Below are 71,182 nucleotides of genomic sequence, written 5' to 3' on the forward strand. Positions count from 1 at the left end.
AGAGGTCTCATCAGACTCCTCTCTGTCTCCCAGATTTCAGCTGACTATGTAATAGATAAGAGTGTAGGAAAGATGTCATCAGGCCTGGATTATCTTCTTGCAGGGAAAGAGTGAGCACATATTTAGGAGATAGACTGCACCCTGCACTATGGTTAACCACATCAACAAGCAAAAAATCCCCTTGCTTATATTAACAGCAAGATCATGCTTAGCATCCTACTTGATAAAAGCAGGTTTTGCTGAGCCTGTTTTCTGTTTCAGTATTTACAAAGGATGTAGGGCCTTGAATATGTTGCTAGAGAAATCCCATCCTGCTGCTGCTGTAGTCCTTGGGACCTTTCAAACTAGGATGGGAAGCACAGCATGGACCCGTGTCTCCTGTGACTGGGTCAGCTGCTGGATCATGGGTTCTTCAGTCTGAGTGGCTTTGGGTGCTCTGATAATTTTGCTGTTTGCTAATTTTTATGTCCTTGATCCTAAACGTAATAGTCATAACATCTGGCATGTGTAATGTGCTGTACATGGAATGCAGGAATCATTTACTTTTCTGCACTGGCAAGCAGCCTTCCCTTAGGATGGAGGGACTGTTATTTAACTGTCCATAGAAATACATACAACAGCTGGAAAAGAAGTAAATATGAAACAGGAAGCAAAGTTTTTTCAAGAACTAACAGGCGGACTATTATTTAACACTTAGGGATGCTCTCTGTCTTTCGTGATGCTCCCTGAGGGTCTTCTGAATCTCGGCTGGCCTTTCTCTTCATTTTAACAAAGGCTGGATGGGTTCTGATGGAGTAGGTCCCCAAGAGAGTTGACAAAGGTTACCCAGGAATGTCAAGGGGGAGATCGCAAAAGAACATTTTTAGTCTTAGCGCCTGATTTCATTCAAGCTGGCACCACACCTGTACAAGGGGAAGAAAATCAGCCACGCAGCTAAACTTGTACTTCCTTCTGATATAGCAATACATTTTGTTAGAAACAATCAGTCACTTATAATCCTTATACAACAGCTGCAGTTTCTCCTCTCAGCCTCGCATAGTGTGCCATTATAAATAGATTGTCATATTCCTTGCAGCACTAAATTGCTTTCTACATTCCCAGTCCCTGGGAGAACTGATTGACTTGGGAAACCTGCCATTTTGGTAGCCCTCCAGCTAAAGTGATTACTTATTTTTACATCTGTTGCCAAACGTGTATAAGTATGTTACCATTAAAAAGATGATATTTAACCACAATTACCATAAAGGGGTATTTGATATGACAGTTGTTTCCTGCTGTGTTATGCTTCTCTTTACACGAAGAGCAAATGGGTGGTTTTAATTAGAGGAGGGGGCCCTCCTAGCTATATCTGCACTGCTTTGAACACACAATGCATTCTTGCTTCTTTAACCAATGCAATGATTAAGGATTTAAAAGTGCAGCCCACAAAAAAATCCCCAAAAACCCAAACAGAAGTATATCTGTTGGAAGGAGCACACAAGCAAGGAAATGTTAAGTGCCTGAGGGTGATGCTGGAAGTTGAGTGGTTGAGTCGCTGAGGAACACAGGAAGAATAACAATAGCATTTGCCTGTCCTGTGGCCTAATACAGAAATGTATGCATGGCAGTGTGCTGGTCACTCCAGAATCAGGGATACGTCTCTTTGTATAGCAAGATCTATTGCCATAATGACCTGATCCAACTCTGGTGAGTCAGTGCAAACCTCCCCATTGAGGTGAATGGGTTTGGAACATACTATAATCCTTTAAAAGCCTTCCAAGACAAGACAATGTGTCTCATGCCTAGCTCTGCAAAATAGGACACTTTGTGCTGCGTGATTCTTAATGAGACAATGTCTGTTGCATTTTAATAGCATTCTCTTAGGCATTGCCCCAGATAGGAGCTCCTTCAGTGGCTGTTTATACACTTAAAATTGAGTGCTCATTGATTAAAACCCAAACACAACCTGAGAAGCAGGGCCCAGTCTCTCCTGACCAGATTCCAGACTGATGTCCCCTCCATGCTTGTTCTCTCCCTCTTTCTGTCCAGTCCCATGAATGGTGGATTTTTTACTGCACGGTGACAGAGCCCCAAGGGGAGAGGTGAAGGGTTGTTCTTGTCTCTGTTTTGGTTCTTCACCAGCTCTCTTCCTAATCTGGACTGCATTTGGCAATTAAATGCCCCATGAGAAGGTATGAGATGGGCTGAGGAAGGAGCTGAATCTGCGCTTTCAGACCAGCTGCTATAAAAATGTGGTTAATACACAATGGCTAAGGGAGGAGGTAGCATCCCTAAAGTTTCATTTTTGAGAATTGATGACCATAGGAGAGGGCCTACTGGACTCATCTTTCAAGAAAAGAGGAAGATGGAGGAGACATCTAGTTTATAGCTGAGGCTTGGGGTGAATATTATCAGGTTCTGAATATTATCATCTAGGGCAGCTGTCATCATGCAGAGACTTTCTGGTGAACCTGATAAACTTGCAATCCTACAGGGATCTCTTGAACATGTGTTCCTTCAGGGCTTGGTGGCAGGTAAAGACTGTTTTGGATACAGGTTTACACTTAGATGCTTCTTCTCTTCTGTAGTGCTTAATTAAAATAAAACCTAAATACAGAGACCTTAAAAAAGTGCTTTTTGGAGTAGGTAAATATATTTATTTCATACTTTTTGATGAGGGCAGGATTTCTAAAAATAGCCATATGTTTAGCGTCATCTGCTGCTTCTCTTGTCTGTTCTTCTGTGAGGGATCCTCTTTGACATGTATTTTAGTATTGGATTATAGACAACAGACTTATACTTTGTGATTGAAGGTAGAGGAATATGGGGCAGAAAACATTCATAGTGGATACTTACAAAAATGTACATATAGACAAAATTCTATTGCCTTGATATTAATAAGAATTTGAAGTTACTTACTAGGCTGTCTGAATACCATTTTACATCTGGCCTGTGAAGTGTTTTAGCAGGCTCAGCCTATTTAATTTGAGCAGATACTTATTGAATACTAATCAGAATACCTACTGATTTAGCACATTTAATGTTTTTCATTTAGCTAATAGGAATCTCTTTAGTTGTTCTTTTTCTCCATAAATACTTGTAATGTCCAATGCTCTTTTTTAATATACAAGTCCTTTCTCCTGAATCTGAAGAGCAAGAGGAAATAGGATGCTTACAATATCACTTATAAATAAATAGCTCTATAGTATTGAAAGCATCTGGCTAGTAAGTACTGTAAAATCAGCATCTTTTTGTGCTTTCAACCAGAGCATTGGTGAGCTTCATGGCTTGCTGTACTATCAAATGAAGGTCTGGGATAAGTGTAGAGATCCTAGAATTTTTTCCTAAGCCATGGAAAATAAGAGATCACAAACCATTACATATATACTGTATTTTTCCTGCACTACCTTATTGCTGAGCTTATCAGCACTTCCTTCTGTCATTCCCTATCGCCAGACCCCTACAAAATGCCTGCAAAGCCTTTGACGTGAAGCAGGAAAGATGATGCCTGTCTCCAAGTTATGAAGATTGTTTACAATCCAAATATTTGAAGATGTTGCTAGTTATATGGTAACCAAAACCCGTGTAACTCAATGCTTTAATTAAAGGTTTCTGTTGACTGAAGCACAGATGATAGCTGATTTTAAAGCTGTTGCTGCAGCTAGGTTTTATCTACCTCTAAAGCTGACACCAGAAAACATATAATTCAGAGCAAATATAAATAAAGAAAAAAACCAGCTAGTTGCTGACTGGTTGCTGTGCAAATGCAATCAGCCATTGGTAGTCTGGCATGATGGGAGGAATATCTCTGATGGGGAAAACTGCAACCTCCAAAGAAAGCCTACTGCTTGTATTTTCTTTTATTTTGTGACTCTCTGCCCACAGAAAATGTCATCTGAGCAACTTACTGTTGGCTCTTCACAGCTTCTGACCTCTTCTGTGGTTTGACCAACATTGTTGATAGTGGTACTGGATTTGAAGCCTTGATTATTTGTGTTAGTGAGAACCAGCGTGGACAAGAAGGTAATGAAGGACTTGGGTTGGAAGTGCACAGGCATGAGCTCAAACTTTGCCAGCTTCTTGTTCCCAATAAATGTGAGCAGAGATCTTCCCTGAGGGGGATTTTAAGAAGGCATCAGCTGCTCTGGAGATGTATCCAAACCTCTGGACCTTCTGAGGTTTCCCCATCACTTCTTACAATTGGGAAAGAAATGCATGACTCTGTGAGGAAGGTATTTTAAGCTTATTTTCTTTAATCTTCTGGGTTCTGTGGTTGTGACTCCCCTGAGGTCATACAGATATTTTTAAATGAATTCTCACTGCTTGAATAACAGGGAAAAAACATCTTAGTTTTCAATTTCTGTATTCTCCAGCTTCCTAACTTCGGGCACTCCTCAAGTGAAGCTGAAGTCACTGGGCCATTTCAAGAGTCCTTTTGTATTTACATTAATAACAAACCTTCCCCCTCAAAGAACATTTGCCATACTTCAAATGTTTATTGTTCAGCTGGGCTAGTGAACAGCTGTATTGAGCAAAGCCCCATGTGACACCCAGTGCATTCCTAGGTGATTATAGAATTCTGCCAAAGACTGTTTAATGTGTGTGTTGCGGTAGAATCTGTACAGCCCAGAGCGCAGCTAAGGGGGGGGGGGGGGGAAAAAAAGCCCTTGCAGCCCGAGTATGAAATTGTTACATGGGGATATAAAAAGCAAGGAAGAGTTTGTTGCACCCCTGGTAAAATGTCTTCTGTCCCTCCTTGTGCTGAATTTCTGCCTGTTTTTTGACAAAGAGCACTCAGCCTGTGTATGCATGTGCCTCGTCATGGAGGCTTTGGAGCTGTTTTCCCCAGAGCTGGCTCAGAGCTTTACTCCAAACCACATTTGCATTGGAAAATGGAGTCTGTCAAAATCGAAACATGTTGTGGGATCACACCAGCATTCACGAGGTAGCAGGAGGGGATGCATGGATGGTTTGACATCCTCGGTTTGTTCCAATTGGTGCCAGACTGGATTGATGTGACAAGAGGAAGGCATTTTGGTTCAACTGGCAATGCTCCTATTATTTTTCATTTGGTCTATTTAAGTTGAAGGGAATGTTAATATTAAAACTATCAAAGGAAGCAGCAGTTTATATTGCGGTATCATTGTAGAAGGGAGGTATTTCTGCACATTTGAATTGATTTATTTTAAAATAATTTCTAGCTAGCAGAAAAATCTAAAAATTGGACTTTTCAGGTTTATCATGACACAGACTTGAAAATGTTAGAGTTGAATGTGTCCCTGAGACCACATCATTTCTTGCTCTGACTTGTGCCAGATATCAATGTCTGAAAAATTAAATTTCCAGACCAAAAAGCTTAGGAGACTTTTATTCACTGATTCACTTATAACCCTTTTTAAAATTTTTGTTGTAAGTAACACAGTGGGGCTCCCACAGAAGGTGGGATTTCCTCTGCCTGGTGAAACAGGAGCCTCCTGCAGCCAGGTGTCCCTGAGCAAGACCAGCACATCCCACCTGTACCTGGTGCCCTATGCTAGGGTCTTGATCCCACTTCGGGGCTTTTAAAAAAATGCTTAGTTTTTTCCCCTAATTCTGTGTGCCTGTTTCGCCTTCTCACTTTTCCCTCATTCCCAAGCAGCCTGTGGTTGCATGTGACTCTAGGGGAAGCACAGCCTCATCTGAGCGCTTTTTGGATGGGACTTCTCCCACAGCAGGGCAAAGCTGGACAAGCCTAGGGGCTCAGCTGGAATCCCACAGCGGGCTGCAGAGGAGCATCAGCTGGTGGTGAGGCAGGTATGGTTTGTGTCCTCAGTTCTTCTTCATTAACTGCTTCTGCCATGGAGAAGGTGAAAGTGCTGGAGCAGATTGGTTCTCAGCTTTCCTAAAAATAGAAATTTTTAAAATCATCCATGGGATTTAGACTGCTGCCCTGCCATGAGCCCCTGTCTTGCTAATGTCTTCCAACAGGCACAAGAAAAGAATGAACTACTGCAACTTGTTAATGAAAAGAGTTTTAGCACTTAGGATTGTTTCAAACATGTTCTGCTTGGATGGATTTTTGTGCTAAGAACAATGTTTCTTCCTTGCCTCAAAATCTTCTAAAACAAAGGAAAGGGCTGTGTAGCTATTGATTGCCTTTTAGCAGTTCCCAAATAAAGAAGGAAATTATACTCAGGCAAGTCTCATCTGGACTTGTCTTGTGTGAGAGCCCTCTGCTTCACTAGCCCTCTGTGGTGTGCAAGCTGTCTATTCTCAGCTTGGCAAATAATAATGTCAAACATGGGTTAAACTGACAATCACCTCCTTAAAAAAAGACTTCTTAAAATGGCTGTATGAGAATTTCCAGCAAGCCCGCAAAAGGTTTCAGGAAAATTGGATCTGAAATTAGCTCCTTCTGATTGACTTTCATGCAGCGGGCTATCGTGGTGCCACCTAGATTCCTCCTGTTAATAAGGCTTATTTAAGGGGCAGAATAATGATTGTCTTGCAAAATGCCTGCTCTTGCAGGATTTTTAGCATGGTTTTGGTGACTCAGAATTATCAGATATGATTCTTTTGAATTAAATGTGGTCAGTAACTGTTAACATTTTTTCCCAGTGTTTTAAAGATTTTAAACATTTTCATGGTAGCATTTTTATTTGGAAATAGGAAATAAGGTTTTGCAGGCTGTGCAGAAATTTGGTGCAGGTTTTGGTTTCCTTTCTTTCTGATGCTATTTTCTACAAAACAAAATACTCCTTAAAAGAATGTTTCCATTTGGAAAGAATAATTTCTCCAAACCCTACATTAGGCCATGCCTAATTAAATAACTGTTTTTATTTGGGAGCTATTACCTTGAGTCAGAGTCTTTGGGACTCACTTTCTTGAGATGGAGAAACTGGCAACAGAGCTGCTAACTGTGGTGCAGGCCGGCTCCCTGAACCAAGGGAAATAAAAAATCACTTTTTGTGTACAGCTTTTGGTCTCTGTCTGCTAATACCTTGCTAAGAAAGAAAGTTCTCTGGACTTCTACTCACTGTCGCTACCTTGATTTAAGTTAAGGTCTGTTCGATGCCTCTCCTTTTCTCTTTTTTTCTTTTACCTGAAGTGGTGACTTTGGAGACCATTTTCTCTGGGACAGTGGGGAGCGAGATACCATTTTCCCCTGAATTGCTTTCCTTTCCTGTTCCTATCTAGCCTTAATTAGCCCAGCAGGATCAAAGGGATGGCAGTTTTATTTTCCCAGTCGGGCAGGATGAAGCTCTTAATGGCAGGGAGGTGGTTGCCCATGTTTCTGATGCGGAGTGGGGAGACAAGAGATATAAAGGGCTGTGAGCTGAAAATTAATCTGTGAGCCCATTGTTGACTGTGAGATGGTTTAGATACAAACAAATCCATCAGACCTTTGTCTGAGTGAGGAAAATACTGTTTTTTGGAGAAAATGCTCCACTGCAATGGAGCCATGAGACTCTCAGCCCTGGGAAAGGGATCAGGGATGCCTCTGCAGGTGCCTGGTGTCCATGGGGATGCCCTGACACATCCTCTCCAAGGGTGCTTCAGGGGAAGTGGAGGTGCAGCTGGAGCTGAGCCTCCACTCTGCACTGGACCATGCCCCATGGATACTGCAGCCTGCACATACTTTCTGTCTGTAATATTTAGGGGGAAGTGTGGCGTGCCAATGGGAAGAGGCTAAAAATGAGCAGGCTAAATCTGTTTGGACCTGCAGTGTATTTCAACTCTGACCTTTGATATCTCTTGTTGCCGCTGTCTCACGTCTTCTTTTATCAGAGACTTCCACTCCCATGCCAATTTTAAGACATGGCTGAGGGCCTTGGGCAAATATTCACTGGAGATTAGGAGGAGACTTTAATGAACGCGGCGCAGCAGAAGTGCTTGCGCGACAGTGGCTTTTCGAAAACCTTTCTCAGGGCAGTTGCAGCAAATCTGGAGCACGCCCTGATTTTGTTCACTTGAGATGCCAGCTGCAAGGCATGTTGTTCCATGTGAATTTTCCTTTGCATTTCACCCGCTCAAAATGTCTGCTCTGCGGCTGCTGGGGCCTTGAAATGAATTTGGGCACGCATCCAAAAAATGGTGGGTGGGTGCGTTGCGTGGGTGAAGGCTAACGGGTGGAAATACTTGTAAAATGAGGGGATACAAAGAAAAGATGATGCCAGTGCATACCCTGGCTGGAGACAGGGCAGAGAGAGGGAAGGAACGTTCATTTCCACGGGGTGCATCAAGATGCTGACCCAGATTTGCGGTGGTGGGTTTTATGCAGCGCTGACTGCGCATGCAGCAACTCAGCAGGAAATGCCTGGTACGGCACTAACATTTCATCACATCCCTTCCAGGGTGGTGAACACACTACCTGGGAGACCCTGCAGCTTGACAGCCAGATTGGGAATTGCTTCCTACTTCCCACTCTCTTCCCCTCTGTAATTACTAAAACCCTGTAGAAAGGCTGAGTGGTGGGGTCTGGCTTCAAGGTCAGCTGCATCTTTGAGGCAAGCCCTGCCATGAGCAGGTGGTTGCACCAGATAACTCCCAGAGATCCCACCTGAATCAACAGTATCAGTGGCATTGTAGCGGTATGAGAGTGGTGTCGAAGTCAGGTCCCCAGGGATATAGACACTGCTGCAGAGCTGGCTGCAGGTGCATCCACCTGCCTTGGAACTGCCTTGGTAAGAGTTTATCCATTTTACTTGCAACCTAATTAGTTGTTCAGTGACCAAGAAACGATCACTGCTTAATCTTAGTGTTTCCTCACCATCAGTCATGGAAAACTATCAGTGTTATTTTGTGCCTGACACAGTTCTATAGAAGAAAATGGTGCTATTCAAGGACCTACATGATGCAGAATTTGGTCTGACCTAGAGCTTATTTAATAAAAGCTTTGTCTGTCAAGTGTTGCCTTCCTCTTTCAGTTTGAGTTACAGGACCACAACCTCCTTTCCTTTTCACTTACCTTCAGAGGTTCAAGCTCAGACCCGTAGGAAGCACCAGGGAAAACAGGAAGGCTGGACTTCCTGCTAAGGCAAGTCTAAGGTCTAACTCAGGCCTGCTGAGACCCATTTCCACTGTCATGAACTTACGCTTCCCATTTTTGTCTCCTCCCTCTAGAAGGTGGAAATGATTGTACTGGCCTCTATTATCAAAGTATGAAATAGCTAAGGAGTTGAGGCTTAGAAAAAACTTGAAAAGTGGCAGAAAAAGTACAAACTGTGGCAGCATCATGTAGTCCTTGAGGAGGTTGTATTTGCTTCATCACGCAGCAAGTCCCACTGGGAAAGTCATGGCAGTTTGGCTTCTTGCTCAATCCCCCTCCAGGATCTGGAGGGAGATAGCCTGACTTCAGCAGTGAGCAAGTCCTTGGGTCTGTGGATGCGACTGAACAGGGTCAATTCTTGTGATATTTCGTGTTTTTTCCGATTCCATTTATGATGAGGTAGCAAGAGAAGAGCTGGTGGTCTAGCTCCTTGTACTGAGTGACAGAACTGTCACTGCTCCTCCAGTTTTGGCAGATGAGTGCTGTCCTAAGTAAAAATTACATTTCCTTATGTCCCATTAGGAGCTGTGATGGATATCTTCCTGCAGGTCCACTTCTGTAGTAACTTGGTCAAGGACGAGTTGGGTCCCTCATGTGGGGCACCTTCAGGCTGGCAGCAGGTACCTGTTTTTTGGCACCATGCTGGGCCCTGCCTCAATGCATGAGATCACATTGCTTTAACCCTTTGTGCAGGGAGGTGGCAGCTCCCCTCGCTGCTGAAGGCCAACACATTAGTGCTGTGTGATGCCAGCCACGTGTCTGCCCTCAAACATGCTTGTCGTGGCTGCCAGCATTGATTTCATTGAAGGGAAGCCCTCAGTTTATTGTGCCAAGTTCTTTCTTTGTGCCAAGATTTACTTGGCACAGGAGAGAGGGGCGTTTGTCAGGAACTGCAGCTATCTCTGAGGTTTGCTGGTAGTTTTTAAAGCTGCTGCAGTCTGTGAATGACCATGGCACTCACTTGGTGGCTGCAGCTTCCAGGTCACCCAGGAGGGACTCGGTCACCCCACGCCTTGGAGATCTGCTGGGCTGCTCCTTCCAGCCAACCCAGAGGGATGAGGGAACAATCCTGCCAGCACTGTGCTGGTTAAGGCCACCTCTCCATAGCAGACCACTTAACATAGTTCCTGTGGTCAGGATATGTCCTCTTTGTCTGGCTTGGGCTGCAGAAAGCCTGGGAGCATGGGGAAGAGCTGGGTCTGATACATGTGATACTCCTATTTTCTGCCTCTTCAGTCTGAACTACCCAAGGCCTGCCCTGGGTAGGACAGTAAATGCCAGCTGAGGCACACCTGATTCTTCCCTATCTTCCTCAGCCTGCACTTCTTTCCTTATTGGAGTGGCCAAAAATAACTTCTGCCTCCTTTCTGAACGCTGTTCATGCAAGATGGGCCTTGCAGTACCCACACAGAAGAGTAAAGTGCACAGCTGGGGTTTTCTCCATAGACAAAGGGACTGAACCGCAGCGAGCAGGGGATTTCCAGAGGCAAGGTTTGTCTGCAGCTACTGGGGATTTTCCAAGACGGATGATCCAAAGCGGAAGCCTTGAGTAGACCTCACTGCATCTGTTTGGTTGCATTTCATGGCCTATGTATCACAAGACATTGCAGGAAAAAGTTAGTGTTTTGTATTCAGAGGGCTTTTCTTTTTTCTCTTCTGCCATAGAATGCTTCCTTTCATTGCCCTCTTCTTTTGATGTGCTTCCTTGTGGTTATTAGATGCTGGCATGAAGAGAGTGACTGAAGCACTGGCGAAGAAATGCCCTGTGTAGAAACAGAGACCTTGATACGGGTAAATAGAAAGGGGCCAGATCCTCACGGGAAGGTAAATGCATGCAGAGCCTCTGCCTACAAATGCAGCCATCCCTGTTTATGCTTCTCTAGAGACCTGTCTTAGAGAAAGCCAGCTAAGCTAGGGAGCTAACATACTTGAAAGGGAAAGTATGATGAGAGATGTGTCTGTGTGTCCCTGCCACCTCCCAATTGTTTTCTTGACTGCTCTTCTCTGGGGTGGAGGACATCTGATGGACTTAGAGGTTGTTCCCCTACCTAGGTGAGCTTTCCCAGAGGTGACTGTTCAGGCCAGGATGGCTCAGGTACAGGGTGTCCAATGACTGTGAGTGCATTCAGGAGGTGTTGTGGGAGTGGCAGGGGTTTTACTGCATCTAGGGCTCTGAATAGAAAGGGGATGATGTGGCAAGAGCCTGCATGATGCAAGTGCTGCACATCTCTTGCATGTCTGGTGCATGAAGTATAAGGAAGCACGGGGAAAATTCTTGAGCTTTATAGACAGTTTTATTAATATCTTTCAGATAAAGATGAACTGTAGTGGTTGCAAGTAAATCTCATTCCTCCGGGTGACTGGGAGCCGTTGTCACACTTTCTGAATCACTTTAGCTGTAGCTGAAAGCTTAGATGAACAGAGGTGCCACATGGACCTTGGACTGGGTCTCTGCACAAGGGGGACTTCTGTAAGTCAGAAAAGTCCACATTGTACAGCTGCACGTGGGAGGTGCAAGGAGATTAGGAGGAGTATGTGAAATGAGAATTTGTCTGTTTTGGGCTTTAAGCATTCAAGGAAACTCCACAATTAAAAAAAAAAAGAACAAAAACCTCAGCCCTCCACCCTGTTAGTATGTGTGCATCCATGTATTTGTATATAAAAAGTTATTTTAGAGGGATGTTCAACCATTTCCCATCCTCCATTCATTCAGCAGGGCACTGCTTCTCCTGGCACGTGGGAGAATGGTAACACAGGCTACACCTCAGGGCTAACAAAAGTGTCACTTGAAAGTCAGGATTATAGCCAGGCTTTTGACATAGCGATCTCCCAGCATGACACTATGTAAATTTTTCTTCTTTGCATGATGTTCAAGCTCTTCCATTCAGCTGGAGACCAGTGGTGAATCTGTGGTATCTTCAGTAGGGCCAGGATGTTGATGTCACTGCCAAACCTGAAATACAGATTCTTGAATGTTGTGCACCACTAATGCACAATTGAATAAGTCTTGTAATTATTTCCCAGGGTTTTTCTTCTCGGGTTACATGTAACCTGAGAATATATTAACAGTGCATGTAAGCTGGAGACAATGGCTCTGGCACCAGCTTTAACAGGCAAGCCTGGATCAGTGGCTGAATAGACCAGTGCTGCTGTTGTGCCCATCACTGCAGGCTGCAGATCTGGTCCATCCATACAAGTGGATATAGCTGGAGAGGGAGAACTCTTCCCTGAGGTCAGGGTCACCCAGCACATATCAGGAGATTGGAGCAATATCAGAGCTGGTCACTTGCTTCTCTGAGGGAACAAAATGTTAAACATTTGTTCCATCAGAATGGCTCAAGGCATGTGCTTGTATGGAGTGAAGCTTTTAATCAGTAGTTTGTTACTAATGGGTTTGGTAGCCATGACAAAACATCTGCCCTTCTTTGGGATTATTAAAGGGATTTCTTGATAACTTCAACTATCCTTTGTAAATAAGGGCATGAGCCTGCAGTGGCATAAAAAGGCAAAACTCCCTTGGTGTCATTGCAGCTATTCTGCCCATGACAGGGGACACTGGCCTCATTGTTACCGTTGGCCTTTGTTACTCATTTTTGCTGATTTCCACTCAGAATTACTCATATCATTTTTTCAAATGGGATATGTGTGGTGACTAACCAGGGTTGGATGAGTCTAGCATAGTTCACGTATCTTACACTAACATAAGATGTTGTTATTTTTAATGTACTGATTTATGAAAAGTATATATATTGGGGAGGATGAGTGTTATATGTGAATATACTATATATGGGGACTTGTAATATCAATTTTCAGGCAGTCGATGCTTACTATTTTGCATGCAACTATATAGAGAATTGGATTTAATGCTCCACAGGGCTATGTAAAATGATGCACTAAGGGAACCAGGAGGCAAAAAGGCTTTTAAATTTGCTGTAATATTTAGCTCGTGATGTCTGTGCAGAAGGAAGCAGTCTGAGATATTTGGCAACACTTGCCCACAGCTGTCCCAAGAAATACTGACCCTGGTCTTCCTACTGTATGGTGGGTGTGCAGTACTGATGGGTTATCGTGCTCCTCTGACACTGGAATACCAGTGTCTGGCTTTACACCCTTGGTGGTAGCAGCTCTCTGGTATCCGTTTGACTCTGAGAGCCTGAAAACCTGGAAAAAAGTCCATCAGCATAGAAAAATCCTATGAATCCTTTGTTTTTCTGCCACAAAGAGGTATCGTCAGAGGAAAGCAAAAATGAACTGCCTGATTTCATTAAGTAGATCTGAGCTGAAAAGTCAAAAGACCCATATCCTTCCTGCTTGTGGATTTATATTTATGCATAATGTGCACTCAGAGCTGAGCAGGCTCATGGTGTTATGGAGCTGTGGTACTGTACCAGCAGGAAGGTGTTTTGCAGCCCAAGGAGTCTTGTTCTTGAAATCTCTTGAGTCTCAGGAGGGACCGCAGTGTCCATAGGGTATGATCATGTTTTATAGCACATCCACCCGACTGCTGATAAACCGTGGCACCTTGAAACCCTTGGGTACATGCTATCCCTTATGTTGGAGGTGGTATTTCAACAAAACCTCTCTTTTCGCACCCTGCGAGGGTTATGTATAATTCTCTTGGAAAAGAAAATCCTCTCTCTGCAGGGTGGTGGTGACCTGGCAGGGTGTGAGCTGCACGAAGGGTTTGAGTATAGTTACTGAAAATATTCACCTCTCTTTTTATACAGTTCACAACATTCACAGTGTAATTGCCACCTCTGTGAGAGTTTTGATTTCTAAATGGTTAAAGCTCATGAGTCACCTTTTGTTTCCCTCTTCCATAGCTTGATAATGAATATTTTTCCCTTAAAGTCTAGCCATGACTGATCACCTCCAGTCATAACTGCTGTGAATGATTGCAAATTGTGCAATATTGTCCCTTGATGAAGACCTGTCCCTTGATGAAAAGGAGTGACCTCATCATTTAGGCCTCAGTGTGACTCTTTTCCCAGGCATTTTCTTCATTAGCAGGGGAATAAAGTCACAGAGGAGCAGGAAGGCTCCTGTAATGGGAAAGATCAAACTCAAAGATTAAGGAATGGCGCACTGAAACTGCCCGAGATTATCACAGCCCTTTTTACTCAGCTAACTAGCACGTGGATCGGGAAGTTAGCTCACCAAATTTTTATGTGCTTCTTGCAGTGTGGGAGTATCCCAGAAAAATTAAGAGGCAGCGAATGCGTGTGGAGTAATAACACTGTTTTACACATGGCATAATTAACACATGGGAATTCCTTTTCAGAGAGAGCCTCAAGGTCAAGAGGCAGGAGAGAGGGGTTAAGAGAATGAGCTAAACACTTAAAAGCCTAATGAGACTGCTCCAAACAGCTCTGTTAGAAGGAATCAAAGACTCTGAGGAGTCTTGCCTTTAGGAGCATTTGCCAAGGCTTGGATATTGTAGCTGTTACTTGGTTGTCTACTGAGGGATTCATTCAATCTTTTGCTGAATCTCTCTGCTTTCAGAAGCTCAGTGACCGAGTAGTCGGTCACTGAGGTTGCCTGCAACACCAGTTTGTTTGTTTAGCGTGGAGGGAATCAGCCAAAAGCATTTTGTATGTGTGTGTGTGTGTAGATATGCCTATGCACACAATGTAAATAGGAACTATTTAATATGCGTAGTTGTTCAAACCTCACTAAATTTTATGGCTGAGAAGTCTGAAGGCATGACATTGTCAAGGAGAAATGTTGCATTTATCACCTTTTTGCTTGCAGGCTTCATTTTATATCCTGACCTCAGCAAATGTAGCGATGAAGACAGCAATATCAAGGAAAAAAATCAAAACAAAGCTTCCCAGCTGCTTACACAGGCATGTTCCCAAAGCCTATACTGAGCTAGGTTTGAGTTTTGCAAAATCTTTTCTTTATAATTGGCTGAACAAGCAATCAAGTTAAAACAACCTCCTTTTCCCTTCCTCTCCCCACTCCCTCCCCAAATCTGCCCTAAATCTAAAATTTCTGAGCTCTTCCTGGTATCTGTGTTTGTTTGGAATATCTTAGTGGAATGTGCATGTCCTAATCCTCTGAGCAGTGGCTCAAGGTCCCTGCTGTTCCCCAGCAGGCCAGGCTGCAGGACATTGAGCCAGCCAGGATGACAGAATGCTTGGAAGCCCCCATCATTCTCCTGAGCCCAAGCTGAAGTTTTATTTACACAGTTTGCCAGAAAAATGTTAGTCATGAATTAAATATCCATAAGATCACTGTCCCGCTAAGCTTTTATTTCATCTATTTTGAAAGGATGTATAATTCTATAATACAAAGCAGTCTTTTAAGAAATGCTGTGGATGAGAGATGACTTGTATTTGCAGTGACAAATGGAACAGATGAAGAGACCTGTTGTTTATCGCTCATCATGGCAGTTACATACATCCTTTGCCTGATGAAGCAATTCCTTATTTGTGTATTGAGTGCTAATTGTTTGTGTTTGCTCTGTGTTTAACACAGAGGACATTGCTCACTCCCTTGGCATTTACAATTAGTGCTAATCATGAGCAGTGTAGTCAGACTACTACAGTGAGTAGTACACAGAGGGGTACTGATTTTGTTAAACCTATAGGTGGGAACATCACTATTTGCCTTCATCAGGAGCAGAGTTTATCCCTGCCACAGGTGCCCTGTGATATCCCAGGCCCTCCTGGGAATGAATGTATGATTCAGGAGTTGGGAGGGGGCCAGCCAGAAAACAGGACAAACCCCAAGATTTCTGGGAACTGCAGGACCCCTCTTCTGGTCTTGATGCACTGAAAAGAGCGTGGTGAGAGGATGAGGGTAAAGGAGAAGCAGTGCTCAGGCTGTGCTTCGAATTAGAAATGTGCTCCCTGCCAAAGAAAGCTTTGGTGATTCATTATCAGAGCCTCCATGAGTCTGAAACAATTTTACTGCACGTTTCTCAATCCCTGTTCTGCTCATCCTACAGATAACTAGGCAACAGGCAAAGACTCTTTTGAGAAAAAAAGTTAGAAATGAGAAGCAGCATCACAGCAGCAGCTGGCAGAGCTGCTGCAGATAAGGGCTTGTGACGATTTCCATTACCCTGTTGTCTGTGTGCGGTTCAACCATTAAAATTAGTTCAGAGCTAAAAACTGACATTGCGTTGCTCATCTTTAAAACTGAACACACAGAAGGTATGGTTTTTATAGCATGGATTTCTCATTCTTGGCAAAATTTACTGTAAATAGATTTATCCCCCTCTATTAGCTGAAGGCACGGACTTACATATACAGTTTGCAGATACAGGGCACAGAGCTACAAGGGAAATTATCCAGATGTGGACTCAGGGCTTGTTCTCTGACCTCAAAACATGCAGGCAGCTGTATGGCTGAGCATATAACACACCGCAGAGCTTCTCCATGTATGCCAGTGAGAACAGCACACAGGCCCACACTGGTGCACTCAGCTATGCCTGCTGATGCTTTTGGACACTCAGCTGGGCTGAGTTGTGACATTTTCTGGCCCCTGTTTGGCCATGATGCCAGAAAGAATATTTCTATTTAAAGATAATGCAAACCCTGTTTCAATCCTTTACATTTTTATTTTTGGAACCTGTTTAGGTGATAATCCGTGCTGTTAAAAGGGTAATGAAACTCCAGTTCCCATCCCTTTCTGTCCTCCAACAGCAGTGCTGCTAATGCTAATAGTTGCTGAATTGTGGTTTAAGCCTGCTGGTGTGGGCAGGGAAGTACCTCTTCAGTATGTAAAGGGAAAAGTCCCTTTGGAGAGCTTATTTCTGAAGAGGTCATTCTGCACTGTAGGAAGTAAAAAAATAGAGAAGCTAAATCTTCCTGAACATGTGCTGGGCCTGCACAGACATGTGGGGATCTGGTAGCCTCTGTTGTCAGCATGTGTGTCTACTGCAATGTCTCTGGAAATACCTCCTGGAAAAACTTCTTTCTCTGTGATCTTCTGTGGTGTTGCTGAAACACCATGTGTGCCTGGTCACTGCACATGGAGTGGATTTTCCCTGGTCAAGCAGTAAAGCAAAATGGGAATGGGACTTTGAGAGGTACCAGGATATTCAAGCTGAGAAAGCTGGGGCTGTTCAGTGTGGAGAAGGTTGCATGGAGATCTCCTAGGAACCTTCCAGTATCTGAAGGGGGCCTATGAGGAAGCCAGAGAGGGATTCAGGAACTGTAGTGATAGAGCAAGTGGGAATGGCTTAAACTGAAAGAGAGTAGGCTTATATTAGATGTTAGGAAGAAATTCTTTGCTGTGAGGGTGGTGAGACACTGGAACAGGTTCCCCACAGAAGTTGTGGATGCCCATCCCTGGATGGGGCTTTGAGCAACCTGGTCTAGTGGGAGATGTCCCTGCCCATAGCAGGGTTGTTGAAACGAGATAATCTTTAAGGTCCCTTCCAACCTAAGCCGTTCTATGATTCTATGGTATTTTACACCAGATGAAGAGTGTAATCCCCTCTTTGTGAAAGGGAAGATCCAAAATGGACCAGGGAGATGGTGAGAAAGATAATTCTCTCATGGAATGAGGGTGGGTACAGTAACTGCCCCTCACTGAACAGTAATCTCATATTGGCCAAAGGCTCAGCAAACCCCGGTGGGTCTGTTGTCCCACCTGAAGACGGTAATCTACTCACAGTTCCCCCCAGGGCCTGTGTGACCATGACTTAATTAACGCTCATCAAGAAAGAATCTTTCACTTCATTATATCATCACTTATTACTATTACACTCCTTAGATTAAAACCTTGAGTAATTACTTGCACTGTTGACTTTGGCTTCTCCTCTTAGATCTCCAGGGACAAGCAGTGGACAGTGACTCAGAGCACTGGAGTGATCCGTGGGCGGTGTCTAATTTAGGCAGCGACAGTCGGGTGCCTCATCTGGGTGGTTTGGGTGCCTCATCCGGATGGCATTGCTGCCTGGAAAGGAAGAGGACTAAAATTCTGAATGAAAGCCCTTTGACAGGATTCGGAGCAAACCCACGTGATACCTGGGACAACAGTGTTTACCATAGTATCGTTGCATCTGACAGATGAAAAAAACCTGTTATTTACTTTCTTTCTGGCCAGATGGGATTAGTCATATTTGAAAACTACTTTAATCAGAATAATAGTAAATGTACTCCATCAGCTAGGAAAAATCCTTTCCATTTTTGAGGAAATCTGCTTGATTTGCCTCATGCAACACAAATGATTAGAACAACTCAGAAATATTTGCACAGTGCTCTGGTGTACAGGTGATTGTTTTACTTGCTTTTGCTATCAGAATCTTTCTCTTCCGCTAGGTTACAGCTGCTTACACTGGCTTCCACAGCATTTTAAGGCTGAGTCACCATCTCATAAATAACATACAAAGTCCTGCAAGTTTTCTGTACCTTTATTATATATCTCTGTAATTAATGGCCTTGTTATGGAGAAGAAGGAGAGGAAGCAGTGTTTTTGAGTGTGTTTGTAAAAGCGAAATTAATCGGGGCTTTAGGAAGAAGAGCAGAATTTGAACGCAATGATGAAAAACACCCAGGCGTTGTTTATGCCATCAGCCCATTTTAGTGTGTTCTTGCTGATGCAGGATTCATGTAGAACTGAAATTCTGATGGGTGTCCTGGCATGCTCTTACTGGTTTGATCTTGGGGCCGAAAGACATCTGGATTCTTCTTTCTGGGTCTGCTTCTCACCCTTTTATGTCCTAAACAGTCTAGTTTTAAGTCACCTGGGATCTCTAAGCTACCAATGACCTGTCTTTGGACAGGATCTTATATCTCAGATGGTCACTCTGAAGCCTACACGGCCACTTGTGGAGTATGACCCCCTCTGACTGGATTGCAAAGTGCCAAGTCCTCTTTTCCGTGTCTCATGCATGTGGCACAGAGGACTGGTCAATGTGCTGTCAATGCTCTGAGGATGTACAAGATCCATTGCTATTACTTCACACTAAACTGTCCTTCAGTGGTGAGCAAAGAGGCCAGCCTGGGGGTTGCTGTGGTTGTTGTCATGTGCGTGGGATGGGCATCACTGTCTCAGCTGGGGAGGACTGGTTCAGGTGCTGCTTTGAGACAGGGAAGGGGGCTGTAATTAAAGCTTGCCCATCCAGCTCTGAATATCTGCAGTTTGCTGCTGAGCATAGAAACAAGGGCTGAGCTGACCAACCCTACCAGCAGACACTGAAGTGGAGCTGGAGCAGTGCTCGTTGAGACACTCCCATTGGCAGAGCAGAGATATGTAACCCAAAGCTGTGGCATGAACATCTCGCTACGAGATGTCTTTCCAATACATTGCACCTGCTGCCGGGCAAAGTGCTTCTGGGATCTAGAGCCCAGGCCACTGCTTGCTCATAGGGATTGTATAGCCAAGACAGGAGCAGCCATGTGGCTGTCTAGTGAGAATGGGATACTTATAAGGACCAAAGGAGATCATTAGAGTTCAGGAGAACTACATTGTCCTGGAGTAAGAAAAAGAACTAGTCAGGTGGTGGCTGCGTGCCAAATTGCTTTCAGTGAGTAGCAGGGGGGGAAAATGATTATTGCTCCAACCAACGCATTAATCTCTCAAGAAGGTATCTAAATTGATGGTAGGTGTGGTGATAATCCTCAGTGGGTTGGGGAAGCAAGCCCATAGCATGTAATCTCCACTGCTGACATCTCTTGTGTGAGTCCCTGCACTGTGGTTTCACAATCTATCAGCTGCAAGATCATCAGCATGGGAAAAGAGAAGTCACAAGAAATGCCTGGGACATTAATATTAACCCTAAATAAACTCGGTTTTATTTTTAGTACCTTGCTATATAAGAGAAGGGGACTGCGATCTTCTATTAGGAGCAGCCAGCCTAACCCGAGCGTGGGTAATCTACCTGCTAAGTGAGAGCAAGCACTTTGCACAAGATCTATATTTATGGCCAAATGCTGCTTGCTGTGCTCTCGCAAGTGGGCACATGGGAGCCAGCTTTCTCTTCTCCCTCGATTACATCATGTTGTTTTCTTTCTACCAGGACTGGTAGAAGTCCCTTAGGAAGTCCCTCAATCCTATGAGTCAACTGAGCACGATTTGCCATAAAATGTTTATCAATTGCAAGCATTGATTATACTGATTAGCTGATTATACTGCCCCACTGCTTTGTCACTGATTTCGGTGGTAAGAGTGTAGTCTGCCTGCTTGAAGTTTGGTCGCAAACATGAACCACGGAGACAGGCTCATCTGGTAAGAGCCAAATTGATCTGTAGTTTTTTCCTACCGTCTTTAACACCCAATGTCCTTCCCTCATCTCCTGGTGGCTTTGGTATATATTCACCTCCTAAAGGAAGAGGGGACACCTGAACCATGGTAAGAGAATGTGCTGTTTCCCCTGGAACAGCACACTTTTTAGAGGCTCAGCCAGGCCAGAGCATCACACTAAGATAAAAGTGGTGGTGACCTACCAAAGGAAGAACTTAGCACCAGCAACATGTGAGCTGGTGACCAGCATTGCATCACCTCACCTGCAGGGATTAGCAGGGCCTTGGCCTCCTGTACCCACTTCAACAAGTCTTGGCAGCCCATGGCATCACAGTTGATGGGCCAAAATTAAGGGGGATCCCAAGCATGTTGTGGGACTCAACTGGCACCTGTGGGAGCAGAACGAAGTAAGGAGTGGTTTTCTGGTGAGAGAGAGGCTCTTTGGAGGCAGAGATGCTTTTGATTAAACTGTCATCCCTTTCAAAGGGAAAATTTCTTCAATAAAAGCTATGTAAACGCAAGTGGGGCTCACTAGCCTTTGGCACAATAGACTGGCAAGGGAAGCACCCTCTGCAGTTAAACTGGTTTGTCATATCGACATAAGGAAGATTGTGAGAGTAATTATTGCAAACCGCCTCAGGGAAGCAGAAGAGGAGGAGGGAGAAAAGCTTGTCCTGTGACCCAGAGCACTTTGCTCATTCACTAATGAGTTGAAAATCTGGAGCCCCATTAACATGAATTCCACTTTCCCTTTTGCCTTACCTTGGCTGCATGGGGCTGACCGCTGGTCTCTTGACAGTAGTGGGAGGCATGGGATTTGTGAGACAGGCAGAGGGTGCCCAGGAGCCTCTTCTGTACCTGCTCACCCCATGATGGTGATAAAGCAAGCTGTGGCTTGCGCTGTGGTAGTCATAAGTAGAACAAGGTCAACTGCCTATTTCAGTCAACATGACAGAAATAGAGTTGATCTCAATAAGATCCCAGCTCTTTCTTCCTGTTAGCTTCTCAGTTCCAATTTTAGGATTGCTGTAATCAAGATGAGGAAGAGGCCATTTATCCCATGGAGGGAAAGTTGCTTGAGGCCCAGGCAGGAGGAGAAGAGTTGCTTGAAGTCGTACTTTAAGAAATGCATCTCTAGCCCCTGGGGAGAGTCTGTGTGGCTCAGGAGTTATTCCCATCCAGCCATCAGTGTGGCCACACAGAAGGTACACAGGTCAGAAGATGACCCCTTCTCCTTCCCTTCTGGCACCAGCTGCACTGAAGGAGGGAGGTGATTTGGTTGAACCATCTAATCTGGCCAAGCAAAAGTTTCCAGGTTTGCAAGTCTGCACATCCATGGAACTGTTAAAACTCTGGCTTTGCATAGAGCCTCCCCTGCCTGCTGCCAAGGAATATTGATGTTCTTTTCATTGGAAGCGAGGTGCTGACAGCTCTGTCTAATACAGGTGGAAATGGGGTGGGGTGGAAACTGGCACTGAATGCTAATCTAAATGAGCAGCAACTTACAGTACAAAGCGTCCACCATAAACAAATTAGCTAGGATGTTCTCTTAGGACAAACATTTGGAGTGGTTTTATGGTAGTTCAATTAGCTTCCTCCGAAACACCTGCAAATGCCAAAGCACAGCACTGCTGACAGCTGATTGATGCACTTTCCTGTGCAGCCTGCCTGTGCATGTTCTCCATCCCCTCATCTCCCCTGGGCTGGAGGGAGGGTTGGGAGCCTGTCATCCTTCCACCTGGATAGTTAAGTGGGTGAACCGTATCAGTCATGCCTTGAAAAAGGCTGATGCAGGCACAGAAGTGGAGCTGGTGGTTTCCCTGTGTGGGTGATGCTTTGCCCATGGAGTTCTTCTGCTCTGTGCCCCTCCACTGTTCTGGCACAAGTGATGGTGCAAATTCGAGAACAGACTTGGTGCAAGGAGAGGTAGAGGAAGGGGCATTCATGTCTCTTCTGTTGGTTCCTATCTCAGTGGGATGAGCCCCTGTGCCACATCTGCACACATGTGCAGTCCAATGCAGAGCAGGCAGCAAGGCAGGAGAAGCAGCTGGAGGTGACACAGGCTGGGTTAAAAAGTTGATTATAAATTAGGACAGCTAATGCCAGTTATCTGGGCTGCAATTTGACCCCCGAAAGTCAGGTCACTCATGGCAGTGAGTGAGGCTGGTAAGAGCTCAGCTCTTACCTCAGCTATCGACACAAATCTGCTGTCTAGCAGGGCTTCATCTGCATTGCATTTTTTTGCACCCCCAACCTTCATAGCCTGGCTAGAGTTTACAGCCACACAGGACCAAAAATGTGGTCCAGGTGGAAGATCTAATATGGAAGCTTGCTCTGGAGACCTTCTCATGTAAGTCTATCCTTCCTGAAGGAGGGCTGTACAAGGCTGCTGCTGAAGCAGCTACAGTGGTACTTGAAACCAGTATCTCTGATGATCTGTTCTGGTACACTTCCAAGTGCAGATAAGCCATAAAGGTCATATTCCTGTCCTGCTTCCCCTTTTGTTTATGGGGGTGGAGGCAGAAATATGCAAGACAGAGTATTTTCGTTGTTGTGGCTTAGGAGGGAGGAGCTACATTGGTCCATGAAAGAAAAACCAGGAGGGAGAGCGCCCAAAAGGTAACAGCTGTCACTTCTAGAAGGCAGAGAGTCATCCTCCATGGCTTGAGGAAGAAATGCTTTGGCCCTTCCTGGCTTTGCAAAGGAGTAGTAGCGCTCAGGTCTGCCCAGGAGCACACGTACAGTTTCTCTCAGCTGAAGGCCTGAAAGGACCCCCAAAAGTCCCCTGTCCCACAGTGTCAGCTGCAGCATGCCCTCCTCTCTACCCTGTGCATGTCTGCCTGCAGTTCCCAGGCTGCCAGGACAGGACAATAGGATATTTGCCTCTGGGAAGGAGACCTTGTGCCAGTGCACGGAAAGGCAATATTTGCTCTCAACTGGATCGATCGGGTGGTTTGGGTGCGACGGAGAGCGATATTTGGCCCAGCTGTCTGTCAATAGCACTGCAGCGCTCTCAGCTCACAGTTATTGTCAGGGCAGTGACTATTCACGCACTTATCTTCTGACAGGGCCAATTTGAATAATTCACCTTCCCTGATCTCTTTTTGAAGCCAGGAGGGACTAGCCTTTATGACCCCAAACTGCTGAACAGAGCTGTAGGAGTGACTCCAGCTGGACTTTCTCCAGTTCTCTTGCTCTGCTCCTCATCACCAGTATCTTCCCCTTTGGCTCTCCTAAGGAGAGACAGTGTGAGGGATCTCACCCAATGTCTAAGAAAAGCAAGTAAGACCATGTCTGGTCTAAAGGCAATTTATAAATGAAGACCTTCAGAAAGCAGTTCCCTTTTTCTTTTCATGCTCTTTTATTTCTTCCCTCCCTGGCTCTCATGGCCCCTCCTGGGCAGCACAGATGTGCCTCCTGTCCTATCCTGTTGATGTGCTCCTGGCGTTGCTTCATGCTGGCGGTGTGGGGGCTGCAGGAACATAGCTGAAGACATCTTGTGACCACAGTCTCTTCTGCTCTCTATGGTACATGTACCCTGGGGAGGCCAGTAACTGCCTGCTCACCCAAACAGCCAGAGCTTAAGTGTGGAAATCATAGTGATAAAAAATCACAATGTTAAAAAAATAATAATCTGTGTCTGTCCTGCTGAGGTTCCTGGCCAGGCTGCAGCCAGAGATGATTAGAGAAGCTTAGATAAAAATAAGCAAGTTGGACCCAGGCAGGTTTGAAAAACTAGCTGACTTAACTGAAGCAAACTCCTATTTAATCATTTGTCTGTTGCTTTAAAGGTGGCATATACTGCCAGGTAAGTGGAAACATGTTTATTTTGAAGCCTTGGGTAAATGTCATATAGAGGAATTAAAATGTCAATCTGTAGCTGCATTTGTTTAATGAAATTGTATAAACAAGACTGTGAGCACATATCATCTCACTCGAGCGCTATGTCTTCAAGGTGTTGAATCACTTGCCACTCCTTCCAGTGTTCAGCTGTCCCCACACTCAGCTGACAGAAGGGTCACAGGGGTGCTGATGGGACTCCTGGAGGCAAATTCCCCCAGGTTAGCTTGTCCACTACTTCATCAACCTAACCCATCCCACCTGCAGCAGCTCAGGGTTCTTGCACGGTGGTCTTAGCTGCGGTCTGCCACCAAGGTCCAGGAAAGCAAGGATGTCTGCAACAGCTGTGGGGTGAGCATCTGACCACAGCCCCACAGCAGCAACCGAGAGCTAAACTGGAGCAGGCATGGAGGTCAGCAGATAGGGGTTGACTTCATCTGTCTGACTGCCTGCATTGTTGCTTGGTTTAAAGGATGCTGTTCACTGCCATGACCTCCTTGCCCTAATTGTCCTGCGGTGTGCCCCAGGAAAGGGACCCCTAGCATCACCTCGGTCTTACCAAACCCATGCAGGCTGGTTACTGAGTAGCAAAAGCACCCATGTGGAGTTACAGTGCCAAATAGCTGTTGCATTGTAGTTTCTCACTTAGGTCATTTTATAGCAACTTCCCCACTGGGGATAAGCCATAAAAAGTAAGCAGGAGTACAAGGATACATCTTTATGTTTACTACTGGATCTCATTTTCCTTATAAATTAATTTTTGTGCATGGTTTTAAACCCACCCCCTTACTTAGAAGATGAATTGTTTGTCTAAAACAGGTTATCTTTTCTCTCATACTAGAGGATCAGTTAAGAGGGAAGTTTATATTTTACTGAGGAAGGTGCCTTGAAGACAGACTTCAGAAAAAAAGAAAAAAGAAAAAGGGGTATGCTTTTCTTGCAAAAGGCTAAAAGAAAGTCTATTGGTTTCTCACCTTATCCTGTGTACTGAAATGACATTCCTAAGGAGGACAAATGAAGGTGCAATGCAGTGCATTAAAACCTATCAAGAATCAAAGAGTGCTTAAAAAAACAAATGGGCAAACTTCATTAGTGAACACATAGACGTTCAGTCTGGCCCCCAGGAAATCTGCTTTTAGCCAGTTCAAGAGATACCTGCTAAAGTGCAAGATACTGGTTTGCAGTTTAAATATTGTGCTGGTTAGCACCTTTATTTTCCCCAGGCTTCCCAGTTTTCTGCTCTACAGTATAAGTTGTTGTGTATCTTTAGACAAGTCCCTCAACCTCTTGCTTCCCATTTCTGCCAGTAAAATTGGGAACTTTCAGAGATTTGAATGTTTGGCTTGGAATAGGACAGCAGACCTTGTTCTCTGCTTAGGTGCAGGGCAAACTCTGTACATGACTGTGTTGGCAAAAGTTATTATGGATTTCTTTTAATCCTAAACAAGAGAAAAAGTCCATGATCGTAGAGTGGAAGAATGGTTGACCTGGAAGAAATCTTTTAATAACAAGGAACTGTTTAGTTTAAGAGCATTTAAGGGATATCTGTGTTATTGTCAAGAATTTTGATGGCTTCTTTTACACATCTGTTAAATATTCAGCATGTGTTTTTAGCAATCTTTACCCTTTTTGTGAGGTTGAACGGGTTTGATTGGATTTTATGCAATTAGTATACTGTGAGAGTTTGTGAGGATTTGCTTCAATTCTGAGATGATTTCTCTTTGCCTGCTTGTGGTTTTCTTCAAATATCTGAGCAAGTGCATCATGATGGCAAAAGCATTTGAGGAAAATAAATGTCAAAATCCCATGTCCTGCTACTGCTGGAAGTGAGAATTTAGCTATAATCTGCCAGCTTTCATAGTAAGAATTCTTGTGTGCTTTTCAGAAAATAGAAGTTTAGTTTTTAGGGAATAGATAAGTCTTGTCTGTTTTGGGTGTTGAATTACAGAAAGCAAAGGCATTTAGAAAGCCTTCACTGAATATACTCTGAAAAAAAAATCACAACGGGTTGTGGTTTCTGAGAGCAGGAAAAAGGCCAATCTTATGTCATAGGCTAATAAAATGTATTAAGCATGAAGTCAGTAGAAGTTCTATAGGAAATCCTCTGAAACTGGGGAGGAATAGCAACCTAGAGTCGACATTCTTAGAAAAATAAAAAGTTAAGTAAAATATGAGGCAAAATTACATTTGTACTCTGTTTGTATTGTAAAAAAACTTGGCAAAGGCTGAGTATCGTTCAGAAAGGAGTATTGCTTGCTGTGAGTAAGCTCTGCACAGCTCTTCTGTGAGGTGAGCTCCTCCACAAACAAGTCACAAAACATTTCCTCGGTGCACACATTGTTCGTACTGAGAAGTTCGGTCAGAAAGTAAAAGATTGCTAAATGAATGATTCCAAGTGTCTTCTAGCAAATACTTGCCTTAGGAGATGTCTAGCTTTGGGAGATGCTCTAACCCAGAAACATGGTTTCCAGCTCCCCTGGTTGGAAGGACCATTTCAAGCAGTGAACTGAACACAAGCCCATGGGGAGCTCCTTCTCCAAGCCCGAGTGTGGCCTGAAAGGGACGTTTTGAGGGAGGCATGAGCTAACCCTCTCCTGCAGTGAGCCCAGTGCCAACCTCAGCAAGCCACAGACAAAGAGGAATGGAGAGCATGGAAACGCTACAGTGGTGTCTCTGGGGAACTGAACAATGTTTGTGGAGTCTGAGACCAGTGCATTTCTCCATTGATCTCTTTGCTCTCTCATTGAGGAGGACAACTGTTAATGCAGCAATTGCACACCACTGTTAGAAGCCTGGTTTGCCTTTATGCTGGGTAGCACGGTGACTTAGATTTTATAAGCTTTCAGAAGGTAATACCTCCAGATTATGGTCCTTGCTGTGTGAAGATTATGCCATTCTGACTTAATTGCTCCAAGTCCTTGCCCACATTGCTCTCACTGGGAGCAGATTGCTGCAGGTGAAGCTGTTGCATGCGAGAGCTTTCTCCCGGCTCCGCTTTCCTTCCCAGTGTGCGGGAGAACTGTGCCCTGATGTGGCATCACAACACTGGAAACCAAAAGCTTGAATTTGTGCTGGATGAGTCACTGTCCGAAAGAGGAACATTTAGAGGAAAGCAGCTGATTGTTTAAGGAATGGCTATGAGGAAAGGGATTTGACTTGCTGTTTACCTTAGAACCATTAATCAAAAAAAATCAAGTATTCAGTGCTTCTGAAATCTTCCCACCTGTTTCCGTGAGATTTTTTTGCTCTGAGTTGCTGAATGACGATATTACTGCATTTAGACTATTTTTTTGCTATAGATGCAGTTGGATTGGTAGTTAAAGCTTGAAAATCCCAGTTGAAAAACTAATTATCTCCATATATCCCAGAAACAAAATCTTTGGGGGCTAATTTAGATTCAATGTTATTGTGCTGACAACTTCTTATCAGCCCTCACTTCACCCTTCCTCCTCTATCTAGCTTAAAGGGTTTGCATTCACGGTTGCAGGTGAAACTCTCCGACACTCCCGGCACTCTCGTGGTCAGGGAGGACATGGTGGGATGCATTGCTCTGGAGATGGCCCTTTCCCTGTCTCCGACTTGGTGGATTGATATGTGATGGACTGATACATGGTGAGATGTGGTTGCAAACCAGGAAATGTGAAAATAGATTGCACAGCAGGGGAGGAAAGGGTGCAAAAATCTCGGGCTGCTGCCAGGTACCTTCCTAGTGTTTGATGAGCTGATCCATATGGCTTGAAAATCAATTCTCACCTTTTGCCTTGTAGTGCACATGTAGCAAGGGTGAGAGCTCATTATTTCACCCATGTCAACACCTGCCAGAAAGGATGAAAGGGATTTATACCCGTCCTTGTAACAGATCCCTAAAATCTTGTCCTCGAGCCTGTATTGCTTTCCTTTTTACACTGGGAGAGTCCAGTCTAATCTGAGCACTTATGATCTTTGCTGGACAGTGTGCCAGAAGCTGGATTTGATCTGAATTTCCATAACATGGAGCAACTGGATCCATCTTTAACCTGGGGGTCAGGCAGGTGAGGACCTCCAGGCCTGGCCATCTCTGAGCGGGGAGCAGGGCACACACCTCCTGCCCTCCCCGTGATTTACCGCCGCCGTGCAGGGAAGTTACACTTTTTCCACTCCAAGTATCTCATGCATGCTTGTTTTTGTTAGCGGAGGATTGCTTGGAAAAGCACCTAGAAAGCATCCTCCTCCGTTTGGCGCCACTGGTACACTGCCGAGGCACTGCGGGGCTGGGGGGGACAGGCAGCACGGTCCCCTGCCCCGGGAGCGCGGGTGATGCTCTCCTGGCGCCAGCCGACGGTCTCGCTGGCCCCTTCCCGTGGGACGCGTACAAAGCTGTGCCCGAGCCCCGTTCGCGGCCGTTCCCGCCGCAGGGGCCGCTCCCGGGCGGTGTTTCCCGGGCGCTCCCCGCCCTGCGGGGGGCGCTGCCGCTCCCGCTCCCGCCCCCGCCCCCGCCCCCGCCCCCTCCCGGCCCCGCCAAGCGCCCGCTGCCCCGGGGCGCGGGGCCGGCGTCGCGCCCTCCCCATTGGCTGCCGATGACATCACCGCCCCGCCCCGTGGGCCCGCCCCCGCGCGCTGATTGGCCGCCGCTGCCGCCCGTCGCGGCGGGCCCCGCCCCCGCCGGGCCGTACATTTACGCGGTGGCAAAAGAGAAAGTAACGAGGATGGTGCGGGCGGCGCGCGGGGCAGCGGGCGCGACACGCACCGGCACCAGCGGCGGCCGCCGCCACCAGCACCGGCGTCACCATCACCGCCACCACCACCATCGCCGCGCACCGGGCCGGAGCGCGCCGCGCCGGTGAGTGCGGGGCAGCGGCGCGGCGCGGAGCGATGCGGGGCGCGGAGCGGAGCGGGGAGCTGCGGGATCCCGCGCGGAGTCTGCTGCGGCGGGGAGCATCGCTTGGCGGCGGCGGCCCCGGCTCCCTGCTCTCGGGGGCAAAACTTCAGCTTCCCGCTTCTCGTGTGCTCTTCAGTTGTTTGCCCTCGCTGAGCGAGCCGGGTTGTCTCCCTCGCTTATTTAAATTTTTCAGTTGCGTCAGGCGACGGCGCTCAGGGATCTTTTATCCGCTTTCTTATCCTAAAAAGAAAAGCGAGGGAAGGTTTGGGGAAGGAACGGGTTGGGAAGCCTCCCGGGTGAGCCGCCGGCAGCCCCGCTTCGCCCGGCCCCGGCACCGCCGCCGTGCCCCGGGCGGGCGGGTCGCGGCTTCTTTCCCCGCTCCGGAGGTGCCCGCGGGTTCGCTCCGTACAGCGGTGGCTTCTGCGGGTGGCAGTGCCCCCCGGCCCGCCGGCGTGTGAATGGGGCATCTTCTTGCCCCTTGCCGACGGGTCCGGTGCGGAGCCGCCTGCGCGGCAGAGTGGGGCTGCGAGCGCTCACCCCGCTCCGGGGGTTTGATGGAGTTGGAGAAGTTGGTACTGGGATGTATTTTTCAGCGAGAGCTGCGGCTGCTCCCGAAGTTGCTGCTGAAGGGGAGGCACTGTCAGGGCTGGCTTAGGTTGTTTTGCTCTTGTCGTCTTCCTTCCCTCCTGTCGTCTTCCTTCCCTCCCGAGTGGAAATGGGGGATTCTAAACCTGCGCGCTGGGTCTTAGCAAATCAGAAGGCAAAGGCTGGGCAGGCAGTGACCTTGATTGGGGCAGAGGGGACCCCTTTTTGTAGAAGCGGTGAACTGTGGTGGGGAGCAGGGAACTTGCCTCATGGACTGCTGGAGAACAGCAGCCTTTCCGGGCCTGGAGCAGGGGGCTTGACTGGGGCTGAATTCGTCTCTCTCTCTAGCAGGCGGATGGAAGTGCAAGGTGTGCACTTACTTTTTGTAAGGATTTCCGGAACCTGATTTTCTCCCTTTCTTCTGGGTATTTTTTGTTTAGCCTCACGTGTTCAAGTTTGTAACTGTCTCAGGAAATTTGTTCACAAGTTAATTTTATTCCATCTTGCTGGAAAAGTTGTGTATCACCACTGACACATTCAGCTCTTCAGCTCTTATATGTTCCTCCCAGTAGTAGAGTCAGCCCAGTAGTTTCTTCCCTTGCAGTAAGCCACGGGATGAGAGAATGTGCCCTTGTCATTATCAGTGGTGTGCCTTGCAGCCTGGGGTTTCAGAATAGCTCAGCACCATCTGCATGTAGCCAAATGCCTCCTCCTGGGTGTAGCTGCACATCCAGGCTAGTCGCGTGTGTTCTGCGTGCCATGTGTGCACATGCAGATAGCTGAAGTATTTGCTGCAGGATTTAAAAGGCTTTTTAGCAACTACTGTCAGAAAGGGTTGTTAGGTTGAGGATAACGGGTCTTGGCAAAATAAGTTGTCGCATCTGTAGGTTAATGTTGATTTCATGATCTGTTTTCATCACCTTTTTCTTCTTTCCCCTCCACTTTTTCTTTTGCAGGGTGATCTTGAGTTCTTCTTAACTTGCTAGTGCTCAGCCTCCTCATGCCTCCGTCTCCTCTAGACGACAGGGTAGTAGTGGCACTTTCGAGGCCAGTGAGACCTCAGGATCTCAACCTCTGTTTAGACTCTAGCTATCTTGAGTCTGCCTCTTCTGCCTGTGAGAGCCACTCCAGTCTGCTCGGCGCAGCTGTTGTGTCCCTAAAGACTGCTAATCTCACGTATATGCCCTCATCCAACGGCTCTGCACGCTCCCTGAGTTGTGGATGCAGCAGTGCCAGTTGCTGCACTGTGGCAACGTACGACAAGGACACTCAGGCCCAAACTCAAGCGAGCACCAGCAGCACCCACACCGGAGCCTCCACCGCCTGCCCTGCCAACCAAATGGTCAACAGCAATGAGAACGCCGGCAGCCTGAGCCCGCTGGGCGGGGTGGGGAGCCCTGTCTCGGGCACCACCAAGCAACTCACTAGCATCAAAATCATTTACCCCAATGATCTGGCCAAGAAGATGACCAAATGCAGCAAGAGCCACCAACAGAACCAAGGGCCTGTCATCATTGACTGCAGGCCCTTCATGGAGTATAATAAGAGCCACATTCAAGGGGCTGTCCACATTAACTGTTCTGACAAGATCAGCCGGAGAAGGCTCCAGCAGGGCAAGATCACCGTCTTGGACTTGATCTCCTGCCGGGAAGGCAAGGACTCCTTCAAGAGAATATTTTCCAAAGAAATCATAGTTTATGATGAGAATACCAATGAGCCAAGCAGAGTAATGCCTTCCCAGCCACTCCACATAGTGCTAGAGTCACTCAAGCGAGAAGGCAAGGAGCCCCTAGTCCTAAAAGGTAATTCTCCTCGTTGCCCGCATGTAGGCTCATGGTTTGCTTTGCAACATGTACACTCTGCTGTCAGCCTCACTGATGGCTGAACCTTGAAAGCATCTGCTTATCTCTAGCGAGGCTTGCGTGCCTCCAGTCACCAGTGGCAAAGCAAATGCTGTTCGTGGACAAACCATGGAGCTGGTAACAGGGAGATGCTTGCTTTTCTCTGAATATTGTCCTTGAGTAGCAAGAGGGATGGGAACTGGAAGGAGGAGGAAACGTGCTTCCTAGTGTCTGTGCAGACAAAGAATTTTCCCCATTGCTTGTTCTGAGTATTTATAGCCCAAGGAGCAGAGGTCCAGGAGGGGTTAGTTCTCATTTATCTTGTCAGACTGACCTTTACTTAGCAGCCTTATTTTAGTCTGTATAAAACTGAACTCATAGGTGCTGGAGATGGGCAGTGAGATTGGAGAAGGAAAGGCAAGGGAAGTCACTTGGTCTGAGGCATTTTGTCATGGACCAGTCAGCAAAACTTGAGCAATCAAGCCTTGTTTTGGTGGTATGAGGTGAGAATAATGAACAGAGGGAAATACTGAAAAAAGTGATCTGAAAGTGTTGTGTTTACATGTATATGTGTTTATATATGTGTATGGCTTTCCTGTAAAGGTTCCTGTTTTAATGTGGTGTTTGGTTTATCCCTTAATGCTTTGGTGGAAACAAGCCCTACCAATTAAGGCAGCATCAAAGGACAGTTCCCTTTCTTCACTTCATTCTGTAGATCCTATTTATAACAATGCTGCCCTCTAGATTGAATTTCCTTTCCCCTGGGTGTTTATGCCATTCAGAGGCATGGTTGGCAGAGACTGGCTGTAGCACTGAGAAACTATGGAGGGATTTGCTGCTTAGCTCATACTGTATGTATTTAATTCGCTTATATTTTTCTGTGCAGCTTACTACTTCCAACCTGCCCAATGTGGCAGGAGAATGGATTGGGCTGATAGTTTATCCCCTTTCCTCAGTTGAGTTTCTTAGCTTTATAGGAGCTAAGGGTCCTGTGAGATACTTCTGTGTGGGTGTTTCTTATGGAAGCTTAAAACTGGTGAACTGTCTCCTTGCTCCCAGCAAGTGTATGGTCATGCTGGACTTGCTCTGATACTTGCTGTGGGTTCCGTGTATGCTTTTATTGAGTCTCTTGGGTTATGGTGGTGACCTTCATCTGTAAAAGAGGGAGATGAGGTGCTTAGCAGAGGGAGATTGTTGCTGGAGTCCTGTATTTCTGGTGGTAATCGTTCTGTTCTACAGCCTTTGCAACTAGATATATGGTTGTAGTCTGCAAGCCTTCCTGTCCTCAGAAAAATGGTATGCTGAAAGTGTTTTCAGAGGAACACAGGGGAAAACACTGCAGCTTCTGTGGACCTCAGACTGGTACTTTTTCAGTACCTGAAGTAAGATCCTGGTGGAGATGAAGCTGCAGAGCTGTAGTTGGGCAGCACTGAGCTGTTGGGTGCTGTGGGCAGGTTTTGGCCAGCCCTTTCTCCCGCCTTCCAACTCTGGGTGCTGCACTGGGTTTGACCAACTGCTTGTGAGAGTCCTTGGGCCATTTTTGGTTTTCAACCATTGAGAAATGTTACCTAAGAGACCTGCTTAGCAGAAATCCCTTCCCCAAACTGGTCTGCCAGCAGATCTGGAAGCATGCCAGAGGAGAGAGAAGGCCCAAATCCTTAGCTTTTTGGATGTAGTGATCATCTGGATCAGAGCACACCTCACCTGGGGGAGTGTATAGTGAGGAGCTCCCCCTATCACCTAAACTCCCTTCCTCTTCTTTGAAGTGGAGCTCAAACTGGGGTCAAATGGAGTTGAGCATGGGATAAAGCAGCATTTAGGAAGGCTGCGATTAAGCTTCCGAGCCGGAGGAGTGGTGCTGGAACCACTCGTTATTTAGTTTCACTTGACAGATAGTGTTTTTTCCATCGTACTTCGGCAGCCTGGGAGCTGGCACATGCACATACCTGGGTTCAGGCACTAAAATGAAACCGAGGGTGGCTGGGGAGCCCTCTTTGCCTACGTTTGTTATTTTGAGTGATTTCTCTTGCTCTCTGCTATCTGCTCCTAATTTATTGCCGGCCCATCTGATCCCCTGTGTTGTGTTTGCAAACAGTGGTTGCTAGCCAGGCTGTCCAAGTTTATGTCCCCCTGATCCGGTGCCACCTTCTCCATGTTTGGTGCTGCCTGTCAGCCCGTGGCCCCATCGCCGTTTTCGTGGCACGGTGTCACGTTGTGGGGTGAATCCGATCGGCAAAGCCAAGGGTTGGGTTACATCTTTGGCTTACAGCACGCTGGGGTAGCGACGTGGCCCTGTGTGCATTTAGTTTTTAGGTGCCCCAGTCTTTTTAAGCAGCAGAGAAACTCTGTGCTGTTCTCCAGGGCCAGGCTGTGATCTACAGATAAATGTATGTATGGTGCACCTTATTAGGCTCAAGTTAAAAAGAGGTGGCCTGATTTATCTTTAATGTAGCAGACCAATATATAAACTAGCATTGTGACAAGAGAGGGTTTACATATGCTGTGGTATGGGGGGATTTTAAAACCCGTATTCCTCCCTTTCTGTTCATTCCTCTCTTTGCTGCTTCCTTTAACATAGAGCATATTTTTGGTCATAAACATAATATATGCATAATTTTGATTTAAGCTCTTTAGAAGAAAGATTTTCATGTTTTTTTGTTCACAAGGCATAACAGCACTTGAGACAGGCATAAACCCCCTACTTCTACGAAAAAAATAAGCCCATAAGAATCCTGCATTTCACGGGCTGTAGCAGCCTGACCTATCAGGGCTGAAGCTGCTGCTTAGCCTGTTTATATGCAAAATAGGAAGAAGTCATACTTCCCCCAACACCCAGTCACACCATACTAGACCATGGTATTGCATGCTTGCTGAAACCCAAAGGCCTCACTTTTTTGGATGCCTTTTTTTTTTTTTCCTATTTTTATTTTTTTCTTAGCATTGGAAAGGAGAGGGAGCAAACCAATGATGTGAGCCCAGTGTCCCTTCTGCTTGAGGCCAATGTCAAAGCTGTTGCTGAATTTGGGGAGGGGGAGAGCATGGCTCTGTGACCCTGGGTGGGATCAGCAGCCTTGACCCTCCTTGGTGGGATTGTGCTCCTTTCCCTCCTGCAAACCCAATGGTGAGGCATCTCTACCTTCCCTGAGAACTTTGGCTCATAGAGGAAGTGGCCTGGAGTCTTTAAGGCTTGTGTGCTTGAGTTAGCTACTGGGACCTAAAAATAGAAAGTGGGAAATTCATTTGCATTCAGATGAAAAGTATTATTTTTACCCAAAACTAAAATGTTTAGGTTTGGAGTTCAGCATTTTTTTTTCCAAGTTAAATTAAATCTACAAAGGGAACAAAAATGAAAAATTGAAGCATCTGTGCCAACACATCTTGACAGCTTTTAACACAAGAGGAGTTGCCTTGGAGTCCCTGACCACTATCTGGTAGTATTGTCTCCATCTTGTTGTTTCTTTTCTACCTTTGAGGTCTGGCAGTGGGTGCCTTGTGAACCTGCTCAAGTCTTGTGTTTAGTTTGTAAAGGCTTCTGTGTTTGACTGCAGGGAAACAACTGAATTCAAAAGCAGAGGTGCAAAATGTGGTTTGGCAAATAATTCATTCTTTTTCTTCTCCTTACGTGCTGTAAACTGATGGCTGGACTGCTGCAAGGGAGATGGAGAGGAACTGACTGGTTCCTCCCCAACAACTGATTGATTCTCTGTTCTTGTTCCCAGTCTGAGGAGCTTATTTATGCTCTGACTTTCAATCTTCTCACTGCTCATCTAACAGGGAAATAAATGAAGCAACTTGCTCTCATTATAGTGGGTAAGACCTGCCAACAAACCACTTCGTGCTTTCTGCCATGGTCTAAGAATAGCTTCAGATCTCTTACCACACCGGAGTCGCATATCAGCAGAGTTGAAACAACTACAGAGGGCCTGAGGTGCCTACACAAGGAATAAGTACCTGGTTTATGTTCCCCCATGTTCGTGTAAAATACTGTGAGCAGCTGCCTTGGAAATACCTGACCTGGTCATAATCTGTGCAAATATATAATTTATTATTCTTATTATTAGCTATATAATTCAACAGTGTCAGTGTTGCTTTAAATCCTAATTGGATTACACTGCACAAGAGTATTTGAAAGTAAAACTTGATGTAATGGTCAACAAATCCAGCTGACCAACAAAACATGTGCCTGGCACTTATTTCCACCAGAGATCTCCACTGAATAAGTATTAGGTCATGGTTGTAATAGGGAAATGTGTAGTTTTAAACACATTGGATGTCTCACATGCATTACTTAACATTTAAAAATAAAGCGTGTTCCCTCTGTGCTGCAGAGGAAATCTGGCCCCATCAGTCGCTAGGGAAAAAACTTCTGCTGGCTCTATTGAGGCTGAGATTTCACCTTCAGTTTTCAGACTGATTGCTGGAGCTTAAAGTATCTTTCTACTGGAATCAATAATCTTCTTGGCCATAACACCTGAAAATTGATTGTGTGTGTCTGTACCTTTTGCATATAGATAAATTGGGGCAATTTGTGGTTGGACACCGTGGTCTTCACTGTATTTTGAGGGGATACTTCTGCAGAGTAGTGTACCTCTAAACTTCGCCTATTCATCACTAATGGAAAGTGTGGCATTTCCTCCCAGATAATGGCATCTGAGAGTTTGAAGAGCTGGCTTACAGGGTACCTACCACATTTAAACTGTCCTTGGGGGAAAGACTGCCTTGGAAAGAGAGGAACAGGAAGGAGGTTTGTTTCTTTGTTTTGTTTTGTTTTCCTGTTTTTGGCTCTCTAGTTTGTCCTACCCTTGGAAACCAAACTAAGAGTTAAGCAAACTGTTACATGAGGCAGACATCTCTGATGCTTGTAAAGAAAAACTGCTCCAGTTCTGTGTGAACTGGGGGAACATTCCCCGTGATGTTCCTGGTAGGTAGATGCTGGATTATAATTAGCTGAATCCTTCATGTTCTTACCCTTACCCTGCCAGAGGTAAGAAGCTGTATAAGTAAAATCTTTATAGGACTGCTGCTGATCTGTTTTCTGGCTTTTTACTCTTGAGGTGAGCACAGCCTTTTGGAGAGGCTTAGGGTGGCTGTATCTTAACTGATACAGATAGAATTTTTTTTTTTTTTTTTAGACCTATACATGGGAGGTTTGCCTTCCAAAGGAGCTCTCTAAGTTTTTATGACACTTAAGTAGCACAAAAAGTTTTAGTGAGATCGCTTTGGCTTTATGTTGCATTCAAAGTGGGGGATCATCTACTTGTCTTTAGGCTACAACTCCTTCTTGACTCTGTGAAAAGCCCCATTACAGTTAGGGTTTTTTATTTATGCAAGCAACTTGGAAGTAAAGAAATGCCATAAATATGAGCAGCATGCACACATCGTAATATCTGTCTGTTTTGCAATTTCACTAGTCAGCCAGGAGGGAAACAGCTCTCAAATATTCAGCATCAGTTTGCAGGGCTATAGAAGTCATGCTGTTTAAAGAAATAGATTATGGTAATCTGAAGATGACCTAGTGCATTGTCCCTTTGCGTGTAAGATAAGATTATGCGTGGTGCTGTAGCCTTGTTGGGAAGTCCCTGGTGGGCCTGGGAGAGTGCTGGCTACAGAAATCACAAGGCTGACCTGAATTACTGCAAGCAGTTTTTTTTCTGGAGCTTTGATTCTGGGTACTCGACTGAATCTGTCTCGAGCTGTTTTTTTAAACACCTCTGTACTGTAAAAATTAATTTGTGGTAATCACAAAGGTGTTTGCTAAGCTGGGGCTTAAAGAGCAGTGTTTATTATGGATATCACCTTTGCCTGCCTCACCTAAAAGTAAAAGCTGGCAAAGAGTCTCATTGAGAGTAGGCTGGATAAAGGTGCTGTCTTGAGCATTTCACTAGCTTCAGCTTCTTCTGGCAGACCTTTCACCTGCTCTTGATCCATTGAATGCTGAAAATTGTGGGAAAGCTGAAACGTGTGCTAGTGCCTTTGGGTTCAGCTACCAGTCCTTGCTGTGCTCTCAGTACACCCTGTGTGGAGGCAGAACCAGGGACTGCTGTGAGCAGGAGGCATGGAGGAATTCAGTGGGCCTGTTTCTGCAGCTGGGAAGTCCTGGGGTGCTCGTGATCTCTGCACAGGGTGGCTGATCAATGCTAAGCTTGTTTGGGTTTTTTTTTTATTTGTTCTTTTTTTGGTTTTTTTGTTATCGTTTTGTTTCGTAGGATTTTTTTTAAACCTTGTGACTTTTTAGTACAGGAAACTCTTTGCTTCAATTAATATCTGTGACGAAGGCAACCTCACATCCGGAAGTATCTCAGCATACCAAAGGTTGATTTTGGTGTGTCCTCTGCTGCTCTGAAAGATGTTGATTCCCGAGGAACCTGTGTCCTGACAAAGGTGGTCTGACCTGGTTCTGCAACTGTATAGCAGCATTTTGGAGCTTGAAGGAAAGGGGAAGAGCTGGGAGAAGCAAGTCTGTCTCCCATATGGTGCAGAAAGGAGGTAATCTGACTAGAGGGATACTTGTGCCTATATAGCAGGGCGCTCTTGTGGCCAGGTGAGCTCTGTCCAAGGCTGAGTGATGGTTAGTCTCCTGCTCTGTGACTAAGCATGCACAACAGACTTGCTGTGAGGCCTTAGAGAACTCATTTTCATCTGACTGGGCTTTTTTTCTGTCCTTTGCACTGTTTGTTACACCGAGCTCATTTCTCCTGTAGCCATCGGTGTTAAGTGTTAACCCGGGTTCGTCCATAGTCACAATGGTGCCCTGGAACAACACAGCTGCCTGTTGCAGAAAGTGGAAGATGGACTGAGGAGCATCCTCTTCCTCTCTTCCCTTGCTGGTGTGTTTTTGCTAAAGTGATAAACTGTAGGCTCTGATTTGCCTCTAGGTGTTTTTTGTGCTTTTAAAAATTCAAGGTTCATTTTCATGTGTTTCTCTGCTTGGGTGAGCAGGTTACCTCCTTTTTGAAGGAAAACTGCTCACAATGAAGAAACTAAGATCCCGAATGGGACACAAGCTTCTGATCTCCTGGCACTTGGTTTTAGTGAGCATGTTCCAGAAGAGTGTATGCAGAGGAGACCCAAGTTGGCAAATCTGCAGGGAGCAACTGGGACCTTGTAGGTCTAGGTACCATCTAGTCCCTGGGGCAATGCTAGCCTTGTCTATCTCGACTACACCCACAGCTCCCTGCAGTGGGAGCTCCCCTGTGGCCCTGCACTGGACTGTCATCACTGGACTGTTGTCGCTGGAGGGGTCTGGGGTTAGTGGGGTTGTGGGGAACTGTAAGTCTCTTATCATCTGCTGCTGGCAGGACACAAATGTGGACAGGAGGTGGGAAGGCTTGGGAGCCACTGCTCCTGGTAAGGTTAGTTGTTGCTTTGCATGTATGCAACACCCCGTTTCCAAGATCCATGACTTTGAAGGAGGAAGCTGCAAAAACTAAATTAAGAGAATAATAATAGTGATGTGAACACATTGGTTCCAACTCTTTTACTATGTGCTAGCTTTAAAACATCTACAGCATGCCAGGATTAATTCCCACTTGATTCACTGCAACAGAGAAGAACTGCTTCTAATTAAAGGTAATAAAAAGAAGAACAAATGTTATTCCTTGTCCACACATGAATTATCATATATATTTTTTTTATAATGCCTTAAAGAAACTTGGAAAATAGAAGCTAACTTGCAAGCTTCTGTAATATCAGTCGAATTGGTTGTCTCCAGTTCATTATGCCAAAGTGTGATATTAAGGCTTATGTAAGCAGTTGAAAACTAATGTTTTAAAATCAAAGCTGTTGTTGAAGCAGTTGATCTTTACTGTGTTGGTGATGGGCTCTAATTCCTCTTGGTCTCTGTTAAGGTAGTGGGAGTCTCTCTGTCCAGCTGATGAAAGCTAAGAATAGACTTTTGCTGCTGGTTAGAATTTGGCATATTTTAGGTACAAAACCACTATGATTGCTAAATGTGAGGTTAATTGTAAGTTCACAGGTGTTTGTGTTAGTCCTGCAAAGCAGAGTGATATCTCTGTTGGGGGATAACACAGTTCTTTTGCTTCTTGGGAAACGTTAATGTTAACTCACCTGTGGAGACCAAGGAATTATTTTATTTGGAGACAACGGTTGATTTTGATCTGACTGAAGATATTCCTTGTTTTATTGCTATTTAGCTCTGGCTTCTGTAAATATGCCTTTTTCTTTTCTTCCCCCTCCTCCTCCTTCTCTCCCTTTTTCCCTTGACTCTGCAGTATATGGATGCAATCTGGATCAACTTTCTCTTTCCCTATGGAGTTTTTAGGGGCCTTGGTTTTTAGACTTGGTTCCTTGACCATTATGATTGGGATTTAAGTGTCAGCAAGGCTGGCCCTGGATCTTGTGTCAGAGTGGAGGCTGGCATGCACCATGCTAGTTCCAGTAGCTTGCTGCTTTTATTTTTGGCTATTGTGGCACTGGGGTATGTCAAGTCAGCACTCTTTATTTTCTGTTTTTTCTTCATGGGCTTTGAAATACCTTGCTGAAAGGTGTCAAATTGGAGCCAGGTAGTAGTAGTATTTCTAGCCCAAAGGGTAGAAGCTCTTTAGCAGGAATGGATGGCACTCTCAAATGCTGGTGTGGTATATCAGCACCTTGTTTTCCTTTCATATTAATGTGAATGGTGCTGGTGTTTCTGAAGTGGAGGAGCAGTGGTTTGGATTGGAAAAGAGCCTGTGTTATCCTCAAGAGAAACAAAGCAGCCTGCTCTGTCATTAGAAAGAAGCTGTCCTGAAGAGGTTGCCCTTAAAAGGGTAAAGAGAATAAATGGATGGCTGAACCATGAAAATGTCAGCGTTCTCGAAAACATGCAAATTAAACAGAAAGGTCCACGCCTACGAATCCAGGATTACAGATGTCTGACACAGTGCTGGGACCGTTCTCCCTCTTCAGACATGCTGAGCCACAGAGAGCTGTGGCTGTCTGCATGCTGCTCGTGTGCCGTCGCACCGGCTGCTGACTGTCTCCAGGCTAGTTGCTTGAGAGATGCACGTGGTGATGGGCAGGGAGAGAACTGGTAATAGATTAAAAACCAAAAAACCCTCGATGTTCTGGGCAAACATGCTCAGCTCTACCCCTCTCTGTGAAAGCAGACCCGTAGCTCTTTGCCAATATAAACCCATTTGTGGTATTTTATTGCATTAAAATAGTTTCTGTTCCCTCCCCCCTCACTTCCCCTTGCCTCCTTTGTACATAGCTTTAGCATTTCTTGATGACCTTTTTGTTAATATGATTTCCAGTGGGAGCATTTCACAGTAGAAGTATGTATTCCTTCAGGGTTTACACTGACATTTCCAGTGATTATTTAATTGGACTTCATGTTAGCCTACATCCCCACGGGAACGCATACTTTTGCTATGAGGAGTTGTAATGTGTCTAATTTTGAGTTTCTGCTATAAACGCTTGTCCTCCAGGGAGGGTAAGTCCAATCCTCCTCTGTGGCTGCAGAGTTGTCACTGTAGTGTGTTTGGGATGTGGGGTTTCTTGTCTTGTTTCTATTTACAGTCTTACGTAGTTTAATCCTTGTACCAAAATTTGGAGCAGACCTTCTCCTCTTTCACCTTCCTGACCACTCCCGAAGGATGCTGGTTTATTCTCCCATGAATACTTTAGTTTTTTCTTTAAAAGGGGCAGACTCAGCACTCTCATAGCATAGGGCAGATTTCCAGTTACAAGCTGGAACGACTGTCTTGATTGCAGAGATGTGGTCCAGAAGTATTCAGAGCAGCTTCTGGACAGGCTGGTGAGTAGTCTAGAAGTCAGTGGCATCTCTTGAAAAAACTGACAAGTAAAGGTAAGGTAGGGAAGGGATGTATGGGATTTTCCTGGGTGTCCAGGGTCTGAGGAAAAAACCTAAATTAAAGACAAAAGAAAAAAAGGCATAAAGAAAGAAAAAAAGAGAAAAAAACTGTATTTAAGAAAAAAGAATCAAACTGAAATAGCACAGAGCCAGCATCTCTGGTTCAGCCTGGCAGGGGAAGGAGCTTTTGGTGACCTCTTTCCTTCCTCTCTGGGACGTGTCTCTAGGACAGCTGGCTGTTCTGTGCCTGGTGTCAAAATAAAAAATAAAAGTAGATGGGACCAGGGACCTCAAAGACCAGCAGGAGAGGATGTGCTGTGGCAAGCGGTGTGAGCTGTAGTGAGATAAAATTAGAAATAACACACAATGTGTGCGCGTGTCCCTCGATGCTGAGGGGAAACCTTTCCTCTTTATCTGGTGTCACACTCTTGACTTCTAAAGGAACCTCAAAGCCATTGTGTCAAGGATGTGCTTGTAAATTCTCTAGACCAGAATTTGTGTACAAACTGACCTCTCAGGATAGTTCCCACACGGAAAAAAACTGACCTTGCAAGTTCTTTGGAATGCAGAGTTTTGCCTTTTTTTGAAGTGCTGTTGGCAGCTCGATTAGAGGGAGAGACTAGATTAGATTGAGTGTATCGAGGTGGAAGCTGTTCTTTGTGAACTGTTTACTTTTACTTTTTTATGTTTGTTTAAAGCTTAATCTTTCGCGGGAAGGCTGATGCTGAATGCTGTGAGGGCAGCAGGGAGAGAAACCCTGCCATGGGTCTTTTGAATGTCCTGCAGACAGGTGAGAAGTAAACTCACAGGACCAGGAAGTCAGACCTATTGTACTTGCTATCAGCAACAGAAATAAAAAAAACTTTCAGTTATGCCTTTGATTTTGGAAACAGGGGGGCAATGTGGGTTGTTGAGGTAAATGTGGATACTTATATTGTAAAAGGATAGATTTTTTTGTTTGTTTGTTTGTTTGTTTTCTCCCCCTTTCTTTAACAGCAGGAATGGTAAGGTGTAAAGCAGTCCTGGTGTCACTGTGGCCTCCCTGTACTGTAGAAGGATGGGCTCCCCTCTGTTGTCAGCTTTATCTCGTGTAAAGCTCCCTCCAGTGTTTAAAAACAAACAAACCTCACCACAATATCCTTGAAATAAAGGAACAACTCCTAATGTTGCCTGGTGACTGTGGTCCAATAAGTCCCCACCCTTTTGGACAGAGGGGAGTTGCCTTTCCCACTCTGTGGGCCAAATACAATATTTTCAATCATGTCAAGCTTTCATGTAGAGTGAGCTCTACAGCAGTGAGGGCAAGCTTTGAGCGCTGCTCACCAGTAGCGTGGTGAGGAGAAGGACATCTGCATGGAGAGTAGACACTGACCTGCTTGGATTGGCCCTGCTGAACTGTCCTTCCCACACTTCTAGTGCTTCATAACAGCAAGGAGAGCCCTGGTTGGATAAGGAAAGTCTGTCTAGTGTTATTCACGAAATCTGAGCATCTCTTACTTTAAGTACCTCAGGATGAACAGAGCATAATCCTCAGTATGCACCATGAACCATCTTTGCTCTGGCTAAAATCATGACAGCAAGAGCTGTGAGCAAGTGTCATGGCTGGATCTTCTACTGCAAGGTGGTAGTAGCTCCCATGCCCTATGGGTGCAACCCCAGTGCCTCTGTGCCCTCTCTGCTAGTGCCTTTGCTAGTCAGTAGACCTACACCTGCATGCATAACTGTGTAGGTGGGGTGGTATGAAGAGTTGGTCTAGGTGGTTGTCCATATCCTGGGAGTGGATTTGGCCTATAACGGCAGAATTCTGCTTTAACCTGTACAGCAGCATTTTTCCTTGGTGGAAGGCCCATGGTACAGGAGCAAATTCTGGCGTTATCGTGGTGGTGGCTCGGCACCAGTGTGTCACCCTGCAGCAGGACCTCCAGACACTGGTGGCAGCATGGCAGGGGGTGGCTGAGGGACCTGGACCCTCCTGGCAGGCTGAGGAAGGGGGAGAGTGCCGGGTGGGTGAAGCATCTGGACAATACCTAACCTCTATTTTTACATGCTGGAGTCGCTTAACCTTGAGGCATCCTGTGCTTTGAATCAACTTGACACAAAGTCATCTGTTCATTAATAACACAGGAGCAGTTTAATTGTTGTCTTAGTGGAAAAATACATGAGACTGTCATCAGCTGTTGCTTCTGGCAGTGCTTTTCTGCAGTAATGTAAATAAATGAGGTCACAGGTTTAAAGGAACAGGCTGTACTTGCACAAATTGAAAGCGTCGTCTTAAACAGATATGCACCGATTGTGTGAGTGTCTCTGTCCTGCTCCCCAAATGCTCACTGTAACACTTCAACCTCAAACACACTCAAACGCAGCTGCAGGGGCTTGGTATGCTATGGTGGTACTGACAGGGCACATGCTGAGTGGATGTTTTAAAACTTGGCTTCATTCCTGAGCGAGTAATGCCTGGGGTGGCCAGAACTGTGGTATTGCCGAATTCTCTGCTGTGCGCCCTGCAAGAGCCCAGCAACACAAGAGGAGGGGAAGTTACAGATCGAACATCTTTTCTGCTGACACTTCCCAGTGTCCTGGGATTTCTGCTCTTGTTGCCTCTGTGTGTATTGCTTTTATTATTTTTTTTTTTTTTTGAGATGGCTTTGTGGTATTGTAATCGAGGATGAGCGGATCCAGAAATCCGCCTGGACAGCTTTGAAAGCTGTATAAAAGGTCTGGTTGTCTCTCGAGACCACGTGTTCTGTCTAAATGTGGCTCCCACATCTGCAGTCTGTCATGTATAAAAGTATGTTCCTGTTTGCAGTTGTAGCAGGAACACCCAGTACCTGCCACGCTCAGAACAAAGTATGTCCACAGCGATGAGGTAATGCAAAGGTGTTGCTTTATTGTGAGGGCATTTCATTGTAGCTGCCTCCCTCTAAGCTCTGTCACTGCAGAGGGAACAAGGTCGTTTACTCCCTTGACTGTGGGGTAAGAGCCCATTTCCAGATAGGAAACATATTGCAGATCTCCCAAAGCATATTGTAAGCCCATATCCTAGTTTGCATATAGTCACACAGCTATAGAGCAGCAGTGGTGGCTGAAGGAGGTGCCAAAGGAGAGACAGAGGAGGAGGGCAGGTGTTACTGTACTCCTTGTACTTAATTCTCAATCCTCTCAAAAAGCAAACAACAAAACCCCAAACTAAAAACCTACAACAAAACAACTGCAACAAAAAAAAGTCCAAATAAACAAACTCCCAACCAACCAATCCTTTTTATAAATGTGTACAGGTAAGGTTTGTTTTTCTTGCTTTCTTTGAAGATGGTTCTATTGCAGGGTTACAGTCCCTCACAAAAGCTGATTGCCTAGTTCCTGCTCTACCTTTTGTGCCTCCTCTGCATTGTATTTGCCCTTTTCTGATGGCAAGTGACAGACATTGTGTTTAGCATGATTTTTGTGCAAGCACCATGCTGCCTGTCTTTTTTCATTTCTTCAGAGCTGCTTTGGCTCCTGTCCAGCCGCTCACCTGGTCTCATAGCGCTGGTTCAAGCCTTGGGCTCCTGGATGGCTTTGGGGCTGGGAAATCTGTGTGCAGCTGCTACCCGGGTGCTGCTCAGTGGGGGAGTTTGAGGAGCATTAAGCAAGATGTTTATGGGCCGATGACTGCGAAGAACTCGAACAAGCAAGTGTGAGTAGCTGGAGCACATCCGGTGCTGACTTGGAACTTCCTAAAAGTTTTGAAGTCTCAGACAATCAAAAGTCTGTTGTCACTCACCAACTGTTCTGGCAGGGTAGGATGCTCGAAGGTGACATGCAGTTATAACTGCAAAAATACCTGGTTTTTGTATCAGTGGCGAGCAAGAGCTCTCAGTCCTATGTTGTGTCCTGCTAGATACCAGGCAAGGCCATCTGCCGGTAAGGGTCCTGCTTCATTGATTCATTTCCTTGTGCAAGAAATACCTTGGGTTCCCCAGAGTGCCGGGCATCCTTGTATTTCCATCTTTGTTTGGATATTGGTAGGTTCAGCCCCTCTAAACGCCTGCCCAGCTGCCATTTTGGCGCAGAGAGTGCACAAAAGCACTTGGGATGTTCTCTGCACCCACATGTGGGCTGTATCAGACTGACTGAGCAGTTCAGGCTTTTTGCTGTGCTCTGGTTATTACAGCTGTGTGGTGTGTTTAAAGGCAGAAGAGACAGGCTATGAGCGTGACATTGTGTTGAAATGAACGTTGGTGGCTTATCTGACTGCTGGCATTTTGGTTTGTCACTGAAGGTGGCTGCACATCTGAGTCTAGGCTCTGTGGCTGTGGTTCAAACAGCCCTGCCTTGCATGCTGATGGGCTTTCATGGTGGATATATATTATATTGCTTCTTTACTTAGGCTTCCCCTATATGATGAGGGCTTTTTGCACCATCTGAAAAGCTGCTTTTAAAATATAGCTTATCTCTGTGCTAGTGAGAAGCTTCTGCTAGGCTGTGCCTCTTGGCCACAGGCACTGTTACTGCCCTGTATAATGCTTCCTTCATGCCCCAGGGTAGGGAAGGCTTGGGCAGTGTCAGCCACAAAACAGCTTTTGTTACAACCACGAGTGGAGTCTCTGCATCCATGCCTTGAGCTTCCTTGTTATCTGGAGTTGTGGTCAGCAGCAGTCTTAGACTTTACTGAGTTGAATTAATCAACTCTTAGACCAGGCTTGCAGGAACTATGTGTTGGCCTCCTCTCCCACTTCCTCTACCCCTTGTACATGAAGACTAAGTGCTGAAATAGCAGCTTCTTGACAAAGGAATACAGATGCATTTGAATAGCCTGTACATTGTATTTACCTTCATGTGTAAAGTCTATCCCTCTTTCTAACTTTCTAACTGGTCATAATTAACTTTACTTGGACCTGCTTCAGGAAGTAATCTTGTAAACTTTAGAAAAACTAAGTATTATGGCAGTGCAGATCCAAGCTCAGCTCCTGGTGTTGGCCTAGGGTTTAGTTTCTCTTCGTGACTGCATCTTGCTGCCTTCTTTCTGAATACCAGTGTTCTTGTGCAGTCTTCACTTGTTCACATGTCTGAGCCAGTTCAGGTTAGTAATCCTCTCCACAGTAATGTGTTCTTTCAGGGACATTTGCTCTGAGAGTTGCTTGGGTATGGTACTTTAAATATTCCTTGAACTAACTTTTTAACTCCCCACCCACATGAGGAGGTGAACAAGGAGAATGGAGGATGTGGCCTGACTTTAGGAATAGTGACCACTGGCAAATGTCTGGAAAGAAATTGTGGGTGAAGCTATTATATATTTAGCTACTCCACTTGTTTGTGCATCTTCCACATGCTGTATTTGGGGTCTCCTTCCCATCCTTTGTCCTGATGCTGTTGCTGGAGTGGTGGGGATTGCCCTACACCTCTTGATTTCTTCTGAGTGCAGTGATAACAGAGGAGCCCTGCCCAATGTAATGGTCTCTTATCCTCTCCTCCATGTCATTTGCTGGACCAAAGCTCACAGTGAGGAAGAGTTGGTAGCAGGAGTAATAGTGTCTTCTGGCCAGTGGGGCAAGCAGAGGACCTGAGAGTAGGACATGGGTGGTGAGGAAAGAACTTGCTCTAGACTCTCCAGCTGTGCTGTATCTTACAAGGCAGCTGGTGAAACAGGATGGTGTTTGCCACACCATCAGTGTGTCTCCACCTTAGTGATGAAACAATAGGATCCTACCTCCAGCTGCCTATTCCCTAAAGCCTGCAGGAGAGGTGGAAAATGAGCATTAGCTCTGGGCCGCTAAAGCAACTTTTTCAGGGGTTTTCCTGAGAATCCCAGCATGCTCCGGTTATTGTTCAAACGGCAGTATTGAAGCTGAATGGACTAGTTGCCTACGTAGAAGGATGGGAATGTGGGTTAGGGCTTAGCCTTTAGCCCAGACTCTAGGCTGGGGCTGTTGGTTTGGATGAGACTTCAAACATCTTCAGCTTGGAGACCGTTGTCTTGTTTGTTTTCTTGAGTGGATTGAGAAGACTTTTCAGATCCCGTTGAGGCCATGTGGTGCAGTTGGCAGTTGAGCTCAGATTTTTGTCCTTGCTTCTTCTTTCTCCCCTGATCCCTCGTTGTAACAATTTTCAGAGTACAGATCCTTAAGGCAAAACTGTTTGCTCTTTGTCCTGTAAACAGCAGAAACAGCTGAAGACAAGCACACTTTCAAGGGAAGAGGAAATACTCTACATTTTGTAGACATTTCAAAGATTTCTGGGAAAATGAGTTACTAGTGGAGTGTGAAGGATAGGAGTCTGAATGTATTAGAGGGGCTCAGACGCTTGTAGCGTAGTCTGGGTGCCTTGTGCCCATGGAGTACAGTATAGGGTGCTGAAATGGCCCTGGCTGGGTACTACCCTATGGGCAGGTATGTCACAGACATTTGAATTTCAGCACTCAAAGTGTAGGCATTGGAGCCCTTTGCTGTGTCTGATCCAGAGCCTGAGTGACAGCATGTTTTTCTTTGTTTTAAACCTTCACTAGATCACTGTGAAAGAGCACGGAAAAGACAAATAGCCTCTCTTTTATTTTTTTTTTTGTTTCATTTTATTTTTCTGTTTAAATAACATTATTGGGATGGTGACATTCAGCATTTATTTTGGCTAGTGTAGCTCTTTCTAGTAACTTCAGGGTAACTCTCCCCCCTCCTGGGTTTTTTTTGGCTTGCAGTTAACAAAGTGCAATTGAGTCTGAACACTTGGCTCCTCTCAGTGCGGAGCATGACTTCAAGTGTCCTGGTACAACAGCAACGTGCGCTTTTGCGGGCGAGGTGGGGGGGGGATGTATCACTGCATTCCTCCTCTTTCCGCCTTTTTCTTTCCGAGGAGCCACCTGTTAGCATTACATCAGCGGCTCCCAGGAACGCCACTGCCTCCTACCAAAGGCCTCGCACAAAGTAGTAGTTCTTGTATTGTTTGCACTCAAAGAGCTGATGTCATGCCAGCTGATGTCATTGTGTGCTTTGTGTAATCGCTATGGAAACCAGGCAGGTGGGGAGCCTGGGGCTGATGTCATTCCCGAATGAGGTGTAGAAAGAAGGTTCCCTTTGCTTGCTCCAGCTCTGCAAAGCTGCCCTCCTCAAAAAAAAAAAAAAAAAAAAAATGGAGGGGGAGGGAGATGGTGCTTGAAAAAGCCAGCAAGGCATGCAATAGAGTCAGGGGAGGCATGAGTTGAAAAAGTGACTTCTCCCTCCCCCCTCAGATTCATTTTCCAATCCATATTAATGTCCTAAAAATAGCTCTTGCTAGATATTTTCATGCAGCCGGGGCAGCAAAAGGAGAGCTGTTTGCCACATGTTAAGCAAGCACCTCAGTCTCTGTTAGGTTACAAGGAGTGGTTTTCTTTTGTTCGGGTGCACAAATGTGTACGTACTGTTCCCTAGAGCGATGCCGGGGTGAGCTGCACCCATCCTCAGAGGTGTTGGATGGGGGGATGCCCTGCAGGGCTTGCTCCCACAGGCAAATCTGCTGTGGACGGGTAAAGCTAAGACTGTCCCAGCTGGCTTGCTGCTCACTTTAGTGTGCTAATAGGCCATTTGCCCCTAGATTTCTCCTTCTTGAAAAAATACCTTCCTTCTCTCACAGGCTGGTAGGTGAGGCAGCCCCAGCACACTGATGTTGCACAGAGGCGTGTTTGTCTGTGAGCCTGTTCCTTGGCACCGTGTGCCTCGCAGAGGGGAGGACAATGCCTGCTGCTGATTCGTGCTACCCTTGCTGCTGCTGACGGCACAGCATTGGTCACTGTGACAGTGGTAGTGGGGACAGTAGAGCCAGCTCCAGTCCTGGTGGTCCCAGCATGTGCTCTGAAAAAAGGTGGATCCAAAGCCTTGCCACCTTGGGGTATCTAACCAAAATATCTGCTTGGTCTCTCTTCCCAGGAGGACTCAGCGGTTTCAAGCAGAACCACGAAAACCTCTGCGATAACTCCCTCCAGCTGCAAGAGTGCCCGGAGGGGGGAGGAGGGGGCGGTGCCTCCGCTGTGCCCCCCATGCTACCTCAGTCCATCCCCACCACGCCAGACATCGAGAACGCTGAGCTCACCCCCATCCTGCCCTTCCTCTTCCTCGGAAATGAGCATGATGCTCAGGACTTGGAGAAAATGCAGAGGATGAACATAGGCTACGTAATTAATGTGACCACCCACCTGCCCCTGTACCATTACGAGAAAGGCATGTTCAACTACAAGCGGCTCCCGGCCACTGACAGCAACAAGCAGAATCTCAGGCAGTATTTTGAAGAGGCTTTTGAGTTCATTGGTAATTACCCTTGACTGGAAATACTCCTGTTTGTTTTGGGGTTTTTTTGTATTTTTATCTGTTGTAAGAATTTAGAGTGAATTTTATGCTTCTCCAACTACTCTGAAGGCTGAATAAGGCCATATTTACTTTTGTTTAGGTTGTCAGGAATGCTGAGCAACTCATATGTCTTTTCTTTCTCATCTCTGATGTATCCAGTTAAGTAGCCTGGGGTTACAATTTTTATCCATTGATACTGACTCCTACCTCCAGGCTTTAAATTCAGGAAACCCGAGAAAATGGAGACTTTCGTCATCCCCTCTTCTTGATTGCTTTGCATTCCCAGTTTCCACAGTGGCTTACAGCCAATTTTTCATAGTAACTATTCCCAATGATGGCTCAGTCTTTCCTAACTTAATGAGAAAACTGACAAACTCACACTTTGCTTGTTCCACAATTAGATTTATAGCTTCCAAGTGTGTGTGTGGTTGAGTGGATAGTGATGGAAACTTGCATTAATAAGCTTCTAAATCCTGTAGGCTGTGTGAGAGAGTTCACCAGAGACATGCAGCTTGTTGCAGAGGTTGCTGAGGAAATGATCCAGCAACGTTGCCCACATCGTTCTGAACCTCGCTAGATCAACCCAGGACAGCCCTCAGCCAAGTTTAGGGCCACACTCAGCTCTGGTTGGTCAGCTAGGCTAAAGCCAGAGGGCCACTTTAAGTGAGGGCTTCAGCATGTCATACAAAAGCTTTTGAGGGCCACATCTTGCCCCTCTTTGTGGACACCGCTTTTGTGGCATAGTGAATGTCCAGCTGTGCTGCTCCAGCAGAATTATGTGCCCTGAGAGGTTTTCTGAAATATGCTGGGGGGGACCACTGATATATAATTTTACTTTCTTGTGCTGAGGCTGGGCTAATCTCTTTGTCAGTACTTCAGACTTGATAGTGGAGGACTAGACAAGGGAAGTGTGTTTCTGTGCTGCATCACAGCTTAGATCCCTGACTGACCCCATACAGAAGTGGATGCAGAGCCATGTTCCTCCCTGCCCTCAGACCATCAGTGTTTATGGCCTTTGAGTCAGGGGGCGGGTTCATGGCTCCTGAAACTCAAGCCTGTTTGTGCTGGCTCTGTGGAGGTGCTCCCAGGCTCATCAAGGATTGGGGCCCAGTTGTGGGACTGGGTCCCAGGACTGGATGTCCAAACTCAGCATGTTTTCCTGAGCCCTTCTGCCCCTGCTGTGTGCCTGGGCAGGGCAGATAGCTCTGAAGCAGATGGCTTGTGAGCCTCCCTGGCTGTGTTTGGGTTGGCAGGGGACCGTGGTTGTGCTGACATGTACAGCCTGTAGTTGTGCTACTTTAGTGAAGGTGAACAGAGAAATCACTGATTGTGCTGCAGTTCAGATGGAGAGCAGCATTAAAGCCTGAGTCTTACCATTGGGAGCTTCTACTGGGAGCCCTTATCGTCTACAATGTGAAGGACCAAAGAATCTCTCTTTAAAACCAAATTTTCCCCAGTGTTCCTAACCCAACCCCAGCTCTATCAGTACTGCTGTCAGCTCCCCAAGCTGCTGATTACGATGTGCATGGGAAGGTGAACACCTCGTTTTGGGTGAGGGGTAGGGGAGAGGGAACCTAGCTTTGATCCTCTGGGAAAAAAGCTGTGCCAAGAAATCCCATAAAACCTTAAATTTTGAGTTCAACAAGATGGGGAGATGCAGTAGGCTAAGCTTACGTAAAGAGACTGCAAAGCTGTACTGAGGTCCTTTGGGAGTAGGATGGAGATTTCTGCACCCAGCATTCCTATGAGCTGAAGGATTAGAGCTCTCAAAGCCACTGAAAGATAGTGTTTGGCTTGTGACCTTATCAAGGGCAGAGAAAGCAGCTTTGCTCTGAAAAGGTTTAGAAAGTGTTTCAAAACCCATTTTACTTTCCTTTTTAATAATTACACCTTGGGGGTCTGTCTTTGTTTTTAATAAACAAATATTTCTCCACTGAGAGTTTTTCTCCATAGCAAATTTAGCCAGCTGGGGAAATAACTAGTCAAAGCTTTCCCTTCCTCTGGGTAAACTTTAAATTGCATTTGAGAAGATTTGGAAATGTTTAAACAGCAGATTGTTGGCCTATGTTTCTTTAAATATGTCTTGAAAAAACCACAAGCGACCCCAGGTTTAGCTAAGACTAAAGCCATAGGAAGTGAAATCATCAGAAACTCTCTGTGAAAGTGTGTCAAAATACATTAGAGAGTTTCAGCTTTCTGAAATACTAACTGCCAAAAATGTCTAGAGGGAAATTGGCTTCATTTATGCTTTCACAGTACAGGTTGAACATGTGGGGTGGGATGAACTGTACTTTTGGTGGGGTTGGATTGATGCCAAAACTTGCAAACCAAATTCACGTTCGTCCCGTGGATTAAAACAAAAGAAGTAGATTGAAGGGTCACATCTTGAAAGTTTTATCTCCTGTTTTAAAAGCAAGCTGTGGGAGATGAGGGTGGTATGGTATTGACTCTCCTCTTTCTAATGTCCTGTTAAGAGGTGGTTACAAGGACTCTGTCATTCCTAAATCCTGCCCCGGTTGCCTCCGCCTAAGTGACGTATCTTGGTGGAGAGCGTGTGTCTGTGTGTGTTATCCAGCTCCTGCTTTTGTGGAGGCACCACAGCAGAGTGCCCCATTGAAGCTCATTTCAAGAGTAGCTTTGTAAAAGCTTCCAAGAACAGGGTTTTGAAACAGATATATTGTTATGAACTGAATCTGAAAATACCTGTTTGTTAAAAAGGTGGTGCCCTACTTTGAAAGACAGGGAGGTTGAGATGCCAATGTAATGCAGCAGCAGAGGTGGAAATGGAGCCTGATGCTTCATTGTGGGCCTCGACCTCCCAAATAAATGCTCCCTGGCACCGGTGTGAGCAGTGCAGCAGCATCTCTCACTGTGTGGTTCATCTAATAAAGAGATAAGGATTTGGACATGAGGATTTTCAGTGTCAGACTGGACTGGGTGTTTCACGTGCAGTAACTCTAAAATGCTGGAGGAAGATGGGCTGGAGGGAGGGGGGAGGAGATGCTGCTGTGCTTGTAATCAAATCAAGGGACTTTTCACATTAAGTTACTCTTAATTGCACTGAGCTTGTTCTAATTTATGAACTGGCAAAAATCTTACTTTCTTCTGTCTTTCTTGTTTCTAGAGGAAGCTCATCAGTGTGGGAAAGGTCTCCTCATCCACTGCCAGGCTGGTGTCTCCCGATCTGCCACCATAGTTATCGCTTACTTAATGAAGCACACACGCATGACCATGACGGATGCCTATAAATTTGTAAAAGGCAAACGACCAATCATTTCCCCTAACCTTAACTTTATGGGGCAGTTACTGGAGTTCGAAGAAGATCTAAACAACGGTGTCACACCGCGAATCCTCACACCAAAGTTGATCGGCGTAGAGACTGTCGTGTGACGGGCGAAGCTGTGAGGTGGCGGTCAATGAAGGGGTTAACCTATTCTTCACCTGATTTGGGGCAATGATGGGTGGCTTGTGGGTTTTTCTTTTTAGCTTTCAAGGGGAGTTTTGTGGCGAACTTTTTGTGAATAAAAACCTTTTTTGTAAGGAAAGGTTTTTAAAAGATCCAAGAACTTTGTCGGGTTTGGGATGCTGTTGTGATTTCCTTCTCAGACACCGGCAGAGCAGGGAGGCTTCAGAGCAAAAGGAGTACTTTTTAAAATCAAAACAAGAAGAAGAAGAAATATTGGGCTTTTTTTCTTTTAATTTTTATTTTTCCCACCTCTCCAGCTACTTGTAGAGTTTATGGCTAAGTAGTCTGTGCAGGTTCATAGACTGAAGAAACCTAAGTTGAAGACGAAACACAAACAGCCAAAACAAAGCAGAAAAAACCCTCCCTGAAACATAAGGGCCTTCATTCTGCAAAGGCTTTGCTAAAGATAACCTAGCAAAATGCTCACCAATGCAAAGGAAATCAGAGCAGCTTAAAAAGTCTGCAAGGCACTTTTCACACTCCTGACTCAAACTAAAGAAGAAAAAAAAGTTTATTTGGTGTGTTTCATGTTCCAGTTCTATTTTTCTATTTTGGGGTGTAAGGTTTTAACAGTAAGGGACTTCGATCATTCTATGCCATATGCCTTCACTGGCTTCTTGTGCAATAATAATTTGGGCTTTGATTTGAGTGTTCAAACCAATTAGAGTTGGCTGCCCACTAATAATAATTTTTAGTCTAATAGTGCAACAGCAGCCAGCTTGGTTCAGAAAGGATAAATGAGAGCAATTATTTTGTTCCTTTATATGATTTTGATCCTGGTTACAGTGCCATAAACCTTGTTACATATGTATATCAGAATGTACAAAAATTGAGAAGTTTATTTAAAAATATTTTTCGCACAAAATATTGGTGTGTTCAGTTGTCTATGTAAAAAAATTTGATTATAAAAGAAAAAATCTTTTGGAAAATGTGTGTCCTTTTATTTCTTTAGCAATTTTCCATTTTCTATGGGGTGGGGTTTTTGTTTTGTTGCTTTTGGTTTATTTTTTGTGGCATTGTACATCTCCTTTGACAAAATTGGTATCTCTTGTTTGGCATCTCCTCTTTAGTGTTTCGTCCCTGTCCTCTGGTGGTGGAACATGTTTTCCTTACTTTTTACTGTACTCTTGCATCTTCAATTTCTGTAACTGGATTTTTCTCTTCTGTTTGGCTGAATTGGCACTATTGGTGAGGGCTCTTTGGGACAGACCTGTTATTTCTACAGCTCAGTAGCCATTTGGAAAAATAAGAAATAAACATTCTCCACTGATTCCTTTCCATATTCCTGTAATTAGCTTATCTTCTATGTTAAAAAATTGTCTGGTTTCTAGAAATGTTGGTCACATGTGTGCTTTTCCCCTGCCTCTCTATAGCCCCTCGTTTAGCAGTTCCACAATTCCTGGGAATCCTCTTCCTGGAATTTTCCCCTTCTTCTTGCCCATCCTCCCTTCATCCCCCTCCTTTTCCAGCTGTGTCAGTGTTGTGTGGTGTGTATTGTAGGCTGCTGTTTCTGCCTGACAGTGTCCCTTGGGTGGCTGACTTTTGCTTTCCTTGTTTGTATTTACTTTTTTTTTAAATTTTTAATGATACGGTATAACCTGATCTCTTCTGGACTGTTACAAACTCCAAAGTTTATTTGTATGAGCCTAAAATGAGTTAGAAAACATTTATCATATGATTCTGTTGTACAAACTGATCTATCCCAGGAAGTCTGCTAGCAGTAAGGCTTTTCCTAGATGGACTGAACCAAGTGTGAAACAGGACCTGTCGGAAAACTTAATGTATAATCACAGTAGACATGTATATTTTTGTGGACATTTTACTTAAAATGTTGTTACTATACAGATATTTTCTTGAAACTTATCCCTTTATTAAATTATTTTTCTACTGGAGTTGATTTTTTTAAAAATTTTTTTCTTTTATATGATCATTATTGGTCTTTTGGCTAAAAACACCCTCAGGAGCAAAACCTCATGGACTGTGACCACTCCTGGGGCTAAGGAGAGAGTGGCTGGACAGAGAAGGTACCGTTTGCTGTTTGGGAGCCTTGTGCTTTGGGAAGGAAGGAGGTTCCTTAGTAAAGATGCTCTGCTCCCTTCCTTCCCCCCTTTCCTTGTGTTTGGGCCCAACCTCTTCCAGCTGTTCTCCATGAACTGCAGGTGCCAGTTGTTTGATAGGAGGGAGGAGGTTGGTAAACCTCTTTGTCTCTTTTCAGAGAAGCAAAAGCAGCTGCAGTAGGGCTGAGGGCTGGCTCAAAAGTTGGCCCTTGCAGCCTATGTTTGTGGCCATAAATGCTGTGTAATAGTGCCAATTCTCTGCTGGGGAAACAGGTTATTCAGCAAGGGGAGCATGCAAGCTGCCTGCCTGGGACTCAGCATGAAGGGAAGGAGGACTTGATTTAAAATCGATCTTCCATGTTACTGCTTTCCTTGTTCCTGTTCTAAATGGCCTGTTCTGAACATCTCAAGAGGGAGGAAGGGTATGCTGCACCAACATGACTCATAGCATCCTCTCTGGTTCAGCCTCGCCTGCCACATGCTCCCATGGTTTAGGATGAAGTTTGCAGCCATGTAAGTACTTGTGTTTAGTTTTTACTTAAGCCAGTGAGCAGCCCTCACAGCCTTGAGTAAACTCCTGGCAGCAGGGGATCCAAAGTGTTTGCCTCAGTAAGGCTGAGCAGTGCAGCTGCTGCTGTATGCATGGATGTGGAGTTTGTGCTGCAGGAATCCTGTATGCTTGTCTCGGTGAGAAGCAGTGCCTGATTTTGTTCTCCAGTGTGATGATCTTGGAAGTGATGGGGCAGGGCAATGCAAGGCTGTGAGTGAGTCGGAGTTTGCTGTGGGTCTGTTGATAGCAGAGACAGGCTGATCAAAACCCTCCTTTGTGCAGACCCATTCCCTTGTCAGGGGCTGGAGCTCCCTCATTTCTGTCAGGGAGCAAGGCTGAAGGTGCGAGGGCCACAGTTGTGAGGGGGTTTAAGCAGACGCTGGTGTTACTTTGGCACAGGAACATTCAGAAAGGTTATTTCTGACTTTGAGATCAGAATTGAAGCTTGATCACCCATCCCCTGCTCTCACTGCTGCCTGCAACGCCCCCCTCAGCTGCTCCAAGATAAGGCACGGCTAAAAAGAAATGGGAGAATCATTGAGTAGCCTTTGTTGTGCACGAGGGCGTTGGTGAGGACAGGACCTGCTTTTCCCTGCTTAGCGTCAGCACTGTGCGCTTGTGTGCGAAGCGCACTAAAATAGACACGGTCCTGGAAAATTGGTTCCTTCAGAACTTATTTTCCATTTCTCTCCTGAGTGCTTGTTTCTGGGAATATTGCCCTTGAGATCTAGTTCCTGTGAGTGGGTCCCTGAGATCCAACTTGCAAAGCAAGGCAATGTGTTGGGAGCAAGTGCTGCTTCTGGTTGTGAATTTACTTTCTCTTTACGAATGGTGACCTATCAGTGTGTGAGACTGTTAAGACCTGTTGTGAAGCTCCATTAAGGCAAAACATGTTCAATTTAACCAGCTTGAAAACTATTCCGGTTTTAAGGGTTTGGCTTTTAAAGTCAGGAGGTTGTTTAGCTTTCTGTGCTAAGCAGCTCATATGCTTTTTTCTTCTTGGTCACACCAGGGCTAACTGAATCCCCCTTTTTGTCTTGGCAGATGATTTTCTGAGGCTTCCATGGCTTTACGTTTCACAAATGTGTCAACATCTTTTGGGGAAAGACGCATGAAAGGTCCCTCCCCTACACACTTGACAGATACAGGCTAGGATTGTTCTGAGCTGAAACAATCCTGTGTGAAGCACATTGGTACCTTATGGTCACAAGATCTGCCAAGGACTCGCTGTAGGGAGATGTGTTCAAAAGCACAGGCAGCAGCTGAAGAGAGTGAGTTGGGAGCTGCAAGGGCTGCGGGAAAGGGCCAAGCAAACGGGGGAGTGTTTTGGCCTCCAGTCCTGCTTAGCCATTGGTGAAGCTGGCTCTTGGTGTGTGTACTGCCAGCAGCAGGAAAGCCTCTGGGAATTGAAGATGCTGATTCGGTAGGGGAGGCAAAAATAAAGCATACTATCTCTTGACTGAGTTTAGGAGGTAATCAAAGAGAGGGAACGAGATGGCTGTCTCATTAGCAGGTATCTGCTTTCCTGTGGCCTGTTTGCTTGCTGTTCCCGTAGGTATCACAGAGGAGGTTACTGATGAGCCAGTTTCGAGTGGTTTGAGTGCAGCCTGAGATCAGTAACTGATAATTGGTGCCATTTTCTTTCTCCACAAGAGTGCAGCTGTTGGCAACAAAGTTCAAGCCCTGCCATGTTCCCAGGAGTGGTCCTGGGTGCTGCCAGCCCCTGTCATCCTCTCACTGCTGGATGCAGTATTAATGCCTCTGCTCAGTCCAGTGCTCCTGTTGCTGAGGGGCTACTTTCCTTTGCTATCTCCACTCCTTCTGTTGGGTCCTTGTCCCAGTGGAACGTGAGCCGGAGGAGCAGGTTCCTTTCTTGTCTTGCTTTAGCTGTCTTCTGCACTTTTTCCAGTCATTCCTCAGACTGGAGGAAGGCAACTTAAAGTCAGTCATTTTTACGGCATATTGCAGCAGGATGAATATTTCCAGTGACTCTGGGCTCGTGGTTTGATTTGGTTATTATCTGGGCAGCATTTTTCCTAGGGAGCCCAGAGCCCAAGGCCTCCTGCAACAATTCCATCTTGCAACTGCCTTGTTACTAGGAACAAGAGACACTGTTGAGATGGCAGAATTGCATATTGCAATCCCTTACTGAGCACCACGTCAGTCTCCAGTTGGTGCTGCCCAGGTGTACTGTGAGCCATAGCAGAATTTACTGAATGTGCAGCCAGAAATCCTGCTATTAACTCAGTGACTGATGTTCTTTTTGCATCTTTATGTATCCTGGAGTATGTAGAGATGTAGTTCCTGGCTTTGGAAACTGTCTGAGGTCCTGTTGAATTTGGCTGGATCCAGTCTGGCTTAAATCCTCCACCATGAGATGCCCATCTGTTCAGTATCTTCCCAGGCTGAGATATGAGTTTGTCAGATTGAGCAGAGAGCCTCTGAGCTCCTGCCTCAGGGCTAAGTTCATTTTAGTGATGAGGAAAAATAACCTAAAGGTTTATTCCTGAGGATAAGAATGGCTGCATCTTGGAGGGGAAGAGTTCAGTGCAGTCCAGAAATACTTAAAAAAAAATTCTTAACGTGAATCAGGGAGTAAAGTTAAAAATGTAACAAACTATTTCTGATGGATAGAATCACTAAACCAGAGGTTAAATATAATTTGACTCATATGCCTTGTCTTCACACTTCTGTACCTTAGCTTTTTTGATTGTCTATATATAAGAGGTGACATTGGAGAGCATGGATTTATCATGAAGATTTATTTGTCATGGAGAGATGAAGGAGCTGTCTGGCACTTGTGGGTTTCATATCAAGTTGCACTTCTGGCAGACACCAGTGGAGCGTTTAAAGAAGATCACATTGTAGAGCAGAGTAGTAAGTTGCTATAAGGATGGGCAGAGGTTTATCTGTGATGCAGGGGCTCTGAATAAAGAGCTGCTGGATTGTAAGATCTCTCTCTGGTCCAGGACACATGCAGGTACAAAATGTCCAGTCAGAGGCATAGACAGTGGCTTCCCTGAGAGCATGTTCAGGTCATTTGTTAAAATCCATTGGGGTGATGGAAGGGGATGCTGGTCTGAAAAACTATTAGATATTGGCAGCTGGCTGAGGAGCTTGCCTGGAGCCATTCAAGTTTTCAGAGGTCTGAACAAGATTTGACAGTCCTGAACCAAGCTTTGCCCTACTAGCATCCATTTGAAAGTTCTTTTCAAGGCATCCAGCTTTGACGCAGTGTTGTGCATCTGCCTTGAAATGCTTTACTCTATCTTGTAAAACCTCAACACTTGAGACTAAACTTATGCAGTTACTGATAGCAGCTTGTAGGGATTTGTTCCCCAAGTGAGGTGCCAAGGGGCACACTGATGCTTTATGCCCCTTCTCCAAACCTTCCTTGGAGGGTTTCAGCTGCGCTCCTTGAGTGATGAGGGCTGCGGTGACCATCAGGTCATGGTGTGGAATCCAGCTGGAGAGCAACTCATGGAGAAACTCCTCTGGGCCTCGGTCTTCTTGGCTGGGATCTATAACAGTGCCTGGAAGGGAAACTAGTGTGCTGGGTGAGCACTTGCTTCTAGCTCTCTTGGCTGAACTCTAGTCCATGAAGAATCAGTAAAAATGTCAGAAAGTTTGAAGACAGTCAGTTCCTACTCTGAATCTGGATGTGTATTGAGGATTTGGTTGCAAGGTCATGAATACATAACCTTTGTCAGGGAATTTAGGCTGATAAAAACTTTAAATCTCTATAGGGTGTGTATATAGTACATTGGATATAAGAGAGGATTGGGTTTCTTTGGCAATCCTCTCTGCCTCTAAGTATCATCCACACTTGTAAATAGCAGATAATGTCGAAGCAGGAGGCAAGACCTCATCCTTTAGATGGATGTTGTCCCTTCCATTTTGCAGCTGGGGCAGATGAGAGGCATGTCCACAGTCACGGGTCAGAGTAAGAAACAAAAGCCAGGAGCTAGAATTCTTCTTACTTTACTAACATCACATAGCCATTTCTTAAAACTTCAGCTGGTTGCTGATAAATGTGGTGATTAGCTGCAGCTTCAGACACTGAGGCCCTTCTTGCAGCCGGAGCAAATTAGGTCCTCATTGTGTCCGGCTGTCCCCTATGCACTGAAAATGCCAGAGCAATTTTAGCTTCCATGAAGTGACACTGAAGGCTTATTAGTGCCATTCACTAAACCCCTTTCTCTGCTGTGTGAGCATTAGCAAATGGTCCTCCACACCTTAGCTCCAAACGTGCAGTATTGCATATGTGTGGCTGTTACCATCCTATATTTAACAAAGCCACGATCATGTGGAGATACAGAAGGGGCTGGTAAGCTGTTTGAGTACTCTGCAGAGAAATGGCACCAAAATAGTTGTAGTGTTGTTTCTAATTGCAACGGATGAGCAGCCTGGCTCATTAATCCTCCCTATCAGCAGCACATAGCCTGTCTGCACCAGAATAGCCCTGATCTCAGCAAACCTGCATCCAGCCCTGGCCTTCTGTTTTTGACGTATTTGGAAAAGATGAGCTTCCAGCAGAGCCCCGAAGGGACTTCCATTTGGCCAGGCTGCCCATCCATGGCAGAGATGACCCAGGGCATGAGGGGTTTTGCAGCATTTCGGGAGGCTGCCAGGGTATATCCAGATGTCTGTGCAACCCTGATTTTAGGCTCAGTAAGAGCACTGGTTTGGCAGATACTACAGTGCAGGCATAGTATCATAGAATTGTTAAGGTTGGGAAAGACCTCTAAGATCATCAAGTCTGACCATTAACCACTGCTGTGAGCAGTGAACCATCACACCGGAATTTCCTGTGGCTAAGAGGGTGGTGGGGCTGCTGCCTGTGCCAATGACCATCACCTGTGTAGCACAAGCACCTGTGGTGGGAGTTGCATTCCCTCATCCCCCTGAATAAAGCTGGCATGGCTTTACACTGCTACAACCTCTGCTTTATAGACAGGGATGTAATTCAGAGAGCACTGTTTGGTGAAGGGCCTCTGCTATTTTGCTTCTCCGTACTCTTTTTCCCCTTTCTTCTTTAACACTTACACGAAGCTTTTCCAGAGGCTATAGTGAGTGCTGCTAAAAAGCCAGGTTTGTGTTTCCTTGCTGTCATCAGTGACTTCAGTCTAAGCTGGGTTTGCAGAAATTTTTTCTTGAGATACATGTGAGATCCTCTTGAAAAGTGCACCTGAGTCTTTAACAACACTCAGTACTGTTGCAATCATCCTGAAATCTTCACGGTAGGAGCTTGAAGTCAGGGACTACACACAAGAAAGGCAAAGTAGTGGTCTGAGAGTAGGTCAGGAAACATTCCTGCTTATGGCAGAGGCTGTGCAGTGAGTCCATCAGGATGCAGAGTGCTGCCTACCTGGTGTTTCAGGAGGGAGGAAAGTTGTGCAAAGCCAGGGACCACAGTGCAGGGCAAGCACAGGTGTGATGGTACCACTGCTTTGGCTCCCCAAGGGGAATCTGGTCTTCTGCACTTGTGTGGTGTGCAGCTCACAAAATATTGTGCAGACAGGAGATTTGGTTTGGGGACAGGATAATAATGCTTGTTGAAAGCTAGGAATTTTTTCCTCAACTATTTTCTTAATTTTAATTGTGCATAACATATTGGCTTCGAAGACTGCAGGGTTAGACAGCAGCATCTTACAGCACACCCTGATGAGGTGGGAATGTGTGGGCTGAATGCTGGCAGCCAGCTGTGTCTGCTTGGTCAGTACCAGCCCATCTCAAGACAAACATCTGTAGAACTGAGCCCTTCTCCACTGACCACCTTGTACAGAGCTGCTTCTTGCAAGCTGCCCAGTCCAGGATATGCACAACCTAATGGCGCTCCCAGCTGAAATCCTGAGGTGACTGGGCGGGATGTGGCTGGATAAAGCACTGGGGAATTAAGAAAATAAACTCCTGCTACCTTTGCCTTGCTTTCGCTAGGATGACCACACATTGTACAGGAGAAAGCAGAGGAACCATGACTTGGTGCAATCTGTCAGAGTAAGGGTCATGTATGGAGAAACTGGGCAAAAGGATTTCTGGGTCATTCTAAGATCCCAAGGAAGTATATGATAGTATTTTTACTTCTTTAACCTCTCCTATTCTATGTTTCTGTCTGCCAGGTGCCTTTGGTAGCACTCCAGGCACATGGTCTTCACTCACAGAGTATTGATGTTTTGCTTATTAAAATTCTCCTTTCTGTTTAAGCTGGAGATGGTGTTTCTCTTTGCTTCCTTTTTCACCCTTAAGGTGAAAAAAAAAATCAGGCTTTTAATGATTGGAGGTGGAAAAGACATAACCACTTTATTGAAAAGAAAGGGAGATGTGAAGAAGCAGAGGATAGCATGCACAGGGAAAACTGGGCACAGAAGTGAGTCCCTCCTCACCTAGGTTTGAGGGGGAATCTCTGACAATCTTTGATGGTAGAGAATTGGGAATATCACTTCTGGCAGCTGATAGCTGGACCTCTTGAGATGAACTGCTGATCAGAGAAAGAATTGGGTCCAGGAACTGGGCTGGAGCAAGCCACTGGTGTTGCTTCACACCTTTGTTTATGATATTGGCCAGCTTCAGGGAGATGAAACCAGATAGACAGGGAGTTTCTATGTGGCCAAAAGTCCAGCTTAGTCCCCGCTCTGGGCCACGGGGAGAGTTGGGTTGAGATTGGATACCTGTAGAAGGCAACAGAATCACTGTGTGCCAAGGGTTTGAGAACCTCCTGGATCCCCAGCTTCCCAGGACGGGCCTGGAGCTAGCTGACTGAAAGCTGGTTGGGTCCAACTGCAATCCTAATGCTGGGAGACAAGGCTGGATGTCCAGCTCACTGGCAGTTTTGCCCACGTGAGAGCCATTTTGGCTTCCCTGCAGCCCTTTTGCCATGAACGTTAAATTCTGTCTCCTCATGTAGGGGACTTGGGCAGGGCACTTTGTCATCACCCTGCTGGTTCTGTTAGTCTCACTGTGGTTTCCTTGTACTTATCACAAGAAGGCTCAGGTTTCAGTTCCTTATACTGAACCTGAGCTATTTGGGGCTAAAATTTTCCATGCTGGCTAGATGCCAAGGCTGAGCACCCCTTTGGGCACATCTGAAGCTGATTTGCTGTATTGACATTGTATTCTTAGGTAATGCTCTTTTAATTTGAACCGATGAGAATTTTTGGGATATTTTGATTTTATTCATTAGGAAAATGAAAATAATTGAATTTTCATTCGGAAAATGATTAATTTCATTAACACTAAGGCATTGCATAGAATGCATAATTCTACTGAGGTTTTTGTTTAGAAAATAATTGTAAAGAAACCTTTTGATAAGGTCAGATCATGTAGCTTTGACCTTTTTTGCAATGAAACTGTTTAATTGCTCACCCCAAAAAAGGACTTAATCTTCTGAATGCATATCTAAAATGAAATAAAGTTGCTGTTGGAAAGAAGTGCTTTGACTTTCCTCAAAACTTTTTGCTTATCTGTAAATGAACATTTTTTTAAATGGCTCAGTGCAGGTAGTTTTTTAAATGATGGTGTTTCTTCCAATAAGGAATGTAGTGGATAATAATACCAAATAGTAAATGTGTGAGAGAGAGGAGCTTTGACTGCCTGTCTTGTTTGCTTCACAGCCTTTGAAGCACTGTGAGGGTGTGGAGGTGTCTGGCAGGGGTTAGTGTGGGTCACCAGCAGGACCACTGGTGCACAGTCTCCACTACCCAGATCTGTTAATGATGTCAGAGCAATGTGCTGACATCCTGAAATGTGGCTGCTGCTCTTCCAGGTGAGTCCAAGATTTCACTTGTGGTCGGAGTCAGGTAAGAGAAGGGTCCAGCTTGGCTGTGGTGGGAGAGAAAAAAGAGAAAGAGGCTCCCATGTCTTATTTGTATTGTTTTTGTGCAGTTCGTCCCTGCAGTGGACTCTACAGTCATGCTGCCACTAAACCAGACTTTGTAGGGCTATGGCTGGGAAAGGAAAATGTCCATGTCAATGGCAGACAGGGCTTGCATGGTGACTGTGCCTTGCCTGGAGGGCAGGTGTTGGCAATGTGTTTGTTCTACCAAGACTGTGTGGTTCTAAAGGAGGGTCTAAATAGACACATATCCTCGAATTCAGTCTTAATGTGAAGGTGAAGTTCTCCTTATAGAAAATAATGACATATTCTTATGCACATGAGAGACCTTAAAATAAATATTGACTTACAGAGGCTCCCCAGAGTTTCAGGCTTTCCCAAACTACTACTTCAGTCTCTTCAGCCTGCCAGACTTCGAGGGAAGTGAAGCTTCCCTTCTAGATGACAGTTTCTTACAACATATTCTATGTGGGTATTTCTTCCTTCCTAATGTTTGTTTGTCTGATCCCCTCTGGAGCACTCACTCAGACTAGAAGTATTCAGCTATGTATGCTGGCAAAAGCCTTCACTTGATATTCTGAAAATGTAAGAGAAGGACTTAGGGGAGTTTTAAGTTTGTAGTTTTGAGAAGTGCCATTCCTTGTTTGCTACTGACCCGAGGCGTGTGTTTGAGCTGGACATTCAGTGTTGGATCTCTGTGCAAGGGTCCAGCCCAGCTGGGGGCCCTGGAAACTATCAACTGCAAGCCAATATCAAGAGCAAATCATGCTGCCACTGGGGGTGTGTGGCTATAGAAATGCTATGCTCACACTCTGAGTGATGTGAGCTCCTTCAGCCCTTCACTGAAAGACATCCTGGCCTGAGGCTGGCCACCAGCCAGTGCAGGGTGTACAGCAGGGGCTGATCTCCCTTACTTGGGATCTCACCTTGCAGGTATGTCGGGGGGATTCCTTGTTTCTGGTCCTCTTTCTGGGCAGGCAGGTATTTATGTGCTGAAGTATAGTCTTACTTCTCATCCTCAGCATTCTTATCTGTAGAATAAGGGAAGGGAATTGCTTACATCTCGGGGTTCTCCTCACAGGAAGTGTGGATTGAAGAAGTTAGGTTGGAAGCCCTTCAAGAGAAGTTGTGGCCTAAGCATAAAAATCAAGAAACCATAGAATGGTTTGGGTTGAAAGGGACCTTAAAGATCATCTATTTCCACTCCTACCATGGTGCACTTCTCTGGATTCACCCTGAAAGCACTTAACATGCTGCATGTTGTAACAGGATAGGAATGCTTATTATTAGATCAGGAACACTATAAGTTTGTGAAACTATATTATGCAACTGAAGTCAATACAGAGCTTTGAATTGCCAAAGAGCAATTCAAGAAGCAGGGAGTATCCAAGTTTGCTCGCTTGAAAGCCAAGGCCTTCACGTTGTCTAGGGTTGACTTCTTCAGCTCTGCTTTCCTCGTGCTTGGCTGGGCCAACAGCCGCATGCCTGAAGTGCCGTGCTTGTTCCGAGCTGGAGGGAAAGCATGTTATTCCCATTGCAAGATGCTAATAAGAAATCAAGGTATGCCCGAGCACCAGGCAAGAGATACAGGCAACACATGGCTTTTATAATTCAGAGCATTTAATTAATCTTGGGAGAAAAAGGTTCCTGTTGTCTTTTCAGCTCTATGACCCCCGTGCCTTTGTGTATAATTATTCTGGGTCATTCAGAGATGCAGCAAAAGGGTTTAGGTATTCACTAGGGATGATTAGTGCTGAATTAAAGGAGGCTTGACGTTTAATGTAGTCAAGAGAATTGTGAAAGGAAGAAAGCATCATGTTGAAGTTGGTTTCTCTGTGATGAAAGAGAACAAGCAGTAAAAGCTGGTACAAAGACCTGCAATACAATGTAAGAAAATCACCTGAAAATGTGCCAAAAAGAACAAAATGGTTCATAATTATGATGAAACCATAATCCTGTGGAGAACCCTACATCTAAGGCTGAGTTAGAAGCAAGCAAGTTATGCCTCAAAGAGATTTTAATATCTTGATAATTCAGATATGTGTTCTTTAGTTGGTATTTTGCCTCTTATTTTTTTTAAAGTGTCTGCATGTTGTTTGCAGGACAGCTGTCAGGGATATTTGTTATATCTCCTACACGATAATTCCACTGATGAGGTAAAAGGTATTACTTTAAATAATAAAATAATTTCCCAGCAACATTTCTCTATTAAAATGTAGATTTCAGGATTCTGTGTCTTGTTTACCCAGTTTTGGTTTTGCATGGGTGATACTAGGATTGCCTCCTCTGAATTAGTTTTTAGAAGTTTATAGCATTTTTTGAACAGTGCTAGCAAAAGTTTTACAAACCTGTGATCACAGCATTTAATAATGTAATTTCCTCAAAAGCATCCTTGCAATTAGCAATTTGAGTAAATTTTTAAGAAAGTAAGAGACATAGAGTCTTTGTGCTATGGCATTTTCTGCATAGGAATGTTGAACAGTGGCCTCAGGAAAGATATATGTGGTTTCTTGAAGACCCCAGTTAGAACTTGTCCAAATATTCAGCATGGCAAAGAGGAGCAAACACAGGTTCAGAAACAAGAAAATGGAGGTTATGGTTGAGATGTCCCACCTGTCAGGCTGGTGACCCACTGGAGGTGGCACGGGCACCCTCTGCTCTCAAGGAGAGATGGTGTTTCACTTCAGTGAGACTCAGTCGTGGGAAGTGATGTAGCTCAAGAGAGAGTCTGGTGCTTCTACATCTACAGCTCCATGCCCTCTAAAAAAGTCCAGGTGACCGATGAGTAAACTGCTTTTAAACACCTTATTTTCCTTTTACTGCCTTGGGACTGAAGTCCCCAAAGCTTCTAAGCTCCTGCAAAGTGAAACCCTCTCAAACTGCTCATCTTGAAAGCCTTGCAGATGCTGCCTGAAGCTTTCAGGGAGCTGGAAGCTTTGATGCCCTTTCCACAGACCTGGTTCCTCTTGCTCCTCTCCCCAGGTTCTGGAAATGTTCTGTAAATGGAAACTTTGAGATAGTTCATAAGGAAAATATCCTTTTTCTTTTTTTTTTTTTTTTAAATGAGATCCTCCCTTCTTATATTTGGACCACTTGATTACCCTGTTCCAGGCAGAACGCAATATTTCTCAGAAAAGGTGGTCCTTTTTTAATTCCTTATCAGCCCCACTCTAACCCAGAAAATAAAACAGTGAAAGTTCAAATTCCAATCTAGTTATCAAAATCACAGTATTGGAGTTATTACAAAATATGTCTGCCTCTCTGTACCCATGCTTTTAAAATTACTCACTATTGTTGGCAGGTCAAGCCAAAATCTGTGTATTTATTTGAAATTGTTTACTTCTAAACCCAGATTTTTAAACCTTGTCATGTTTAGCACCAGCTTTTTACCACTTGCTTATAGCCCCTGACTCCGCAGACGGTGACAGCCATTGGTCACGCTCACAATTTGGTCAACCTCAAACCACTGACAGCATATTTTTCCTGCTACTGGTAGTTCATGCTGTCTATTTTGCGTTTGCTCAGCTTTGTTCCTTCATAATCTTCTCCTTACCTGACCCTGACGTTGAATACCACAGAAATAACCCTCCACAAACAATTAGCCAGCCTGCCTTCTGTCCTCCTAATCACATACTAGCTGGCTGATTGACTAATTTTATTTCAAGCTTATTCAGTAAGCTTTTAAAGGATTTCTTTTCGAATGCAAGTAAGGAGATAATTATTTAATGTAATTATTTTATTAACATACTTTACAACATTTTTACCTTAATTGCATTGAGGTTTTTATATACTTACTGCATTACAATCCTGATAGCAATGCTGGGTTTTGAAATTCCGATGAATATCTTAAATTAACTTCTAAGTTGGAAAGAAGTAAATGCCTTACTACTAAGCTACTCTGACCTGACAAATTCAATTTCTGAAGCACCGTGTTCCTGTGGTCTCCTCTCTCCCTAATGGGCAGCATGGTTTCTACTTGAGAAACTAATTTGGTATTGAGTTTGAGTGTTAACTCTGTAGCTTATGCTAACCATGTGGCTCAGCAGAAGGGTGACAGGATAAGTCCATCTGTATTGTCAGGTCACTTATTAGATCCAGTCCAGCCAGGTAGTTTCCAAAAGCTGAGACATACCTGTGGCGTATGAGAAATGTATCAGTAGTGAATAGATTTCAGCATCACTAAAACCCTGCTGTAGGCTGGAACTTGCAGTACTCCATTAAAATATGCTTTTGCCTTTTTTTTTTTTCTTTTTTTTTTTTTAATATGTAAGAAATTTAATAAGTGGCAGCTGGGTCTTCACAGTTTCAAATTAAAGGCATTGCTGTTCTTGGTCTGTGTGCATGGGCAGGGAAACTGAGCTACTGCCCACCTGAAGGAAGTTCTTTATCAGTAACACTCTTGCCCACAGTGATCACTTGCAGTCTATGAGTATTCCATAAAAATAACAAACAAATCTGCTGCCAGAATCTATAGAAGCCTTTTTATAAATCCTGAAGCAAACTGGGGCTGTAGTAATTGCTGCCAGGCAGGACTGAATAGTGTTTCTTAGTGGCATAAAATTTGGAGTGAGAAAGCATTGAATTAAATATCTCAAAAGAAGCAAATTTAAGATATTTAAAGAATAAGTGGCTTTCTGGATAATAAGCAGAGCCATGATCCTCTCTCCACATCTGTCCCTTGCTGATCTCGAAGGGGGTACTTGGTTAAGAGGACATAGGTTATGACTGAGATTGCTCAAGAAATAACATTTTCTAAATGATTGGAAAGGGTGGAAATGGGCAGTTGTAAATGAAAATTTCCATCGGAGGAAATGATGGGTTGATGGAATTGTTATACAGAGCTTAAAAGTTGACTTGGAAACAGTCTTGAGTCTGGGACATGTCTGGCACCAAATCCTTTGATAAATGTTCTAGTTCATCCTAACGGTGAGTTTTTCTAAGAGATCCTGACATTCCCAATGCTTTCCCTTGCAAAGAGAGGTCGTCAGGGAGAGTGAGATACCATTTTATGCATGTATGAAGTGCCAATAGTGAGTTACCAAAGTCTGTGCTACCATGTGCTCAGACTCTTGTCCCTGTGGCAAGTTTACAGACACCCCTTACCTTGAACCTTTGTGACACAACGATGGTGAGATGTAGCTCCTGTGCTGCTTCTGCTCTCAGGGTTCTGTGCTACCACAGCCTACAGACTGAGAGCCCCAAAGGCAAACAGGAATCCAGCCTTTCATTATAAATGTGTCATGAGCTTGGAATAAAGCTGAAATTAAATGGGAATTGCAATTCTTAAAATGCTGAATGTCACATAAAACTAAATAGCCATCTACTGGTGTAAAGAACAGTCTTGTCATAAACCCATGTCTTATCTGATTAGATGTAATAGGATCGAAATATAACAATTAGAAATCATTAAATTATAATAATTGCAGGAAAGTGCGAATAATAGCACAGCTAAAGCTTGTGAAACTTGGTGTCAGTTTTCATACCTTCATTGCTAGAAGTGGCTAAAGCAGCAGCTGTGGTGAAACACACCTGTCAGAGAGGTGTGCACTACTCACAGGTGTCTGGGTTTGGGGTTTTGTTTATTTATCAGTGCCCTGTTTCCAGAAAACAAGGAGCTGGCTTCCTCAGGAGGGTCTCCAAACTGACTTGTTCTCTTCCAAAACATGGGTTTCTGGTTGTGGCTAGGGAGAGCTGGGAGCACTTTTCATCATCTTCCTTCAGGTTCTTACGATCTCGTGTCCACATTTTCCCCTGCCTTGTGGAGACATAAAGCAGGAAATATGCAGGGTGCAGTTTCCCTAAGCTTATACCGTGTTTTCCTGGAGGGTTACAACACAGTGTGACACAGAGTGAGAAGTGCTCATCCTCCTTTTCTTGGAGAGAGGAAATCCTACTGTTTGTGACAGCAGAGCTGTGCTGTTGCCTGCTGAAATCCTGAGGGTGCCTCTGGCTCCACACGTGCCACTGTCCATACTGTGTTAAAGTGCTACTGTGAGCAGGACCTGTCAGGGCTGATGATATGGGTGTTTCCCACTGCTGGGTGGGTGAGGCAGATGCTGGTTGGAGGGAGATCCGTGTATGGGAAGTCACTAAAGCAAAATTTGGGTGGGGGGCTGCTCCTGGCTGAAGAGGCAGGGAGACTCTGACCAAACACTAAGTGATGGGACAGTAAGGTCAGGACATTACCTTTTCTTTTCCACAACCTACTTGGTACCAAAGTTTCCAGGGGTGATAACACTTAGAAACTTTTTAGTACATATTTCTCTTTTGGCTTGCCTAGTGGATGTGTTTGTTCAGTTCCTTCTTGCTGTTTGTAGTCCTGAAGTCTTGTAGGACCTGATTAAGGAGGAACAAGACAGATTTGCAGGTGCTGGGACATTTTCATAACACGGTGGTGTAATTGTGGAGCAATAACTTCAAGTAGAGTGGATGTTACCATTTGACCTTGACAATTATGTGCCTGTGTATGAAAAATACAGCATTCTCAGGGAAAGAGGATCAAGAGAATCAGAAGCTGTTAAGGAGAACCACAAAGCCAGCAACAAGCAGATGAGATCATTACATCTGAGGGTAATGTGGTTCCCGGGAAAAGTCTTAGCAACTAATTAGTTTGCTTTTTCTGGTTATGCAGAGACACTCTTTCGGTGCTGCCAGTGGGTGATAAAAACACATCCATTTCTTCATGGAGTGGAAGCTTACCAAGTCCCCAAGTATGACTCTGTTAATTGTGCATGTGTTGGGGCTTGATGTGTGTGTATTCCTACTGATCAAGGGACTTTATGCATTAAGGCTTCCTTACTTCCTCAAAGGTGCTCTTTCATTATTTGCTCTTGTTCAGAAGTATGCTCTCACAGTGGATTGGGTAAGGAGGCAGTTCTAAGAAAGCAGTGACTGAATTAGTCAATGACTCCAAAGTGTTTGTGGGTAGAGGGAAGGAAGGATGGAAAAGCGGAGGAGAAAATGACTGTGCTGTCTTTTCAAGAGCAGAGAAGGCACAAGGATGAAGAGGGAGACTGACTTGTCTCTAGAATATGTTAAGACATATACTGATCTGTAAAATGTTTGAGCTTCAACCATACAGAAATTAGAGGGATGATGTCCCTAACAGCAGCCACTGACATACTTTCATTTCATTATGACAATTAAAATGTAGCATGTCAAAAAAAGCTGTGCCTCTGCGTCTGCCTGTGCAGAGACATCTGGTCAGACATAGCAGTTATTGGTGAGCAAAGGCAATAAATGCCTACAGGGGTATGTGCGTGGCTTCCTGTGTATTAGTAAATATTCTACTGTTGTCTTGCAGAAAATTAATGAAATCCAAATAGTGAGAAATCAGTGTTATGTTTTGGCTGGCAAGCAGCAGTGTGACGACTCTCCTCCCCCTACTCTGTGGAAATTATGAGGTGTGTGGATTAGTGACATAAGGATGAGTAAGGTTTTTCTGAGTTTGCTTACATAAAATCTAGTCCAAGTACATTTACTGAGGGGATACAGTTTTTCGTAGCATTAAATCACAGCCCACTCCAGCAGTGATTCCCAAGCCTTTCCAGTACGCAAAACACCCTTTCCCACCTAGCCATGAAGAAGGGCAGTTTCAGCCCCTTCTACTTCCAGCCCTCTTAACAAGTCCCAGGGGAACGAGGTACCTATTTTATGCATGATTAGTAAATTCTATGGAGACACAGTCCTAATATTGCTCCAGGCAGTTCTTATGCAAGTGCTCCTGCAAATAAATAGAGATGCCTTTTATATTTTCTATTTTAATGGAAAAACTGTTCATCCGTGAGGTGTGAACAGGCTCCATCACCACCACCCAGTGAGAAAGGGACACAGCCTGGCTTCC

At 45.1% G+C, this 71,182-nt stretch overlaps 1 protein-coding gene across 1 annotated transcript; it reads left to right on the forward strand.

Moving 5' to 3' along the window:
- The first annotated feature begins 28,706 nt into the window (after nucleotides 1–28,706).
- Nucleotides 28,707–54,793, forward strand: DUSP10 (dual specificity phosphatase 10). The gene is made up of 4 exons (XM_064648140.1): nucleotides 28,707–28,865; nucleotides 30,446–31,291; nucleotides 49,019–49,396; nucleotides 52,560–54,793. Exons 2-4 carry the CDS (start codon nucleotides 30,490–30,492, stop codon nucleotides 52,823–52,825), a joined length of 1,446 nt encoding a protein of 481 aa, XP_064504210.1. The 5' UTR covers nucleotides 28,707–28,865; nucleotides 30,446–30,489; the 3' UTR covers nucleotides 52,826–54,793.
- Nucleotides 54,794–71,182: the final 16,389 nt, after the last annotated feature.

Source organism: Pseudopipra pipra, chromosome 3 (genome assembly GCF_036250125.1).
Source record: "Pseudopipra pipra isolate bDixPip1 chromosome 3, bDixPip1.hap1, whole genome shotgun sequence".
Taxonomy (NCBI): Eukaryota; Metazoa; Chordata; class Aves; order Passeriformes; family Pipridae; genus Pseudopipra; species Pseudopipra pipra.

Bases quoted from the DNA above. Each gene is read 5' to 3' on its own strand.
- DUSP10 (XM_064648140.1), top strand. From the start codon at position 30,490: ATGCCTCCGTCTCCTCTAGACGACAGGGTAGTAGTGGCACTTTCGAGG. The intron at 31,292-49,018 runs GTAATTCTCCTC...CTCTCTTCCCAG, and splicing joins GGAGCCCCTAGTCCTAAAAG to GAGGACTCAGCGGTTTCAAG. The intron at 49,397-52,559 runs GTAATTACCCTT...TCTTGTTTCTAG, and splicing joins AGAGGCTTTTGAGTTCATTG to AGGAAGCTCATCAGTGTGGG.